We start from the raw sequence: 72,089 nt of genomic DNA, 5'->3' as shown, positions 1-72,089 counted from the left end.
TATAGATTGGAACAAAATCTAGAACATATTGGAGACACTTGAAAATTGTGCGACACTTTTGCAGATTACGCTGGAATCACGGATTTGGGGAATAGCCTATCCTACCACAGTGTAATTTGCACATATTGTTATTCGAGTACCATATGTCATAGATAAACTTACTTGTTTATATAGTAGCAGGGCGCAACAAACTTGGTGCTAATTCTTGGATTACCCTCATTTGCGCCAGAAAAACCCCACGGTCCAGTTGATTGCATTTTGAATGGTAACGGCTTTGCTCTATCTCTTCTTCCTGTAACCTGTCAATGCATATTTGTTTCAAGTGACTGGTGAAAACTAAAAAGGCTTGTTTTTCAAAAGACAGAAATCTCAAAATAAATTCTGCAGTAATCCGATGTTTCACAGTAGCAAAATATATTTGTAAATCGAACTCCATGGCAGAAAAATCAAATATATGCAGTATTAATTTCAAGACAATACACTCGTTATCCAATCAACATAGCTCACCCAGCATGTTCCTCAACAGACTTGCGTCATGTCTTGAGATTTGGTTATAGATATTCATCTAGCTCCACTAACCAACCATGCAAGTAATCACATCCAAATAATTTCAACAGGAACTTTGAATTGCGACACTTGCAACATTTCCACCAGCAAATGATTAAAAAAACATTTCTTAAAAACTAAATTTATTTCATTATTTCGATTTATCAATCTTTCATCGACTCATTCTTCTACATCTTCAACCATTCACGTGATTTTGTTACTTCTGGTAGCCTGAAAATATATACAGAAAAAAGTTTCTGGATCTTGTAAGATATTTAGAGATAATCTACATTTGAAACAGTGAATTAATATCCACACATGCTGTACCAACAGAACAACAAAATATTATAGTACTAAGATCGAACTCTTTCAATCATATACCAATTTTACCTTATGATGCGCAAAATCGATGTGTGAAGGATCAGACACATTTTCCATCAGAGTATCATAGCCATAATACAGATCACGTTGAATTGTCACCGACGAAAACTCGGGCTTCTCAAAATCATCAGGCAACCTAACAATTCCCCGCAATCAGAAGAACATCAAATATTCTTTTTCCAACAAAAAATTTTGCTTAAAAAACCAAACCAAACGAGGTATCTGGAAATATTGTTCATATAATCCGTATAATATTTCTCCAAGGTTGCGTATTAAAGAATAAACCAGAAATTTAAAGACTTTTACATTGGAGGCTTCGTGGCTTGAGCTCTTTCCCAGTCATTCTCACTAGGCCAAACAAAGAGAAGGCCTTGAGAAACCATGGTGGGAAACCTGGTAGCACATGCCCTCGGAGACTTAAAGGCACGAGACTCGGGTCCTTCAGGTGCTGCCTGTGGTATCCGAGTACATGAGCCGCACCCGTCAAATGACCATCCGTGGTATGAACACTGCAAGTGCCCATTCTCATCGATCCTCCCCTCCTGCGAAACATTTGGAAACAAATTGAAGATCAAGACAATTAATTGTGACCACGAAACAGAAAATTGAGAACATGTTCGATGGTCAACAAGATTTCTCCACAAAGATTGAATCTTGAGGAAAGGGTTCCAAGAACTTGCAAAACTATCGAAAAAACAAGGATGAAGAAAAATTCACCGATAAGGGTGCAAGCCTGTGGGGGCATTTATCATCCAATGCAACCCATTGAGCAGCCGATTTATCAAACCAGATAACAAGATCTCGATTCAGGAGCTGAAAAGGAGTGGGATAACGAGGGTCAAGATCTTCAACAAGTGAAACTGGATACCAATGATCTCTCCAAGAAAACTTCGACGAAGAGATCTCTTCAGAATCAGCTGTCTCAATAAAAGGTTCTGCATCTTCAGCGCCATCTTCCGGTATTGTAGCGGGAGCGATTGCCGGAGAAGCTACATGAACCGGAGTTTTCAAAAGTTTGCTTCTTTTTGGTGAAGTGGTTATCTTAGAAATGAATGGCAATGGAACGGGCTGGAGGTGTAGACTACTGGTACCGGCATTCGAAGAGGCACTGAATATGGGCGTAACTGAAGCAAATGAAACCGCCATGTGTTGGTGTAATTCAAGAATCTGGAATCCCACCAACTAATTTTTCTTCACAGCACACAACTGTAACATATTGCGTGCGTTTAAATTCTCAAAGCAGTTTCATGTAATGATTTCGAAACACGCCTGCCTCTTTCTTCTTTTGTAAAATGATTGTGTGTAATGGGAACGGAGGTTAGCTTTGCGTACAAGACTGGAATTAGATGTTCTTGGAATTATGGCTTAATCCAGCACCTAAAAATCCAGGCCGCTGGGGCTTAAACGGGACAGTTAATTGGACGAAACTGTGACACAATGAGATATTTTTCATATGTTCACGTGTTGTGTGGAGTAGGATTATCCACGAAGTTCAAGTTTTAATTTCAAAGTTGGACATATTATGGGGCGAGTCTACGCTCCTCCTGGAGTATTACTCCCTCGTCTGATAAATTGATATGTGTCTTTTTTTAAAAAAAAAATCATAATAAACTTTAAAAAGTATAAGAATTTACAAAAAAAGAAAAAATTCTAACTCATCATTAATTTTATGAATTTTAACCATCCAACAAAATGGCCATAGTTTATTTCAAATTTTATAATTTGTTTATTAAAATTCAGAATTTTAAAATCAGATGTTTTAAAATTCTGAATTTTAATACATTTGTATTCATTAATACTACAAAAAAATGAAAATTTATTTAATTTCAATTCTATTTAATTTTTTTAAGCGAAAATTTATGTAAATTTTTGTGTTTATATATTTTTTACTTTCATTTTTAAAACAAAATTTAATTTATTTAAAATATTATTATTTGGAACAAAAACTAATTTTTGGGTCCATCAGAAAATAATTAATTATATAGAGTCCAAAACTACTCTAACTCCATCCAAAAAAAAAAAAAATATCACTCCTAAAATATTCTTATTATTTTTAAAACTTATCCTCTTATTTTAAAAGAGTAAAAATTAATATTAATTTTTAAAATTATTTTAAACAATTCATAATTTTATTTTATTTTTTTAAAATATATCTTTTTAGTAATAATTATTTCCAGTTTAGTTTAAATAATTAAAAATAAAAATATATGAAGAATTTCTTGGAATATTTAAATTCTAGTATTTAGATTTTGAAATTTTAAATTAATATATATAATCATAATAATGGTAAAAAAATGATTAAAAAAATATGATTAGAAATAAGAGTGAATAATAAAATTAGATTTTTAAAAAAACAAAATTAAAAAATAGGAGAAAATGAGAAACAAATATAAAAAAGAAATAAAAATATAATAAAATAAGACACATGTCCATTATTAAGAGAAAGGGGAGTAATGCTCCCGGAGGAGCATAGACTCACCCCATATTATGGAAGTGCATGAGCTGGAAGTTTCTATATTAAGGATTTCAACTTTGCATTTAAAAAAAAATGGACAGCCACAAACATTAATTCAAAGAAAAACATATGAATTGCTTATTTATGAAAGTCAAGAGTTGGTTAACATTTGAAACGAGCCATTTAGGGATGTAAATGAACCAAACTGTTCGCGAGATTTTCGGATCTCGGCTCGTTAAAAAGCTCGTTCGAGATCGTTCGTTAAGCTTATCGAGCCGAGCCCGAGCCTTATTTTGGGCTCGACAATTTTGTTGAACCGAACTTGAAATTAATGATGTTCGGCTCGTTAGCTCGTGAATATGTTTGATAATAGGTTCGTGAGCTTAAAATTGAGCTCGGCTCGTTTAAGTGGTTCACGAGCTCGGGCTCGAGCTCGGCTCGTTTAGGTAGATCGTGAGCTCGAATTTGAGATAATTAATGAGTTATAATATTAAAATAATTATGTATGATAAATAATAATAAATTAAAAATTAAAAATTATATTAAAAATTTGATTTGGAGTTGGATTCGGAGCAGAAAGGAGCTCGCTTAACGAGCTTGTTTAACGAGCCGAACCCAAGCCATGCTCATTAAACAAGATAAACGAGCCATTAACGAGCCGAGCTCGAGCCGAGCCCGAGCTTCATAACTTCCGAACGAGCCGAGCCCGAGCTTCAAACCAAAGGCTCGTAACGAGCCCGAGCCGAGATAATAGTTTAACGAACCGAGCCCGAGCCTGATACTGTTCGGTTCGGCTCGGCTCATTTACATTCCTAGAGCCATTCCTCTCAAACAATTAGATGTTTTAAATCCAAAAGTTGGCTTCTGATAGCACTGAAAATAGAATTGGACAATTTTAAAATTTATTTATGGCACAAGTTTTGCATTGGTCTAATTGTATCCTTTTTGAGAAAAAGTCTCAAATAACTAGAGGAAACTCGCACTCCAAACTCCACAAAGAAAATAAACCAGTGAATAGAAATTAAAAATCTGAAAAAAGAAGCGTAAAATGAACACATATAATCACTCTTTTTACACTTTAGCGTTTGGTAGGCCGGATAAAGTAGGTTTGTTTACTTTTTTTCATCCTAATCCAATGCTTGGTTCTTTTTTAAATAAACCCACCCAATCTCCTGTCCAATGGACTCTATTGTACTAGGTTGATTTAAATAAACCCATACCCCAGCCCATTATTATTAGTCATGCTTTTTATCAGACGTATCTTCACCTATTTTACCCTTTGATCCAACCCAAAAGCTGAACAAAATTGTCTTCGCCCAACTCAGAAGCAATGTACGAAGGAAGCAAGGAGTTTCGCATATGTAGGAAGCAAAATTTTTAACCCTACGGATGTTTGATTCACCTGAAAAGCATCACGATCCACAAATTTTGGAGTAGATTTCGTAGATCTATGGGGAGCTGTTTACGGTGATGTATGCTAGGGTTGTCTTGGAAGATATTTTGTGAAGGAACGTGTTCGAAGGAAATGTGAGGTAATGAGATAAAAGTGGGTCTGATTTTAGTAATTTAAAAACTATGTGAAAAGTTATTTTTGGTAGTGGAAAGTTAATTGATTAATTTATCACATCCTTAAAAATCAAACCAAACAAGACAATGTTTTGAGCACACCATACAAACCTGTAAATAATCATTTCTCTTATCATTTACGTGCTAATCATTCAATAATCCTATCACTTGAACCAAACACAGCATTTCAAAAAATGTCAAAACCATCTTACGTAGAGCATCTTCAACCCTTCATCAAAGCAAAGAAACGTTCTCCAACCAAAATAGCACAGCTTTATTTCTTTTGTGCCAAATTTGGCGCAGAGCTCCTCGTTATTTTTTTTAAATTTATTTTGCTTTTATTTATTATAAATATTTGTATTAAAAATTTTAAATATTATTTAAATAATAGTATAATATTTATTATATGATTTTAAGAATTAGATATTTAATCATAAAAATTAAAATTTTAATTAAATAAATTTATAAAAAGATTTTTTAAATAATTTTATAATTTAATATCAAACAAACAAATTTATTGAATAATATTTAAACATTCAAGCACACAATTAAAATAAAAATACAAATTCGAATTCTGATGATTTAAATGCAAATCTAGTAAAAAAATAAACAAACTAAATCATCAATAATTTGGAAAATCGGATCCGGATTCGAATTCAGATCCAGATCCTCCATAATCACCAAAATATTTTTCAAATGCGCTGTCCTCATATTGACGACGTTCTTCATCTCTTTTTTGCATAATTATAGCTCGTTCATTTTGAACAATTTGATGCATTTCTAGATCACAAACTGTGCTTAGATCCATGTACAAAATTTTATTCTCCTCCCGAATTTTAGCCAATGCTATTTGTTGTTGACGAATTTCTAGTCTTTTTTGATCATTTTGCAAAGCTAACAGCTTAATATCATAATTTTGTTGCATATTGATAGATCTCTTTTTTAATACATTATTAAGCTCGTGATGTCCTTCATTCATCGTAGAAATTAATTCTAAAACATTTTCTTCTCTTTTTTTCTTTAATTTGGATTTTTTCACTCCAAGAGGTCGTTGGGATGGAGTTCCATCTGCATTCTCATCACTACGTCAATTAATTGAAAATGAATTTAATGCGGGGAACTTGATATTTGAGATTCTGATTCTTGAATATCCGACTGTGATGAATCCAAATTTGTGACATGTTGTTTGGATACTGGCATCAGTGCATTATCATTGGCCAAAACTTTTTCCATATCTTTATTATAGGCCAAACATGATCAAACTTGAATCTTTCAGTGAAATTTTTATCTTACATAATTAAATCATTTTCCATGTTCAACTGCACATAAATATATAACTCATATAAAAAATAGACTTAGAGTATTCATGTAAATATAATAATAAATACTTACAATATCTTCTTCAGATGTGCCACTCGGCTTCAGCTTTTCAATTATACTAACACATCCACATAACTTTCTAACAGCGCAGAGGATAACTTGCATGAGACATTGCAATTATCTGATATTGCGTATTTGCATGTTATTCGATTTGCCGGCATTGAAAGCTTCTTCAATACGACTCCAAAATCGATCTTTGGATTGGTTTATTCCAATGATAGGATTTTGCGAAATGTCAAGATAAACATGACACATGATTTTATCTTATTCAATAGCATAATTATTTGTTCGGAAAGTGGAGTCTATTGAATTTCTTTGAAAATGAGATTATTTGGTTGTAGATATAATGTTTATGATTTAATCAATCAACAAGAAGTTTATTTATAGTGAGAAGATGACCTAACAATCAAAAGCACATCTACTAGTGTAAATGCATCTACCAAACTCACCTACCAATCAAAAATGAATCTACCAAAATTACACACATCTACAAAACCCATCTACCAATCAAAAATGAATTTACCAAAATTACACACATCTAGCAAACTCATATAATAGTTAAAAACGTATCTACCAGTCCAAAATTTATCTACCAAAATGGGGTTTTTTTTTTTAAAAAATAATTTAATTTTTAAAATTAATTTCAAAAATAAATTTTTTTTAAAAAGTGTGCAAAAATACCCCAATCCGCACTTACGAAGCGCGGACGCTGCTCACGTTGAGCAGCGTTCGCGCTTCGTAAGCACGGACGATGCTTCACGTCCGCGCGACGGAATATTTAGCGACTGATATATATCAAAACGGTCGCTAAAATTGAATCAGCCACGGTTTTTAAAAACCATCGCTAAATTGAATTCGCGACAGTTTATTAACCGTCGCTCATTTTCGCGACGGTTTATTAACCGTCGCTAAAATGAAAACATCGACGGTTTAAAACCGTCGCTATGCCGAAAATTTGGTATATTCATTAACGTCGTACATTGCACGCTACAGATAATTGTATTAACGACGTCCATATGCACGCCATGGATAATAGTATTAACAGCGTGCACATGTACGCCGCGGATAATCTTGAACTTTCAACGGCTTGCATCTTTGCAGCATGCAACGTGCGTTGCGGAAAATGAATTTGCGCGTTGCGAAAAACCATTTTTGTTGTTGTGAAAACATAGGAAAAAAAACAGACAAAAATTCATCACAAATAAGTTTTTTCAGGAACCTCTACTATTCAACCTGGTTTTTTCAGGAACCTCTACTATTCAACATAGAAAAAACAGACAAGAAAGTCAGTCATCCCTGAATCACTGAAAAACCCAGGTTGAATAGTAGAGGTTCGTGAAAAAACTTATTTCGTGATGAATTTTTGTCTGTTTTTTTTCTCTGTCTTCATTACAACAAAAATAGTTTTTCGCAGCGCGCAAATTATTTTTCCGCATCGAACATTGTATGCTGCAAAGATGCAAGCCATTGAAAGTTAAAGATTATCCGCGGCGTACATGTGCACGCTGTCAATACTATTATCCGCATATGCACGCCGTTAATACAATTATCCGTAGCGTGCAATGTACGATGTTAATGAATATACCAAAATTTCGGAATAGTGACGGTTTTGATTCCATTTTAGCGACGGTTTTGATATATATTTTGTTGCGCGGGCGTCCGCGCTTACTAAGCACGGACGGTACGGACGGTGCTCCACATGAGCAGCGTCCGCGCTTCGTAAGCGCGGATTGAGGTATTTTTGCATACATTTGTTTTTAAATTATTTTTGAAATTAATTTTAAAAATTAAATTATTTTTAAAAAAAATCCACCAAAATGACACACATCTACCAAACTCATATACTAGTAAAAAACGTATCTACCAGCCCAAACTCATCTACAAGTCAAAACACACATCTACCAAACTCATTTACCAATCCAAAATATATCTATCTAACTCATCTACCAATCAAAGACACATCTATATAATGTAACTAAATTATCACACTTTCTTAAAAACTTTACTTTTTTTCTAAATTAAAAATAAATCTGTATTCTCAATTTGATGCAATCTCATCTTCATTGTCTTCAATTTTTTGAAAACTTTGAAAATAGATAGAAGAATATCAATTATGTCAACTATAGCTCGATAATGAGATTTAGTTGCTGCCTACATTATCCAACAAGAACAAAAAGTCACACACACGGAGGGTCAATTCCAGGTCATATAATCATCCGACGCGAACGTGAAATTGCAGATCATAATTTGTTTAACGACAATTTTGCTGAGAATCCAATCTAAAAGGAAGACTATTCTGATGAAGATTTCGAATGTCTCGAAATCTTTTCATTCGGATAGTAGATGTCGTAAAGAATCACAATGTTTATTTCGTACAAAGAAGTGATAGTTAGGAACGGCTCGGGCTATCGACTACTCAAAAAGCAACTGCTTTATTGAGAATGCTATCATATGGCTTACCTGCGTATGCTACTGATGAATACATCCAAAGAGGAGAATTTACTGTAACGCTTTTGTCAAGCTATAGTGGAAGTTTTTGCAGAGCAGTACTTGAGATCACTTACTGCCAATGATGTTGTTAGACTTCTCTATATTGGCAAACCGCGAGATTTCCTGAAATGTTAGGAAGTCTCGACTATATGCATTGGAGGTAGAAAAATTGCCCTACGGCTTGGACGAGACAATATGCAGGTCGTAGTGGTTCTCCAACAATCATTTTAGAAGCGGTAGTTGATTACGATATTTGGATATGCCATGCATATTTTGGTATGCCTGGAACTAATAATGATATAAATGTTTTAGGGTCTTCCAATCTATTTTCCAATCTTGCACAAGAAATTGCTTCTCTTGCTCATTATACTATTGGAACAAAAGAATAAGACACTGGATATTATTTAGCTGATTGTAGTTATCCGAAATGGTTAACTACTGTGCAAACTATCTATGATCCGCGTGGTCCAAAGAAGCGGTATTTTGTGATGGAACAAGAGTCATGAAGGAAAGACGTGGAGCGTGCATTTGACGTTTTCAATCACGATTTACGATTGTGGCATCTCTAACACGTGGTTGGAAGAAAAATCATTTGAATAATATAATGAAAGAATGTATTATATTCACAATATGATAATCGAAGATGAACGTGATCTTAGTGCACCAATTGAAGATGTTAGGGATGCATCGACTCCAATGATAGAAATAGTTGCCAACGAGCATATCAGATTTCGAGAATTTCTTATAAATGAAGGCGGCAAACATCAGTTATGGTTCTCAGTGAAAAGCTCAGCAGCAACCGCCGATTTCAAAATCAATGCCGGCCACCACATTCAGGTATGGAGCATTAATGTTTGTGTAAAAAAATAAAATCAGTTATTTTATATAAAAGTAATTCAAATCTTTTTTTTTTCAAAGTTAAATTTTATTCTTGCAAGCTCAAGTATTGTTAAACATAAAATTTATTGAAAATTAATTAGATACAATACTAATTCATTGTAAAACTTAATTGTTGATTACACAATAAATTTGTAAAATAATAAAAATATAAAATATGAAGTAATATATCAAAAATTTTGGTTTTAACAGTATTACATTACAGTAAGATAATGATAAACTTATACACAGTGTTCTAAAAAAACCATTTTGAGCAGTGCTTGAGTTCGATTATACAACCACTTTTTATAACATAAATTTAATTTAAATTTTAAAATGAATATATTTGTATAAATATATATGTATAAATAACTAATGAAATTTCATAAATATGAATACGACACACTAATGGATAGACACACTAATGGATACATTAACTTATTTTTATTATATTATTTTGTACATTTTTGAGAAATCGTTAATTATTGAAATTTTTATATTTTTAGATTTTTTAGAACTTGAAAATATATTAATTTGATCTTAAATTTACGGAAATTTTATATATTTTTATTTATTATTTAAATAATAGTGAAAATGAGACATTTTTTTGGCGTTCACGCGTATCCAAATCTCGCTTAATTTTGAGACCGAGATTTAGCTCTAATTGTCTCACCTTGTTTCCCCCTTGTATTGACTCAGGTTCAAGTCCTCCCACCCCCTAGAATATGATTTCAAAAAAAAAATCTCACTTAATTTTGAGAAGGTTGAAATTTGATCTCTACGCTTTGTGCTTTTTAAAACTTTTCTTATACATGCTTAAGTGGTAAAAAAATTGAATGCTTATTTTTTTAACGCATTTTTCTCATAAGTCATTAATGCAATTTTAATTTAATAAGTACAAGTTGGCAAAAATAAAATCTAATTTTATAGTAATAAATATTTAAATTAATTTAATGTAAATAAATTAACCAAAATGATATTTAAGTAAAAAAATTCAAAAGGATAATTAATTGGCCACCAAAAAAATAATGAGAGATGAGATTAAAGCAATCTGAGAGATTGGAGATGATTTTCACATTATTTTCAAACGTCAGAGATGTATATGAATTTTACCTAAATTCTCTTCAAAACTCATAACTGATACATTCACAAAATTCTCTAACTATTCAACACACACATAAAATTTAATGAGTAGGTCTCTTGTGAGACGGTCTCACGAATCTTTATCTGTAAGACAGATCAATCCTACCAATATTCACAATAAAAATTAATACTCTTAGCATAAAAAGTAATATTTTTTCATGGATGACCTTATTCTCATAAAACACGACACGTGAGACCGTCTCATACAAGTTTTTGCCAAATTTAATATACACAAACCAAAAAACGAGCCGGACAAAAACTTGTTAATATATACAAGATCAAAAATTTAATGTTCGCAAGAGACTATATCCCGTCAAATGCCATCATGGGGTGGGTCTCTTCTGCAAATTTAAATAGACACAAGGAGCATGCAAAAATATTAGAAATTTCTGAAAGCCCCCATTAAAAGCTGACCAGTTCTTGGCCAAGGTTTTGAAACCTAAATTTATTTTTCCACATTGATTCTGCTTCATGGGCAGCAGGAAGCACAAGATCTTTGACATTGAGGTGTGCAAGAACATGCTCAATGCAAAAGAAGTGTGATTGACAGTACGACAAGGCCGATAGAATTCACAAAGTTGGTATATTTTAGGTATTATTGTGGTGGATGTTCTCCACCTTGCCCGGCGACCAAGACTTGTTGCAACCAAAGGAAGCTCTGCTACTTCCGCACCAAATATTTGAATGATTCCGGTAGACACCGCGACCGAGCTGTTGAAAGTAAGGAAAATGGATTAAAATTAAGTTCCAATTATAAAAGAAGCCATTGATTGACCAATGAAATCAGTGTGTAATGATCCTGCATAAATCTATCTTTATGTACAAGTAGTCACTTTGTTGTCAAAATGGCACAATACATGCCACATAAATCTTGATTCTTGACCTCCCTCCTGGAGGAGCAGCCATACATTAAACCCATTCAGATTCACAGAAACGACATACAAAAAAAAGGCATATGAAATGTGAAGTACATATGACATCTTATCCATAGACCATGTTCGGAATGAGATCAAGACGGCTGTTGCCGGAAACTGTAATTGGATCAAAACATTCCTGCAACATTTTTTATTGTTAAGGATAAAGGTATTTTGATCTTGAGACTAGTATCTATGATGTAAAGATCATGTTTTATTGGCAAGCACTTGAAGATGTCCATTCATACAAATGATGATCATTTGATGATGCACTGAACAACACTCTCTCGAACGGCCCAAGTGTTTATCACTTATCGAGCGGAATAGTTCGTGATTATGGGTGCACACCATTAGTCCTCTGTGATATCATTGCCCCGCATCTTAAAAATTAATGATTTAAAATGAGTTTATAATGGGCTTACAATGGACTTCTATAGCAACTTGGGTTAATCATTTTCGTAAAGCGAGGACGAATACGAAATAGTTGCTATAAAGGCTCATTGTGCAGTCACGCAGGTGCGGGCCTGGCTTGGGGAGGGACAGAATAGTATCAAAGCCGGTCACCAGCATGGAACACCGAGAAATAAGTGCTATGCGGGGCAAAGTGCTACATGCATGAGAGCCACCTCTTGAACATACGGGGCAAAGTGCTACATGCCGGGAGCCACTTCTTGAACCAGCCACCTCTAGATTCTTGGCGCTGGTGGATCGATTGGTCAGGCTGCGACGAGGACGTCGCGTCCTTTTGAGTAGGTCTTTTGTGAGACGGTCTCATGAATATTTATCTGTGAAACGGAACAAGCCTACCGATATTCACAATAAAAATTAATACCTTTAGCATAAAAAATAATATTTTTTCATGGATGACCCAAATAAGAGATTCATCTCACAAAATACGACCTATGAAACCGTCTCATACAAGTTTTTGCCGATCCTTTTATATGCATGCATAACTAAATTACTAACCAGTATTATAAGAAAATTACCCATTCGATGTGAAAAAAATAAAATTGAATTTTTGGTTTGGTATGTATATTTTAAAATTTCGATCTATTATATGTCAACTTTTAATTTTAATTTTTCACAATTTCAATAACAATAAATATATAAACATCGTAACGACGCCACATCAGTATCATATTCATGTCCAGTGAGAAATGCTATATGCACCAAATTGATTAAGGTTAAGAGGAACAAAGAGTCGCTGAGAAAGTGCTAATATTAATTAAAGTTTTTCTTTAAGTACAATTAAAAAAAAATTACATAGCGAACTTTAATTTTTTTTGAAGACATTTAAAATCATACCTATTCAAACCCGACAAACCTAAACAATAGAGTGATGGAAGCAACATTATATATAGTAAATTGGTTAGAGTTTAGAGAAACAAGAGTCCCCAAGAAAACCTTCGATATTAATCAATTTTATTTAAGTGCGAGATATGTTTTGTGTTAATTTTGTAGAGCCATTTTTAATCTCATGCGATTTACGAGCACTTATACATACATATTTATATATATAATTTCATAGAGCAATTTTTATTCTCATGCGATGCACTTGCACTGACACACACACACACATAAAGAAAAGAGTATGAATCTTGTAAGACGGTATCATGAATCTTTATCTGTGAGACGTGTCAATCCTACCGATATTCACAATAAAAAGTTATACACTTAGCATAAAAAGTAATACTTTTTCATAGATGATACAAATAAGAAATCTGTCTCATAAAATACGACTCATTAGACCGTCTCACACAAGTTTTTGTCTAAAAAAATAGTTTATGGATTAGCATTGACATATATAATTAATCCACTCATTTTTCCAATAAGTAAAATAATTGACAGGATTTTATCAAATAGATCATCAATATAAGAATAATATAATATCATTTGGTATGAAAAAAGAGTACTACCTTAAATTAATTGTTGACTTCATTAACAATTAAGATTACGTGTGCAGGCTTATTACCTTCGCAATTAATTACAGTAAATAAAAAATAAAAAAATTGGAACAAATTCTTGTGAAAACATTAGAATTCTTTTTTATTTTTTTATTTTTTTTGTGTACCAACCTGACCCATGTTTAAATTATTTATTTTATAGACTTAAATTTGTTAATGTTTTCTTCTGGTCAACAAATTAATAACTTATATTTCTCGTTTGGTTTTTTAAATGATTATATATTAAGGTTTTTATAAATAAATGAAACAATTAATGTATTATATATTTCATATTTTCCCAAAATGATTTCCCAGATCTTATTTCCATTTCCATACAAATTTTGAATAACCATTTTGGGTAAAATCAATATGTTGGGTTAATCATGCATAAATGAGAGTAGTATGATGTGACGTTGCGCTGTTTGATCTGGTTGATTAGATGGACTGTAAAAAGTGACATCGCATCTTAAGGGATAATATTAGATTGTATCTACATGGGACATGACAGTCGGTATGGAAAATGTAAGACTAATCTCTAAGAGATATAAGACGTCACCATCACATAAACAACACATACATCCTCGACTCATGGGCATGATAACCCTACTCATTACCACCTAACTATGCACAGTCACAAGTATAGAAAAATAAAGTTGTGCCAAGAAATAAAATTATGTCTTGGCTAATAACTACAACTTTTAATCTAGAGGTAAGTGTTTGATCTCAATGCATCTGTTATACTTTCTTTGTTCAGTTTGATTTCCCCAAAAATATTACTGAATTCTACAAGAATATAAATTTACAATGTACATGTATATCCATTTTTCACAGTCATAAATACTGAAAGAAATAGATTTCAATTCAATCCAATTATAGAATTAATTTATCTGCAACATTTATTTATCTGTAACAAATGGATCAATGCACATTATCTGGTATGTATGAACTCATAAACAGAATAAATTTTTTTAGGTTTCTCGTGAGACGGTTTCACAGATCTTTATCCGTGAGACGGATCAACTCTACCCATATTTACAATAATAAGTAATACTTTAAACATAAAAAGTAACACTTCTCATGGTCGACCTATTTATTAACTCGTTAGACCGTCTTACAACAATATTTTGATAAATATATACCTGAAAACGTAGATTTCTAGTGGTGATAAGAATCGTACCGGAGAAAACAAAACTCAAACCTAGATGTGGAACGAAGACAAAAAGTAAATCCAGATCTTGTTTTTTTTCCCAGGGTTTAACTGTATCATCTTTCTCGAAATTGTTAGGTTTCATTTACTAATCTATACAAAAATTCAAAGTTTTTTAATAATTGTTGGCGTCGATGAAAAATTAGCCCCCGGCTTATTGGATATCCATCATTCGTCACTTCAAAATGAGAAGTAATTAGAGGAGAAAGAACAAATACAACGTTAGGGATGGTGAAAAAGCATTTAATTAAGATAGATTATTATTAATTGCTGCCAACGTTTCTGGTTCAGCCTCTGTAATTTATTTTTCTGCCAATATTTTTTATTTATAATATATAGAGTATAGTTGTCAACCTTCGATCTAATTAAATTTCAAGAAAATGTACGATAAAGAAATGGAAGGACAAGCTCAAAGCATGAAGCTAAAACATGACAGCAATCAATACAAATTTTCCAATATTCAGGAGCAAAGTGCATCCGCAGGGTCGTCAATCTTCTGCTTAATTATTCTATTCAGAAACATAACATTTAAACGAGATGAGTACTGCATAACTAATAATGGGTACCGATGATCATCTGAAGTTTGCAGTTGGCTGCCTCAGCTATTCTCTGTGAATCTTGAAAGTATGCCAAAGGATTCATTGAAGTTGCCCTGTTGAAGAAACGATATATATCCTTTATTTCTTTCCTGAATTTCGTTGTCTTTTTCGAATTTTGACCGATTCGTGTAATTTCACCACCACCACCACAATCATCCCTGGAAGGTGGTTGATGGTGGTGGTGGTGGTGGTGTTTTAAGTATTTTTTGAGAGGGATGCAGCGGAGGGCTGAGGGGTTGATTATTTATAAGTTGATGGCCGGAGAATATTATCAGTAGATTCAAGGATATTGAGTTTATAATATGGTAGCTAAGATTTGTCCTCGATCCCATAGATTTGTAAAAGAAGGCATAATTCCAAGGGATATGCGGGAGACCAACTCCACCATTGATCCCAAGTCACAACACCTTTATTCCTTTTCTTTTCACTACACCTTTTAAATGTTTGCTAATGCGTGGCATTTTGAAAAGTTTAAATTTACACATAGGAAAATTTGTAATTTTGATGTCTAATTTTATTTCTTTACTATTTTAGTCTTTATGTATTGTTAACTTTCAATCTTAGTCATCTGCATTTTTTTATTTTGCAATTTTAGTCATTTGCTCCGACGTGTTTGTTGTGATTCATGTTCTCTCGTGCCCAAACGCAGTGGAAGTTTAAAAAAATTTAAATCTTGACATTCAAGATATAGTTTGAGCACTCATATGTTTGAATTGAATAAACATACATATGATGTTTAAAACTTTTACCTTAGTGAATTTTCATTTGGCTCCAACTACGACGGTATAAGCGAACATAGCTCTTGTTGTAAATCTCACATACGTTCTTCAAATATCATTTCTTCATTTTTTGAATCAGGTCCATGACCGGTTTACTTGTTCCTCTTCCAACTTACACTAGAAAGTATAGAAGGATTTTACGTTGAGATTAATCAAACGAGAGAAGGCTCAAAACCCTTTGAAAAATCAAAGGTAGTGGCCGAAAATTTTGAGAGGAGAGGAGGAAGGATTTTCGAAATTCCTTGCTTCGCATGCTAGGGTTTCGAAAATTGCATGAATTGATTGTGTTGACCCTAAACCTAACACACACACACACACACATATATATATAAGCTTAGGGATCATTAATTAAACTAAATGCTTAATGAGTTTAATCAATTAATTATTCTAGTTCAACTAGTTTAATTAATTAATTAATCTTTTTAAAGTCCAATTAAGAACTTTAATAATTTGTATGTTGTTCCGTACTCCTACAAGCCCATAATACATACACACATTACATTTAATTTAAATCCTTTATAAATACAACATTTAAATTATAAATTCAACTCATTGAATTTAACACCTCCAAAATTTAATAGTCATAAATTCAACTTCTTGAATTTATTTCTCAATGTTTTCTATAAATTTAACTCCTTGAATTTATTATCTCAACAGGGACAAAATAATCAAGTACTTGTGTGACCTCAATGGTTTAGTGATAGAGCCAGCCGTATGTTCACAACTCTTTGTGATTCAGGACATGATCTTTTATTAAGACTTACCCTAAATTTCCTCATTCTATATATCAACGATTGATCATGAGAATGTCAGAAATGATATTTCTGATTAAACTCATCTAATCATGGTAAGAGCGTCTAGTAGCATCGCCCCATGATTCCCTAGGTATCACTGATAGTGCCTGCAAGAACCAGTTGGTTATGATTAACGTACAGTAAGGCCCCTTTATCTCATATATCCCAATCAAATCTGCAACCATTGGTTCATCGAGGGTTGCATAATATTTGAGAATAAAAAGTGGCATCACATGTATAATTGGAGAACTCCTTCTCTAATGTACATTTCATAATCTGACAAGAGATTTCATGCTCTATTATTTTATCAGATCACACAGGATATCCACACCGTAGGTGAGCGGTGAATTCCCAACTACAATGCACTGGCTCATATATGTATCGCAACTGTACTCAATCTCGCCACCTAATGACCCTCCTGGAGTCGGTAAACGAGTTAAAGCACAACCCTAGCATATAGAGCCTCATTGTTGTCCCGGATCGTAAGGACTAATAGTGTATAATCATAACCACAGACTTATCCTCACAATTAATGATAACCACTTGGAAAGTCCTAGGGAGGACAGTTCGGTATAATCATCATATGACTACCCATCTACATGTTTGGACATCTATATGCCCTTACCAAGAAACGTGGTACACAACATTACATATGCTAGTCTCGAGCTCAAACGACCTTTATTCATATTTTAGGCAGCTGAATCGTCTAGGAACGAATTTATATTATACAGTGTTTACAAATGAGTTTCAACATCGAATTACGATTCATTTTTATTAAAGTATAATCAAGGTCTTTATCTATGTTGATCATATAGTTATACAGATAAAGGAATAACAAACCATTAAATAATGAATTATATTAAAAAAAGATTGTTTATTACAATTGAGTCAATAAATTCTCTGACCAACAGTTGACTTAAATAACTCTAAAAATGTTGATAACGTGACACCAATACAATGTGAATGATACCGTCTATATAATGCTGACGTAATGTTGCATCAATAGTACTCTAAGGAAAAAGTGCTAGAATTGCCAAATATTAAAAGATAGGGAAAAAATACACACAATCAAAATTGCAATTTTCCCTTTAAATATATAACATATCACCTTTTAGTCCATTTTTTTAATATAATCTTCGCAGATTACTGCATCCAAATCGAGGCATTATTCTATCGTAGCATCATGAGTCTCACATGCAAGTATGTATTTTTTTTAAAATATGTATGTACTCCTCACTAATGTTGAAATTTTTACGAGGAGAATAGATTTGGCCATATCATGTAGAAAAAAAAATAGGACAAAGAGTTCCGACATCCACGTGAAAAGGAAAGGGCACAAGAAATTTGGGAGAGTCATATCTGACCTAATTTTTTGTAGTGAAAAAGTACTATTGCACTTGTCCTCTAACACACCTTTCAGTATCAATTTACCTCACATGCGTATGCTATCACTTTACTAATTAAGTATTTATTTCTAGTTTGTTTTATCTTAAATAATAGATCTAGATAAGGCCACGTAGATATTTTGTAATTTTTTTTAAATTTTTTCTACGATGTAGAACAAAATAATAGAGAAATAACATATGCTTTTTGGGGTGAAAATATACAATTTAAAGGGTATTATTTTTTTTTGGATAGTAGGGAGGGGATATCTAGATGATGATTTCTAATTTATAAGAATCTTTCTATATTGTCAATGCCTACCTTGTCTTCATCCATGATCTCTTGTAGCTTGTTGAGGGAATCGTGATTAGGGGTGAGTATTCGGTTAATTCGGTTACAAACCGAACCGAATTAACCGAAAACTGATTTAACCGAAAATTTTTTGACTAACCGAACCGAACCGAATTTTCACAAAAAACCGAATTAACCGAACCGAATTAAAATCGGTTATTTCGGTCGGTAACCGAATTAATCGATTTTTTTTTTTAAAAAAATAAATTTTAAAAATTATATATATAATTAATAATTAATATTCTAAAAAAATTAAAATTTTAAAAATTATATATAAATTTAATAATTAATATTCTATTTTAATCATAAAAAAACACTTTATTCATAAAAAATTAATTATAATATACAATATTAAATATAAAAATATTATAAATTATATTTAAAACATAATAAAATAAAATTAAAATTATTTATTTAATAATTCGGTTAATTCGGTTAAACCGATATTTTTTTACAAAAACCGAAACCGAACCGAATTAACCGATATTTGAAAATTTCGAAACCGAATTAACCGATTTAACCGAACCGAATTTCCGAATTAATTCGGTTCGGTCGGTTAAATCGGTTTAACCGAATTTTTGCTCACCCTAGTCGTGATTGTCTTCGTTCATTTAGCAATCTTCAGCGCTTCAGATGCCATGAAATATGCAGTTCGATTTTGTTCTCTATGTATCTTCTTTTAACTTTTTTTGTTTTGTCTTATTTTGCTAGAGACTGGTGTGATATTGAAAAATTCTGATGTAGCGTCTGAAAATGTTGATGTGGAACCATAAATTACTGAAATGATAACAAAATATGTTGATATGTCTAAAATTACGTCATCAATTAGACTAAAAAATTAAAAGTAAGTGTACCAATATCAAAATTTAACAAGTTAATTGACTAATTCCGAAATACGACAAGTCGGTGGTTTTCCCTATAATTTATTTTCCATATGGTGGGTCGAGTTCAACCTGATCTTAGGGTACTGTCCCAAGTATATACCGACAATTCATATTTATTAGTCCATTGTTGAAAAATAATATTTAAAATGTGTGTATTGAATATTGAATATTTGAATGTTGAAAATAAGAGTTGTAAATATTGAAAATTAGTGTGTGATGATGTAGGTAATGATGAATTTATTTTTTGGATTATTTGTAAAGAAATTCTATAAATAGCATTACCATTTGTGAAGAGATTCACAATTGAGTAGAGAGAAAAATATTATAAAGTGTGTAGTTTGGATAAATTTTGAGAGTTTGAGATTTTTACTTTTTGTCATAATTTTTACTTTTTCATAACATCTATTATTTTTTTTGTCGATATCACATAATGAATAAAAATCATAGGATGCAACCTCGAAATAATACTCAAGTATTTATCATGCACATAGGCCACTTTCTTTGACATTACCTTTGCTAGTTGTACATGGGTAAAAATAGTTCCAGAGCCCAGTCATGCATCTACTTTCTTATTTCTAACTAGTATTTCACATGTATAATGTATGAAATATTATTTTATATAATTAATGATTAAAATTAATAAATAACAATATTTGAATAAATATTTAAAATTATCGATGTAATATAATGAATATATTTAAATTTTAAATATTAATATACAAAAATGTTCAATCATTTGAGATAATCATTGAGAATTATCTCAAATGATTGAACATTTTTGTATATTAATATTTAAAATTTAAATATATTCATTATATTATATCGATAATTTTAAATAAATTAACAATATATTTTCGTTAAATTGGTTTATTTATCTTAGATGAGGGAATCGATTACTAATAAAAATAATAAAAACAATATTTTAAAAATAATGTCTTATTTTGTTTATCAAAATTTTAAATAATAAATAAATATTTTTCAAAAATAAAACTTTTGTCATTAATTAGATAAATAAATTTTGGTTAAAAATTTTAATTATATTTTAGGACATGTTAAAAAATATTTATAATAATAATAATAACTTACTGGACAATCAATATATCAAAATTCACGACACTATTTTAAAAAGTTATAAAACATAATATTATATAGAGTGGGTCTCATGTGAGACCGTCTCACGGATCATAATCTATGAGACGGGTCAACCCTACCCATATTCATAATAAAAAGTAATACTCTTAGCATAAAAAGTAATACTTTTTCATTGGTGACCCAAATAAGAGACTCGTCTCACAAATACGGACCCGTAAGACCGTCTCACACAAGTTTTTGCCTATTATATAATTATATTTTATTTAATATGATATAGAGTAGTGAAAATTAAATATAAAAAAAGTAATAAAAAAATCAAAATAATAATCGAAATGAAATAAAATGATATTATCAATACAGATACTCAAATGTAATTCATATTTTGAAGGGACGTCAAATATATATTTATTTTTAATTATTGAATACGGTAAATAAATATATTGATATTAATAAATATTTTTTTATAGTATATTATATATATACATATTATATTATTAAGTTTGAGATATTTAGAATAACTAATTTTTGATGTCATGATTTATTAAATAATTATATATATATATATATATATATATATTAATAAAACGTTAAAATTTTAATGCAAGTTACATGTAACTCTCACTATTTTTTTATAATTACATTTTGGCTCTCATTTAAAATAAATCAAATAAATTATAAACAATATTGTACAAGCACACAACGTGTATGTCGGTATACTAGTATTATACTAAGTCTCAACATCCTTTTACATATCACTGACACGTACCGCACCCAACTAATTGTCAATAACATATGATCAATTGCGCCAAAAGTGTCACGTCTCGAGACTGAGGTTAGTTGACACCGGCATTATTCAACAATCACATAATTGCTAAACAACAAGCCTCGTAGTATAATATAAACCAAAACCAGTTTATATTTCATAAATACCATAAAAATGGAATCGCCTTTACAAATAGTAACTTTGAAAACGATAAAAATTTGCGGAAGCGTTTATAACTTGATTTAAAAACTCACAAGAACCTATTCTTAATTAAAATTCTTCATGTGTCAACTATCCGTCCAAAAAATGGTTTCGATTCTTCTTTATCTATTTCTTCTTCTGATTTATTTGGGGAGGATAGGGTAAGGGGTGAGTATTTTGGAAAATACTCAGCAAGTGGGGCCTTTCGAGCACAATATAAAAATATTTACATCATTTTCAAAAGTAACACATAAACATAAACATATCATTGCTGTTCATAACATATCATCATATTCATATCATAAAAGCACTGTGATTTTTTGAGAATTCTATGGTTTACTGATATCAGTCCCTAAGTTTTAATTCTCTAAGGGGGCGAGGCCATAAAACGGTTTTATCCTACCGTGAAGGGCCATATGTTGGAATTCCACCCATCTTCAGGGAATTCTCACAGTGTCAACACGTAACGTATCAAATTTCATAAAAAACGTAGAGATAGAAGGACAGTGCTCGACCAAAACTTTCGAAAACGAAATAATTCGTACGCAATATATTTTAAAACAAGCTCACTTATCTTAGACTGGAAGAAAACATGAAGAATTCGAAAATCATAGAAGAATCGTGCAACTGACACTTCGAAAACGCAACATTACCATCGCCCGAAAATCAGTTGTCTTGAAAATTTTGTGCGCCTTATTGAACCGTTGGATCGGGCTCAAATTTTCACAGTATGTTCAAAAGTACGTCAAAAAAAATTATGAACGGTGGAGATCGTGTTTGGAAGTCGTTTTAACCTGCTTATGAACGAAAAACCGTAGGTATGCTGGCTATAATAAAAAAACTAACCGTTGGATTTGATCGAAATTTGGATATATTATTTGAAATATATTGAAGCATATTCTGAACGGTGGAGATCGGATTCCCGCTACTCAAGCGAGAGAAACGAATTTATGAACATGGACAGAATTTTGATGACACGTGCAGAATTTTTGGAGAGGAATTTCGAAAGTTGGAGAGCTAAAACTCGAAAATTTGATGTGTAAATGAGGTGTAAATTCTGAATGAGAGCTTCTCCTATTTATAGGGAGGTAGCGGCTATACTGTCGTGTATTATACTTGCGTTTCAACTTTTGAATCAAATTTTAAATCTAAGATAATTATCATATCAAATCTTAGATTTATCTAGTAAAAATCTTACCAACTTTGAATTTATATCCCGAACTTTACCTGCTCATATCCAAATATTCCTTATTTAATTCCTTCGATCGTGGTCTATTTATCATCTCAAGTTCAAAGTATATACACAATATTATCTTAAATCTTGATCTCAAAAATATTGTACACGATATAATTATCCATACAACTTTAGATAATCTTGCAAATCCGACATCTTAAATAATGAGATAGATACCCGAAAATTGTATAATCCTAACACACTTAAATTATAGAAATATTATCATGATTACAAAATCTTGGTTTTTACAAAAAGCAACGCATAATTATTCTTAGAAAATACACATAATTAAACTGCAAATATTATAATATTTACCATCTATATTTCATAATGACATCCAAAGCACACCCAAATTTTTCCCCCTGAAAATACATATCCCCCTCAATCTCCAATCAACACTATTCTTTTTATAAGAAATATATAAAGAGAAAAAAAAGGAAAATGATGTTTTTGTTGACTAATTTGTCCATTTTTCGATTTGACTTCATTTACTTACTTTTAATTTCAGAATGTTTTAGTTCAGTTGTCGATTGGACTCACAAGTATTTTTGGTGTCATTTTACTATTTTAGTATTCCAATAAAATAAAACTAAAATAAAAAAAATAAACTTATTGAACAATTTTTTTTTATTCGAATACTTAATGGATCAAAACTTAAAATATAACAAATCGGAAAACCAAAATTGTTACTTTCCAAAATAAATATAAACACAAAACTGGATAGTAAAACCAAACTTTATTTTATATGCGCGATATCACTATGCTTATGATCTCGAACCCACCATTAAACTTTACAGGTTTTGAGTAAAACAACCTTCAAATATTAGTCTCTTAGTCCGTGACTCGTTTGCTTTCTAAAACACCCCATCTTTATGCAATATTAGTGTGTAAATAAATGTTTTAAATGTTCGATTTTTGGTATATTTAATATGAGTAGATCTCTTATAAGACGGTCTCACGAATTTTTATTCGTGAGACGGGTCAACCTTACCGATATTCACGATAAAAAGTAATAATATTAGAGTACAAAGTAATATTTTTTCACGGATGACCCAAATAAGAGATCTGTCTCATAAAATACGATTCGTGAGACCGTCTCACACAAGTTTTTGTCATTTAATAATATCTTTCGGCAATATTCAAGATCTCTCCGTGCATGAACAATTTTTCTTTTTTTCTTTTTTAGCTAATTGCATGAAAAACTGTCAAACATATAAGTTGGGTTTATTTGAAATGACCTTAATTATTGTACTATAACTCCATATAATGGCATTTGTGGCAGGAACTATATTTTCTACTTATTCCATAAATTTTTTGTTTGCAGTTTAGTTTTGCGCATATAAAAAACTGCTAATAATCTTTCATAAGAGAGGGAAAATAATTTTTTTTGTTCGTTAACATGTCCATATTTAGGTTTTGGTACACTAACTTTTAATTTTCGTCTATTTTTGTTCTATTGCTAATATGATATCTTGATCACAAATCAGCATTTTCCAAAGTCATGCATCACGTCATCATTTTCTGATGTCAGATCAAAATAGTTAAAAATTAAAAGTTCATTTCCAAATTTTAAAAGAGAATAAGCTAATATACCAAAAAAACTATTTTCCTAAGAGCATCTCCAACACATCTCTATTTTGGAGTAAATCTCCAAAATAGAGTAAGGGTTGGTGCTCTAACCCAACTCCAAAAGCAATCTCCATTTTGGAGATTACAATAGTGAAGATCATTAATATGGAGATTTCACCAAATTATTGAAATGTCATCATAACAATTGTAAAATAGTTTTTTTGTATTTTTATGTATTTGTTTTACTCCATTTTATATTATTATATTTCAAATTATTTAATTAATTAATTTTAATGTTAAATAATTTTTTATACATAGTTAATTTATTTTAATTTTTTATTATTTTCATGAATTATTTATAACTCTATTGTTTATAATAATCATGAAATGGAAATAATAAACAAGATAATGATCACAAAAATTAATAACATAATTTGTTAGAAAAACTTATTGTCTATTTAATTTATTTAACTAGATAACCATGCGATTTTTTTAGATGATAATAAATTGAGTTTAATACATGTCTTATTGAATTATGTTTATCGAATTAATTAAGTTCGGTTATATATTATATGTAATTATATAATTATATGTGTGTGTGTTTTTTAAAATAAAAAAAAGAACTGGAGTATTTTGAAATATTTTTAGAGGATAAGGGTTGGAGAAGGTTTTTAAAAATGACAAAAACTTGTGTGAGACGGTCTCACGGGTCGTATTTGTGAAACGGATATATTATTTTTTAAAATAGAGATAACAGATCTCTATTTTAGAAGATAGAGGATGAAAAATAGAAGATATAGTTGAGAAATGGCCTAATGATAGATAATAATTGAAAATATACTAAAAAGTTTTACGTGCGTCGTCGTAAGCAATTCAATTATATATAGCATATCGCAAACGCAACAATTTCTTTCAAATGGGAATACCTTGAGTTGAAAGCAATGAAGAACATCATCAACTCACTAATTGAGAATTAGATTCCTAAACTTCCACAGCAAAGAAATCTTCAAACTCTGCAAGAAAAGAATATTCACATGCGAAACCCAGCTCCCTTTTTCCCTTCTAAGACTCGTAGATCTCTTGAGTTTCGTACAAGAAATCTTAAAGTGATAAATAAATATTGCCACTACAAACAGGATAGAATATAACATAATATAGCTGTATAATTCCCTTCACTTGTATAAAACAATATCCCTATCCTTAAACATCGACACAATTATATCACACTAATACATCAAACCCCTTGGCACCCATGGCACCGCCACAGCAGCAGCAGCAGCAGCAGCAGCCGCAGCCGGTGGGGCGACCACAACATTCTTGGCTAATGCGATGCATCGCTCTTACCGCTCTAGGCTTGATTATTTTAACTATTCTAGTTGTCATCATCATCTGGGTATCTGTCCAGCCAAGAAGATTGAAATATTCGATGGAGCACGGCTCCATCAGTGCCTACAACCTGACAAACGACGTCCTAAACGCAAACTTCCACTTCGTGCTCCGAGCGAACAATCCTAACAAAAGGGTCTCCTTGTATTACGACAGGATCGACGTTTCGGTGTTGTACGAGGATCAGATTCTGTCGGTCGGTGGTTTTGCTCCGTTTTATCAACCAAGGAGAAATGTGACGCATTTGGACTTGCATTTGGCTGCTAAGAATCAGAAGGTTTATGGGGCCGTGGCCCGGGATTTGAAAGTGGATCGGGCCTCTGGCGATGCGGACTTGGATGTGAAAATCAGGGCTAAAATAAGATTCAAGATTGGGGTTTTCAAGATTCATCGCAAGCTTAAGGTTCTTTGTGAATCCTTGAGGGTTCCGTTTACCAGTTCCAAGGGGTTTCAGAGGGTTCAGTGTGACGTGGATGTGGATTAATTCTCCAATATATGTTATTATCTTATAAATTATTGTTCTCGAGTGTTATTTATTCTGTTTGGGAAGTGATTATTTTTGTGTGTTTCTTCATAAATTTATTTATTCAGTTCGGGTTATTTTGTAATTCGGAAAGTATATTTAAAATCCGGTTAATTTGCTTTAGTTCCTCCACATTCAAACTTAAATTTGCACGGAGTCTCTCTGTCAGAAATATGATATAAAGACTCGAGAATCGAGATTCGATAAATTGAGGGAGAAACCTGTAAGAGAGAGACGATACTTTATATTTAGAAAAAAATAAATATAAAATTTCAGAAATATGTAAATATATATATATATTTAGAGAAAAATATATATATATATATATATATATATATATATATATAAATATAGTTTTGATATATTGTATTATGTATGCTCATGTACACTTATTTGTGTACTAATGAGATAACACTTACGTATTAGATGTGATGGTACATCGAATATATAAGTATTATTTAATCGATGACTACATAAGTGTGCAACACATCAAAATTATAAATATATATTCAAATTAACCGATATAGCATTATTGTATTAATCTTGATACTCACTGAAATTTAGGGTTTGGTTCCAACTGGTAACGCTAGTCTAAACGCATGCTTCGAATTGGTTCTAAGCTTGAAATCACGAAAAAAGATCGTTAGGAGAGAGCCGGGAGAGTGTCCCGACGTAGCCCCTCCAACTCTCTGAGACTTAAGATATAAGAGGAGAGCAGCTAAAGATGCTGCTGAAAAATAATATAGTGAATGAATAAATTAGACACCAAAACTTGATATTTATAAGAAAATACTTGGGTTCGTGATAAACCTTCCAACTTGGCTGGTTTGGGCCTAACCTTAGTCTCTTGATGGGCTTTCCACCTTGGTTGGTTTGAGCCTAACTCTAGTGAGCTCATCTAAAAGGTATCAAATCTCCTTAATTTTTTTTAGTCATTAATGCATATAGTTTACGATCGAGAAATGAAGATATGATTTGATCTCTTCTTTTATAACATGCATCGCGCATAATTCCCTAAAATCAGTTTATATTTTTTTTAAATATAAAATGAAAATATGGCTTTCAATTTTTCTGAAAGTTAAAATTACTTTCAAGTAAACAAAAATTCCAAATCAACTCATAAGAATGGACGTTATTGTGTCGGCAACTCCTTTTCAATTTCCCAGAATTCTTTTGGTCTTATCATGATATGGCTTTTACGCACGATTCATGTCTGCTATATATATATATATATATATATATATATATATATATACACACTCACACACACACTAAATCTCACTTCTGTTCAGTCCTATCGGCTATCTTTGCTATTTCGTCACACTTTATTACGACTTTAAACACGATTCATGTTTGCCAAAAAATGGGGAGCTACTTACAAGAGATGAAGACTTTAAATAATAATTTCACATTTGAATAAAGGTGAAAGCTTGAGGACATAGTCTGACTAATAATATTGTCGTGTTGTGCTTTCCTCACTTCAGTTTGTATATTTATGCATGGAATTTAATCATTAATCTCTTTCTATACTATCTATTATATATATATTCTTCTCACCAAACATTCGTTATTGAGTTAATCATATATAAATATAATTATATATATTATATATATATAATTATAAAAGTCTAATTTGTATAAAAATCTACAATATACTAGAGCGTCTTTTTTAACGATCTTTTACTTCGACGATATCTAAGATTTCTCGAATAATGTGATATATTTAAACTATGATGCATGGCCAACACTCCAGTTGAGCATAGGGGTGCAAACGAACCGAATCGAGCCGAATAATAGTAAAAAAGTCAGGCTCGAATTCGGCTCGAAATAGGTATATTCGAGTTCGAGCTCGATTCGAAGTTCGATAATTTCAAATATTTGGGCTCGAGCTCGGCTCGAAATGAAGTTCGAGTTCGAGTTCGGCTCGAAATATTCGAATATATTCGTGAACTATTCGAATTATTGCTCGGATATTAAGGTTTGAAAGCTCGAAATGCTCGAAATATTCGAAATGTATATATATATATAATTATATTATATTAATAAAATATTAAGGCTCGCGAACTATTCGCGAGCTATCGAACAAAATAATTTGGGCTCGAGTTCGGCTCGAAAAAATGTTCGAACGTGTTCGAGTTCGGCTCAAATTCGATAAGTTCGAATACGAATCGAATATTTATCGAGCCGGCTCGAAAAACTCGCGAACATGTTCGATTCGTTTGCAGCCCTAGTTGAGCAAGCAAGAATGGAACTATTGAAGAACAGACATATAGTTTACATACGTTTTTATTTAATAAATAATTTTCGCAAATTTTATATTGTAAACAAATCTGCTGTAACTATTGAATAAGAATGTGTTTCTTATTCTTACATTAAGACTCAAATCACTTGAGTTCCCTAATATAAAGCAGCTCTCTTTTTTTTTTTTTTTCCCTTCTGCCAAAAACAAAAGCTTGTGATTATTAAATAATAATAGTAATAAGCTTATCTGGGACTTAATCATCGCGTCCACCCCAACATAAAATATACACGTAAATTATAAAAACAATTAAACTTTGTTCAAGTTTGAGGAGTCATTTATGAAGAAATCGATTGGATCCATATCTCAACACACAATCCTCAAATACTATTAAATTCTCAAGAAATAACATATATATTAATCATAATTGCGGAAGCGTACCGGAATCCATGAGTTTGCAGTCGATTTTCGGTGATGATCTTCAATCTGCAGATTTTCTTTAAGCCAGAGAGTTTTTGTAGATGGGATACAAAAAACTTAAACGTTATATGCAGATTGGGAACATAACCCTTATTTATAATTAAACAAGTTTCACTATTTCTAATTTGGCTCTTCAACAAATCAGAAATATCATATATGGTATCCACACAATAATATCATGACATTTAAGTCCTCAAGTCAATTCTTATTCTAAATTAGACCACATAAATTTATGACTTATTTAATTGATGACATGCAAACATTTATAATTACATCTATGGCCCCAAAAATTCCAACAATCTCCCACTGGGCCATATGTGTAAACTTGTAAATGTGTTAAACTTAACGAGCTCAAAACTTTTGTCATCACAACCATAAGACTTCTTAAACAATCTCGTCCATTAATTATATCGACATAGGATCAATGGAGTCTTTGTTGTATCTATCACAACTGAACCATCAATGGTCACACATATCAATACAATCAAATGACATAGATCAATCATGAATGTGTGGCATGAAAATTACATGCAAGGTGATCTATTCATGTCAATTTTCAACTGTTCCTACTTTACCAAAGTGAGATCAAAACCTTAACTTCAGTTAGACAAAGTGTAAAGTAAACAATGAACTTTATTTCTGATCAGAAAATATCCAAATACATAAGTTCGAACAACATAACCAAACATAAAATATAAAGTACAAACTCCCACTAGATCTAGACTTCATCAAACTGAATAACACCCATATGAGCAGTGTGCTCATGGAAAACACTGGGTGGCAAACCCTTCGTAAAAGGATCTGCTATCATAGAGTTTGTTCCTATGTGTTCTATCAAAATCTGTCCACTTTGTACTCTTTCTTTCACAACAAGGAACTTGATGTCGATATGTTTCGATTTTGTCGAGCTCCTATTATTGTTGGAATACAATACAGCTGATCTATTGTCACAAAACAATTTCAATGGTCTTTCAACCTCTTCTAGAATACGCAGCCCGGTGACAAAATTCCTCAGCCATATTGCATGATTAGATGCCTCGTAACATGCTATAAATTCAGCCGCCATGGTGGAAGAAGCTGTTAGTGCTTGTTTGGCACTTCTCCAAGAGATAGCTCCGCCAGCCAATAGAAATACATAGCCTGAAGTGGATCTCATGCTATCTTGGCATCCCGCGAAATCAGAGTCCGAATATCCCATGATCTCAAGATTATTCGACCTCTTATATGTGAGCATGTAATCACAGGTTCTCTTTAGATATCTCATTACTCTTTTGGCTGCTTTCCAGTGATCCATTCCTGGGTTGCTTAAATATCTGCCCAACACTCCAACAATGTACGCAATATCTGGACGCGTACAAACTTGAGCATACATAAGACTTCCTACAGCCGAAGCATAGGGAATCTTTTGCATTTCTTGAATCTCGAGGCTTCCTTTAGGGCACTGTTTAAGACTAAACTTGTCTCCTTTAGCGACCGGGGTATTACCTGGCTTACAATCTTGCATGCCAAATCTTTTAAGTACCTTATCGATATAGCTCTTTTGCGATAATCCAAGAATACCTTGAGAACGATCTCGATGTATTTGGATTCCTAATACAAAAGAGGCGTTACCAAGATCTTTCATTTCAAAATGTCTAGAGAGAAATTTCTTGGTATCGTTCAACATGCCTATATCGTTTGTGGCAAGCAAAATGTCATCCACATATAAAACCAGAAATATATGTTTACTCCCACTGAACTTATGATACACACAATCATCTACTACATTTACCTCAAAACCAAATGAGATAATTACTTGATGAAACTTGTGGTACCATTGACGAGAAGCTTGCTTTAACCCATAGATGGACTTCTTAAGTTTGCAAACCATATTCTTTGGATTTCCAAATACAAAGTGTTTTGGTTGCACCATATAGATTGTTTCCTCAATGTCTCCATTGAGAAAAGCTGTCTTGACATCCATCTGATGAAGTTCCATATCAAAGTGTGCAACAAGTGCCATGATTGTCCTAAAAGAGTCCTTCGATGAAACTGGAGAGAAGGTCTCTTTAAAGTCAATCCCATATTTTTGAGTATAGCCTTTAGCTACAAGACGTGCTTTGTACCTCTCCACATTACCTTTTGAATCCCGTTTGGTTTTGAAAATCCACTTACAACCAATGGGTTTCACACCTTCTGGTAATGGGACAAGTTCCCAAACTTTATTGTCTTGCATTGACTTATACTCCTCACTCATTGCCTCGGCCCACTTTTGAGAATTTGAATCTTGCATGGCTTGACGAACGTTGATTGGATCATTCTCCGTCATACCATCATTTTCCTCATGTTCTTGGAGTAGCACTATGTAATCATCCGGAATAGCGCTCTTCCTTTCTCTAGTGGACCTTCGTAAAGACACTTGTTCTTCAGACGCTGGTTCTTGAGGTTGTTGAGTTTGTTCGATTGGAACTTGATTGACAATGTCTTGTTGTTCTTGTATCATATCTTGATCAATGACAGGAATACAATCCTGAACATTATCAGTATCAATCATAGGAATATGAACCATTTCCTCTTGAAGAGTATTTGGATCAAATTCCTCCTCGAAGACAAAGTCTGTTATTTTATTCTTCCCCCCAAACTCAATATCCTCAAAAAATACTGCAGTTCCCGTCTCAAATATATTCTTTACTTTGGGATCATAAAATTTATAGCCCCTTGATCGCTCAGAATACCCAATAAAGTAGCTACTGACTGTTCTGGAGTCAAGTTTCTTTTCATACTGTCGATATGGTCTAGCCTCAGCTGGACATCCCCAAATATGAAAATGTTTTAGACTTGGCTTTCGCCCTGTCCAAAGTTCATAAGGTGTTTTAATAGCTGCTTTAGTTGGTACTCTATTTAGAATGTAAGTTGCTGTTTTTAATGCTTCTCCCCAGAGTGACTCTGGTAAGGTTGAATGACTGATCATACTTCTTACCATATCCTTAAGAGTCCTATTTCGTCGTTCAGCTACACCATTCATGCTTGGTGAGCCTGGCATGGTGTATTGCGGGACGATTCCATATTCCTCTAGGTATTGAGCAAAAGGTCCTGGACGTTGTTCCCCTGAACCGTCATTTCTACCGTAATATTCACCACCACGATCAGATCTGACTTTCTTAATTCTTTTGTCGAGTTGATTCTCGACTTCAGTCTTAAATGACTTGAAAACGTCCAATGTCTGTGATTTTTCATGGATAAGAAATAAGTATGCATATCTAGAGTAATCATCAATGAATGATACAAAATATTGTTGACCATTCCAAGAAGATGTTGGAAATGGTCCATAAATATCTGTATGTATCAATTCCAATACCTCAGTAGCTCTATATGCACCCTCTTTCTTTCTTTTGGTCTGTTTGCCTTTGATGCATTCGACACAATTGTTTAAGTCTGTAAAATCAATGGAGTTCAAAATTCCATCTGATACAAGTCGTTCAACTCTATTTCTAGAGATGTGCCCTAATCGCTTGTGCCATAATGCACCAGAGTTTTCATTATTAAATTTACGCTTAGTACCACGTGATTCCACATTTAGGGTTTCAATATAAGAAGCATTTGTATCAAGCATATATAGATTGTCATAAATTATAAGTGAACCAGTTCCAACAACATTAGAATTAATAGATAACCTAAACATATTGTTTCCAAATGAACAACAATATCCTAATTTGTCCAAACTAGAAACAGAAATTAAGTTCCGTCTAAACGATGGTACAACAAAAGTATCTATTAAATCCAAATAATAACCAGTACTTAATAACAATCTAAAATGCCCTATTGCTTCCACTTTGACCGACTTGCCATCACCTACATAAATGCATCTTTCAGCATCATTTGGCTTTCGGCAGCTCAGGCAACCCTGCATTGAAACACTTATATTAGTAGTAGCACCGGAATCTAACCACCAAGTGTTTCTTGGTACTGAAGCTAAATTTACTTCAGAACATACCAAACTTGAAAATGTACCTTTCTTTGCACGCCATGCATGGTACTTAGGACAATCTTTCTTGACATGATCATCCTTATCACAGAAGAAACAACCTTTCTTGTCCTTATCTTGCTTTTGTTTCTTTGCATATGGACCTTTAACAGCCTCATTCATTCTTTTCTTGTCCTTATCTTTAGAGGTACTTGCATAATGTGCACTTTCAGTCTTGTCTTGCTTCAATCTCTCTTCCTCTTGAACACAATAAGAAATGAGCTCATTAAGAGACCATTTCTCCTTTTGACAGTTATAACTGATCTTGAACTGACTAAATTGATTTGGAAGAGAAATCAGCACTAAATGAACAAGCATGTCTTCCGACAATTCAAGATTAAGTGCCTTCAACTGCGATGCAAGGTGAGACATTTCCATAATATATTCTCGGATATTTCCCTTGCCTTTATATTTCATGGAAATCAAGCTCTTCAGAATCGTGCTTGTTTCCGCCTTATCGCTTTTGGCAAAGCGCTTCTCAATCTCATCGAGATAATCCTTAGCTTTGGTGACACTGTCGGACACCGCACCTCTAAAAGCCTCAGGTATGCCGCGTTTGATGATCATAAGACTCATGCGGTTAGAGCGATCCCACCTCTCACATATAGACCTCTGTTCAGAGGAACTAGAATCCGTAAGAGCGGCAGGTTGCTCTGTCCTGATCGCAAGATCTAGATCCATGCAGCCAAGAACAATAAGAATGTTCTCTTTCCAATCCTTAAAATTTGTCCCATTAAGGATCGGCACTGAACTTAGATTAGCAGATATAGTAGCAACTTTTGCTGAAAAGAGAACATAAAAATAATAACATAATTAACATGCTCTAATCTCAAAGAAATTAAAATAAATGGCAAATACCATCTCAAGATACCTAGTGCAATATCAATATTAAATCTTTGGACAATAATATTATATGCAAGTGGTACTCTTGTTGCAATAATCAAACATTAACAATAATGTATGACAAACAAGAAATCTATCTTTGGATAGATTTAATATTTTCACAAAAATAAACAACTAAAACTTTATAATTGTTACATGTTCATTATCACAAGCAAATGAATCACTTTGTCAAATATAAATCTTCCTTTGGGTCGATCAACACTCACATAAATATATTCATTTGCACTTTATTTAAAACCTTGATAATATCCTAATATCTCAAATAAAAAATAAGTGACAATTATAGTAAATCACTTTGGTGACATATAATTGAAACCCAATTTATTTGAAAAATCAAATATCAAAGAACCATGATATTCAACCGAACAAAAGTTTAATCAAATACCATGAAATATTATACAAATAATTAAACAATATATTTTAATCAATTTGTGACAAATAAGAGCGGTTATCACAAAACCGTAATAAAAAATTTGGAATTGAAGTTAAACAATCAAACTAATGATTTTCCAACCGACATACCGATTCAATTTCGTTTTGAAGGAAAACAAAATTGTAAACACATAATCATGTCATTAACCGTTTCAATATGCCATGAAAAACCAACAGCACCGATTCAATCATTTGGAAGAAAAGAAAAAAATTTGTTTCCACCGACTGTTCCCTTAATAATTATGCATTGGTTTACTTAATTTTGGAAAGAAACAAATAAAAAAATATTTGTATACAATCACCGCACAAACCATGAATCAGAGAAAATCTTTAATGTAAAATACCGAAATCATGTAAGTAAGAGAAAGATACAGATTCATCGATATTTGTCGACCAATCAACATAATATTGAAAGGAAAGGAAAAAAAAATAAAATAATTCACCGATCCGAGAGTCCATGATTACGCCCAAAAAAAATTTGTCATCGCATGATCGGCGAAGATAATCAGATTAATTGTAATAGAAATTATAATTATAATTTCCAGAATTCGGTGAAATTCATGACGCAAATATATACACCGAAGCAAAAAACGAATCAATAAAACAAGAGCAATATACTTTCTTAAGAATTTGAAATAGAGGCTCTGATACCAATTGAAGAAATCGATTGGATCCATATCTCAACACACAATCCTCAAATACTATTAAATTCTCAAGAAATAACATATATATTAATCATAATTGCGGAAGCGTACCGGAATCCATGAGTTTGCAGTCGATTTTCGGTGATGATCTTCAATCTGCAGATTTTCTTTAAGCCAGAGAGTTTTTGTAGATGGGATACAAAAAACTTAAACGTTATATGCAGATTGGGAACATAACCCTTATTTATAATTAAACAAGTTTCACTATTTCTAATTTGGCCCTTCAACAAATCAGAAATATCATATATGGTATCCACACAATAATATCATGACATTTAAGTCCTCAAGTCAATTCTTATTCTAAATTAGACCACATAAATTTATGACTTATTTAATTGATGACATGCAAACATTTATAATTACATCTATGGCCCCAAAAATTCCAACAATTTATGCTTAAAATAATATATAGTTGCTTGCTTAAAAAATATTAATGGGTTGAAATCCATGTATTTTTTTTAATTATTGTCCACAATTAAAATAAAATCTAATATGATTTGATAGCTGTTTAGATTAGGATTTAGACTCAACCCAACTTCTTATGTTAAGATTGATATTTGAATTTAAAAAAATCCTAAAAAGTAGATCAAGTGAGGGTATGTTTGGTATGAGTGATAAGCAAAAGATAGATTGTTAAACATGTGTTTGTCTCATTTTTTTATTCAAGAACACATGATAAAAAAAAAAACTTATTTGGGTGAAAAGACATCCCATTGTTTTGAGAGGATTGAGAATTCAATTCCTAAAATATAACATAAATTATCATTTTACCCACATGATTTTGAAAACATTGCTACAAATATCATTTTATGTACCAAATTGTCATCAATGTTAGTTTAGGGTATTTTTGTCTCAACAACAAAAAATATAAAATTTATCATTCTCATTAAAATCTTACCAAACAAAACATTCTTAATCACTACACATTATATATCCTTACCTTAAGTTTTGTCATCAATCCAATTAGTTATTTTATCTTACACACCAAATATGCCTGAGAAGATTGTCCAAATCATTATATATAACTCCCAATAAAACTTAATTCAAATGACTTGGAACATTGTCCAAGTCAATATATGGAGCTCTAAAAAATTAATCCAATCGATATTAGATATTTAACATACCTTTCACTTCCAAGAATGAACAATTGGAGTGTGAAGTTTATATTATCGAGTGATCCATAGAGCAGTCCAACATATAATGGCAAGTTTGAGTCCTGATATCATGTTAAGATTGAGACTTGAACATAATCAACCTCAAAGGCTAGTTCAAAAGGAGAATTGTCTGAATCCATATATATAACTCCCAGAATTTAATCCAATTAATATGAAATTTCTAACCATCTCTTCTGTTACGTAAATGTTGGTAATTGTTGTTTTGTTTCAAACCATTAAAAAGATGGTAAAAGTTTTAATTCGATTCAATTTCTGCTGACTATTTCTTTCTTTCTTCTATTTTTTAGAATTTTTTTCCAAATTAAATAAATGCGATCGTGAAATAAAATTGAAATCCATTAATGAACATAAAAAGATTAATAAATGACCCACCACAATCAATGTATTCTACTGACCACTAATTAAAGAATTCAGGGGTTATTTCGAAATTTTGAAAAAGAAGTGGACTGCGAACAGAAAGTAATTTTCTTTAAGGGTGTAAAGGAGACAGGCGTTGGAGTTGCGGCAAAATTTCCGAGGTTAGACAAATCCAGGAAATGACGCCGCTGACGTGAAACGTTTCCACGTTTGCCATTATTATTCCATAATAATACACTCTTCTCTCTTGATGAATTTGCTCCGCCACTGATTCTCTCTCTCTAGATTGCAATTGAGTGGGAGGAAACAGGTCCGGATGATAGTTGCAGGAAGGTATGAGTAAATTTCTTGTCTTGATTGCAGATATTGGTGAAAATCTTATTATATTTTAATTTCATGATTTTTACTGCTGTTTGATTTTATTACAATTCATTCGATGCAGATTTTATGCGTTTGCTTCAGTTTGTTTTGTAGTTTTTTTCATTTATATGTATGGTGAATCGTTGGTTTGATTTTGATTTGGTGGGATTTTCCTTGGAAAGTGGGATTTGGGTTGTATTAGTTAATTTATTACCATTTAAATCCTCTGACCCATTTGGAATTTTTAAAGGTATATCGAGTTTGAGATTGTCGGAAATTCCAAGTGTTGGCAGTTGCTTTTCGTACACCTTTTGCTTTGGATGAATAGACATTGGTTAGGGACAAGATAGATCTGCTAGTCACGACCTTTTCTATTTTGCTTTTAATAAAGTTTCAGTTTTGTGGGTATATAAGATTTCCTTGCTAAATAACCAGCAGGAATTGTTTGAACTTTTACCTTGAGATCTCATTCATATTGACTGATTTATGTTTAAAAATCTTCTGCAGGCAGTCATTGGTCTTGATATATTTTTCTTGTGCGTCATGGGAATCACGGACACGATGATATGAAATGGCTTAAGGTCCGGTGCACCTTAAAATATTTTTATAAATTATGTTCTGATTTATAATCCCGAGGACCTAAAGACGCCATCACGATTGGGATTGTAATTCTCGTCAAAATCAGTGTAACTCAAAAAATGGCTGTTGCGGGATTGCACAATGTATCCGCTTTTGGCCCTTTATTTGTGGAGTCCCAGTCTTCAGGGTCGAGCCTCTGGGAGGAACCGCAAATTAGGCCCAGTACTAGGGCATCCTCACTATTACAAATGTGGCGGGAGCTTGAGGATGAGCATGTGGTGAGTCCTTCCAATAGACAAAGGCACCGGAGAAGCAATGGTTCAGATTCCGACTGCACAAGTATTGTAGCTTCTGTTGCACAAGGGAGTGATAATGGGGATGATACCTCTGAATCTGCTGATGAGAGTGAGAATCATGGGAGGATATTGACACGTTCAGAGACGAATCTTGAAGATAGCGACAGTATTATATCAGGACAATCTAGTGATTTGGGAGATATAGAACGTGAAAGAGTGAGGCAAGTTTTTCGGGAATGGATGAACAATGGTGCTAAGGGTCATTCACCTGATGGATTTCCTTTGAACAATAATACAGGAGAACAATGCCTCGGTGAGAATGTTCGTGAAAGAGTTAGAATCATCAAGGAATGGGTGCAAACCGTTGCTCGGCATGGAAACAATAATGGATCTCTTGGAGATGAAGTTGCTGAAGTTGATTCTCAAATTGAGCAGTCGCAGGATGGACACGGGATTACTCGTCCTGAGATTGGTGCCCGTAGGCCTGTTCAAAGATTGTGCGGTAGACAGACTCTTCTTGATCTTCTTCTGAGGGCTCAGAGCGAAAGGAATAGAGAACTTCAGGATTTATCTGAACAGAGGCCGGTGTCAGATTTTGCCCACCGCAATCGCATTCAGGTGAAATATTTTCCGAATAGAGGCTAAGTATTTCGCAAAACTTATGAATTTACATTGTTTGTCTTTTTAGATTTGTATTTTGGATGTACATGAAACTGATATTTAGTTAACAACCAAAAACCTGCTTTATATGTGTGACGGTTAAGGTCATTTGATGTGTGCTAGATAACTTTAGCATCACATATTTGATTTTCCTGTATTTTCTGCTATATCATGCGACTATTTGGGGTGATTTGATTGTGTCTAAAAACGAGAATTATAGTTTTGTCTCATTAATCTTCGTCATTTTGCAGGCATTACTAAGAGGTAGGTTTTTAAGAAATGAAATATTGATCACAGATAAGAGACCTTCTTCCATGGCTGCAACTGAACTGGGTTTGCTAAGGCAAAGAAGCACAGTTTCTGATCTCAGGTAATTAACTTGGTGTTATGGATTTTTTCGCTTTAGTCTGCATTCTGTCCCGAACTTTCGTTGTATGAACATGCTCTGTTATTGTTTTCATATAAGACGATGATAACCATTTGTGAATATGCATATTTTAATGCTATATGCTTGTTCATGTTGAAAAAGTGAATGTGACAGATCGAGATCGAGATCGAGATCGAGATCGAGATCGAGATCGAGAGAGATTATTGAGTTAGTTATTGGCAATTAGGATCCACCATTACATTTTAGGTTTCATTCCGACTTATTTCCATATAGATTTTTATCCTACATAAAGGTTTGTATCTTTTCTCAAGATACCATCAAATATCTATGATATGCTCACATTATCTATGCCCTCATTACGCATGCTTGGATATAAATATTGTAAAGATTTATGCTTGGAATTATGGTTTGAACAAAACTCTAAATTGAATCTACTCTTTTTCATTGTCTTTTTGTATACTTTTTCAAGTGGTGGCCATGTGGTTAGAATCAGTTTCTTCTCTACCAACTTTTAGCACCGCAATATCTTGTTCTATTTCTATAATATAAATTGGATTGCTCGTCACTGGCGTCAATTTAACTGATTAATAAAAAAAATATTTAGTGCATCGTCTTGTTGAGAGATGCTGCATGGAGTTTGGTGCCGAATTTTAGGTAATAGTTTATAGCTGAAGCATACTTACATTATCCAATGTTATGTCTTCGGTTTTAAACCAGCACAGTTACTGGACTTTGTCTCTTAATCTCATTAAAATTATTATCTTTTTGATACACTTCTATATTCAAATTTCTATACTAAGTTTCTATTTATAATCTGTTGCTGTAGGGACGGATTCCTCTCCAAATTGCACAATTCAACTTCCATTCTGGGGAACAGTGCTGAGGCTAGTTCCTCTTTAAGTGATGAAACTAACTGTGAGGCGGAGTCTACATGCATCAGAGGGGTGACTCCTGAGACTCACACAGCATCTGTATCGGAAATAGATGCAGATGAAAACAGAAGTCAGCATGAATTTGCATCAAGAGTAACTGAAGTAGAGGATTCAGCTCTGGATCATGATGGAAATGCAGAAGTGTCTCTGGGCATAGAAAGTTCTCGTGGTGCTGAGCAGCCGACATTTGACAGTGAGGCAAGTGAGCATAGTAGCCGTTTTGGCCAGAGCGATGCCGTTGTCAATAATGAACCGTCACTCGAATATGTTGAAATAAATTACAGTGGACCCCTTGAAGTTTTGCATGAACATTATGAACCAAGTGATGAAAGTCGTGTTCATGGAGTGGCTGGTGACACTGCTGATATGGAAGGGAACACTAATGAAGCATTTGATAGACAAGATGCTTTAACTCTAGAGGAAGAAGCTCAAGACTCGGAAATCGGGATCGATAACAACTCATGGCACCAGCTAACGGGTGTTGCATTTACAGAATGGACAGATGCTAGCAGGGTAGATACAACTGGTAATCAATGGCTTCGGGAAACGTCTTATGATGGGCAAGATCAAATACAAGGGGCGCGTGAATTCTGGCCAAATCACAATTTTCAAGAAGCTGTGGATAGTTGGCTGGATGTGCCGACAGGAGAGGTCAGTGGATCTGTTGGAAGCATGGACACATTTTATTTCCCTGCTGACGATAATGTTCAAAGCATGGAGCTTAGGGAGCTTTTCAGCTGGTAAGCGAGTGATTTCTTGCACCCAGTCCACGATCTTTGTTTAAAAAACTAATGTTTCCTTTTACTTTCTGCTGTAGGAGACGAGTCTCTAGCCTTCTCCGAAGTGGTTTCCGTGAGAGCTTAGACCAGGTGCTACAATACCATGTGGAAAGGCAAGGTCATGCTTCTGGTGATTGGGAACCGGACACCACGTCTTCTCCTGCCTTGATTGAGCCAGACCAGGAACAGCTAAATGGGGAGCAAACTTTGGCTCCATCTGATGGCTCTGAAATTAACGAATTTGATCGCTCATCAATTCATATCACCACATCCCAGCCCCTTTGGGATGAGGTGTTACCGGGTGCAAATTGGCCGCACATCACCTCGAATCAGCATATGGGAACTGTATGTTCAAGCATCCTCTATTGTAGAACTGGATTTGTGAACTTTAGTCTGACGTCATGTCTTTGATTCTCTCGATAATAAGAAGAATTATGCCTTGCTTCATCCCTACTTTTCAACATCTCTTCATGCTTATGTGCATCAGGAGTGGGACGTGATCAACGAATTGAGGATTGATATGGCTACGCTTCAGCAAAGGATGAATAACATGCAGAGTATGCTGGAAGCATGCATGGAGTTGCAAATACAGTTGCAGCGTAGTGTTCATCAAGAGGTTTCTGCAGCGTTAAATCAGTCAATCGTCTCGAGAGGTGAGTTTCGGTTAAGCCGGTTCTGATTTTGTTGGCGACTACCACTGAAAAAATTGAAGGGAAAATAATATCACGAAAATACACAGATAACTGTGAAAAATCTTTTTCAAATGAAAAATGTAAAACAAAAAAATAAACTAATACGCAAGTACTTTGTGTCTAGTTTGTACGAATGTTCTGTTACAATGTCAAGATATTTTTAATATGGTTTTTCCTCAGGAGCGTTGCCCGCTATATTGTCCTTTTCTTCTAAGACTTACCATGCTCTAATCCGGACTTGGGTCTTTTCCTTGGTGCAAAGATGAAAACGTATTAGATTTATTGGATATGATTCTCCGCCCTTGTTTTCTGAGTTTATAAACTATATATTCTGAGTTTATAAACTATATATCGCCACGTAATGTTTTGTCTTCCCCTTATCTTGACCATGCTCACAGTCCCATTGGATGCTATCTATCTCAGGGGCAGATTCATGGGAGAGCAACTTTTTACACCACGAATCTAAATGGGATTTTGTAAGAAAAGGAATTTGCTGCCTGTGTTGTGATAGCAACATTGATTCCTTACTATATAGGTAAAAAACTTCTTACCTCGCTTGTATCATTTGCTGCATCTTCGGTTCTTTAAGAACAAGCATCTGTTTTTTTTTTTTACAGATGTGGACACATGTGCACCTGTTCCAAATGTGCAGAAGATTTGGTCCAAGGCTCTGGGAAGTGTCCCATGTGTGAAGCCCCCATAGTTGAGGTTGTTCGAGCTTATCTTATCCACTAACGGAAGAAGGAAAACAGAATAGATGTATATATATATATATATTATATAAATAGGTGAAAATGGCTGGAGTAGAACCACGCTAACTAGAAAGTTGATTCATCTCCTTCAACCAGGTACATTACCCTCTTTTTCCTCACTATTTTCCCAATCCATGTTTTGCTGTCATTGCTTCCTCAAAATTAAGGGATCCAATCCTAGATGGTATTTTCTTTTATCTGGGGGAGAGGTTTCACAATTGTATCTCGAATCCAAGACTTAGTCCCAAATTTAGTTACGGTGTCAGATGGGCACAAGTCATTGTCTGAAACAGATCATTGTAGGTGTTTGTGTAATGTGTAAATTGTGAGCCATCAAACCGTTTTTCATCTGAAAAAGCCTATGGAATGTGTTAGGTTAGGAAGCTTATCATCCATTCCCTACCATATTTAACATGTTTTTTCCTTACAGATGGCATCTGGGACTCGTTTTACGTATTTATGGACAGTAACTCAAGATAGTTAAAGGAGCAGAAACGCAAGGGTTTTGCAGATTTGTGTGGTCTTACAAAAGCTTCAATCTTAAAGATAAGATGAGTATAAATAACAACGAAACTTTTTGTTTATTTATTTGTATCAATCTACCTTTTTGTACTTGAGAAATTTGAATTTGAAAATATTTATTCAAATATTAATTTGTTTTCTCTATGGTGCTGATTGATCTAAAGCTCAAGATTGAATTCTTTTATTTTTTGAGAGAAAAAAATCCTGAATTGTGTTCATCATATTAAATCAAGAATATTTATTTATGTTCATCAATAATGACACAATAATAAAAAAATTAAGCAATAGTCATTTAAAATTAAAAAAATGAGGTAATATTATTATAACTTTACTTATAAAATACTACTGAAAGTAACAAACGTACTTCTTCTCCCATCTTGTATTAAATTTTATGTGTTGTAAAAATTATTATACAAATTTAATTATACATATAATATTAATCAATTTTTGTTATCATATTTCCTAATGATAGATCATATTTGTCACATGACATGTCTCGATATATCTCCCAGCTTTAATTTACGTGAATATGTTGTGTCTAATCTAATTAATTCACATTTCTCCGCCATTATTGGGGCCGAAATCATGTCCAATTTAATTAGTTTAAAATTCCTTACTCATTTTATTAAAAGTAGGACTCTTGTAAGACGGTCTCACGAATCTTTATCTGTATGACGAGTCAATCCTATCTTGTTTTAAAAATAAAAAGTAATACTCTTAGCATAAAAAGTAATATTTTTCATAGATGACCTAAATAAGAGACATATCTCACAAAATACGACATGTGAGACTCTTTCTCACAAATTTGTCTTTATCAAAAAAAATTATATTAAATTGAAATAAATAAACTATTTGTCGACCAAATAATAGAGTTAGATTGATCAACTGACACAATTCGGCGGCGGCTACGCGTGTTTCTGTTCACAAAGTAACGGAATCCTAGGTGATCCTCCCGACTAGTCCGGTTTATTTGCGGTTTTACGGTCTTTTTTATATCTCGGTTCATATCATTTTCGATATATTTAATGGACAGACAAAAAATCATAAATAAATGCGAATAAAACGATATATATCTCATTTCTCGTGCCACTACGTGACATTGCTTCTTCGTTCCTCATGCGCAAAGATTTTGCCATAGTAGTCCAAAGAATAATTGGATGCATCATAAATCATTCATAATTCCAACCTCACATTGATCTCACATATTTATAATTACCCGATGAAAATATATTTTATTATATACTTGTGATAATTATATTTGATAAGAGAGCGATGAATGTGATATTTGAGATATTCTGCGTTTTAAAACATTGTTATCACTTGTTATACAGTTTGTTATATACTGATAATAATTATATTTGATAGAAGAATGATCGATATTTGATATTTGAGTTATCCTACGTTTTAAAATGTTCGAGTTTGATTGTTAATACTTGTTATATATTTTGGTAAAATAACAAGCGCTTGATTCTACGGTTGGTATCATAATCAAGATGATCACGTGTTTGATTTTCATTGATAGAAATGAGTGCAATTATTAGGGAGATAATTTTGTGGAATGCAATAATTGTCATTCGGGAGAAGAAGTATCGACATGTGACGTTTGAAATGACGTACACTTTAAAATATTGGAATTGAACTATAAATATAGTTCTATTTTTCACAAAACTACAAATGCTTGATCATATATTATATTGTTTTATAGGAAAATAATTAAACAAAGTTAAAGATGGATGATGCTAAGAATGCTTCTTAAATTCACCTATCGATATAAATTAGAGACTATTCTCATTAAGATGGCTAATAATATTAAAATGAACGTTTTCGAACTTTACATGTAAATAATGTTTCTGAAATCAAATCTTATTCATCTAAAATAACATAGAGGCATGAACTAGACTTACACAAGCTTCTTAATGTTTACTGGTCAAGATAAACAAGATATAGACTTTGCCAAAATTAAGTAAGCATGTATATGTTAAATTCCTTAGTTTCGGTGATAACAAACAATAATTTATTGTATTAAAATAAGTTGTCACTATTATTGTATTTAGGTACTTGACCGTTCTACCAAAGACAAAGAGCAATATACTACCTGTGTTCAAAAGGCGGGTAAATGATCACAATCTATTTAGTCTCTCTACCGAAAGCTACTCAACTAGTTATACTATACTAATCTGTCACTCGACCGGACCGCTCAAAGGTATACTAAATTAACTCTCGAGCGAACAAAGTTAAAGATATTTGTGAAAGTCAACAGATCAATCGATAGATTAATATAGAAATATTAGCACATCCTGCCAACTCTCATCTGCATGAGATATTTCATCAGTATGTTGTCTGATAGCTTTTGTACAATAAAGAATTTTAAAAGCACAAAAACAAGAAATACATTAAAGAACATTTAATGAAAGTTGCAGCACGTGACAATAATGTATCCATATTGTCGAACTATAGTACAAAAAGTCGTTGAACGAGAAAAAAAACTCTAATACTATATATCGAGAATACAAGCAAGAACTCGATACATAAAAAGAAAGAAAAAGAGATACATTCAAAGCAACAAATTAAAAAAAAAAAGTTTGCATACTCAAAATTTTTTTCTAAGTACATTTCTCATATATATCATACACTGCTCACCAAGCTTCTTTAATATATTATCAGATCTACAAGGATCATTCAAAGTTTCAAAACAACTACTCGATCATTTTCTGTTAGAGATCGTCCGAAAATTTGCAAGAATTTTAAATCTTAAGATTCATTCTTTGTTATATCTGTGGTGTTTTGGTTGTTTGACTTAAATTCTCAACCGCGCTGTAAAAGTTACTAGGTGTTTCAACTTAGGTAGTGAATAAGAAATAAGATTGAAGCGAGTTGTTACAAAAAATTTATAAAACCAAAATCTTCTAGTTAATTCCTTTCTAAGTAGAAAAAGGAGAGACACAGAAGGATTTTGTCCTCAAACCATTTACCCTACCGCATTTCCTTATCTTGTTGATTATCTACATTGAAGTATATAATAATCAAATGAATCATCGAACCATTTTTCCACACTATTTTTTAGTTAGTCCGTTTCCTTATAATTAATAAAAACAGGTATTGCACAGCCAAATATAAAGACCGTTCGAAAAAATCTTAAAAATGTTTATTCACTCATCTAAACACATTACCGATCCTAACAATATCATATTTTTAAAATGAAAAATCATTCATTTTCAATTATAAAAATTAAGTTTTATTCTTATGTGATAAAATATTGAATGATTAAACATGTTATAGTGATTTCTTGTGGCGTAGAATAAGTTTTTACGCATGTTTTTAGCTGAAAAATAGTAGTAGTAGTATACGTGAAAAGAAATTAAAAAGAAACATCGAGAACCAACTAAGTGATGAGCAAAACTAATTAAATGCCTTTAATATTATCATTTATGACAAAAATTTGAATCGATAATACATTTTTTGGTACCCAATGCTTATCATTTATTGCTTTGTGACAATAGGAACAAAAAACAATGGGCGGCTCAAATTTGAATAAAAAGGAATCCTAGGATAATATATAGGAGTGGTCTATATATATATATATATATATATATATATATATATATATATATATATATATATATATATATATATATATATATATATATATATATATATATATATATATTAAATTAAACTAATTTAATAACTTTCTGTGAGAATTTATGAGTATATATACCTTTTAAGACTGAATTGAAATTGGTAAATTAATAATCATGGTTGGATATTTAATAGAAAATAAAGCCTATAAAAACGAATTTTTTATTATTGGAACTTCACAAGCATATTTGGAGCATAAATAATAGTGTAAATTTAACCCACATCTAGTTTAAATTTCTATCTTTACAAAATTATATAAAAATAAATACAGAAATATACATACATATATATATATATATATATATATATATATATATATATATATTATTCCCAAAACCCTAATTTTTTTTACACCAATTTAAATAAATAGTACCTTCAAAAAAATTAATCATTTATCGTCTGTCCTCCGCTTCTTCGTTGCTGGCTCCGGAGAAACTCTAGAATCATCCGGAAGTGATCGGAAGAACAATTCTAATTCCTCTTTATTTCTCTGGCTTGTATTTTCGAACAACTCACGTTTCGGCAATTTTTCCCTGTGCAGAAACACCTTCTTCCTCTTCTTCGGCGGCGGAGGGGGGCTGCAGCTAGAGCTTAACTCGGGGATTTTATGTTTTGAGGCATCGGGAGTTTTGTACCCTTCATCGCCGCCGTTTGGCTTCGACTGCTCATCATCTTCTTGTTTTTGTTCATCTTCTTGTATGTGAACTGCATCTTGTTTTGTGGTTGGGTGATTTTTTTCAGACATGGATATCGGGAATGGAAGAGAAGCTGGAATACGTGCAGAGATGGAAGTCTCTTTCGGGTGTAAGTTTTGTATGGGATAAGTGAAGAGTAGACAAACGAGCTTGTCGAACATGTTTCAGCCTACATATTAGACTGTTGGAATTAGGACTATGTAATAAAAATTTTCTCAAAAAAAAAAAAAAACTTTTTTTATATAAAAAAACTAAAACAAATCAGAATAATTTTTGCATAAAAACGGCCTTCGAAGTCAAAAAAGTTAGAAATTATCTACGTTTTGTCAACCTCGCAAACTCCGTTATTGTACGTATAGATGATCAAAAAATAGGGACCAGGTAGTCTAACAAAAGAAATTATCATGACAAAAATAGAAGGGAAGGATAAAAACATTTACATGTGCCTTTCACATTAAATGCTAAAAAAAAAATTTATGGCAAAAATACACTTATATTTCATATAATAATTGGTAGATTGGAAGAGAAGCTGAAATGGAGGCTGAGGCATAGATATTTTAATATATGATTTATAAATAAACAAATTAAAAATATAATATATTTTATGAAACAAAATTTTGATTCGTCCCTTATAATAATGCGCTGGCCCTACCCTCGTAGAAATTTAGCTTGAGTTTTAGTTGGATTTTTCACAGTATAGAGTGACGGGGATGTATCCAATTGACCAGCCCCTCGGCTCCCTTTAATTCTTGTTAGTTTGGTTGGGTAAATTTGATTCTAGCTAGGCGTGTATTGTCAATTAATATGTATTTTTGGGTTTTTTGGGGTATACTTATGTGTTATAATATAATATTTGTAAGATTGTGTAATTATATCCAAAAAATTATTTGTGAAAACGTACGTATATTTATACTCCGGGTCTGATAAATCGCATCACAAAATTTAATTTCGCAATTGTCTGTCTATATACAAATTATTTGCATAGGATGCCGTTTTGAAATCGTGGCATATTATTTCTAGCTATATTATATCATATTATATTATATATATATATATGAAAAAGGACATGTGATTGGTGTATGTATGGGCGTGGAGTTTTCCCCGCCAACCCCGTTTGCCTCCCTCACATGGCCACTTTCCGTGTATTCACACACAACATTATCTCTTTTGTTGTCATTCATTTCAATGATATGCATCATCATCGGATTCAGCGCACACACGTTCGATAAAATAAAATAAAATAAAATAAAATAAAAGTAAATGAAGGTTTTTTGGCCCACTTTTGAAAAAAATTCAGTCATCGATTTCATCCCATAATGTACCTTGGATTTTAAAGATGTTTTCAAGATGTAGGCATATCCGTATCTGTAGTAAAAAAAAAATACCGACGTCATATTTGAATCATCTCTACGCAAAAACAAGGAAATTTGATCTCGTTTATTTGAAGGAATCCTAGAGAGTCATCGTTAATGGTTTTTATGAATATTTTATTTTTTGAATTTTATTGTGTTGCATTGCGAGATGTTAACAGGCTAGGGGTTGTGCGTAGTGTTTATATGTACGTGTGTACCGTGCAACAAATTTGAAAGCACCTTTTGTGTTTGCGTTGTGTGATGCGTGTGTTAGAGTAGATGTGGTACGAACTAGCTGTTGTGTCGAGTTTTGTTAACTCTTATGTTACAAAAGATCTTTATTTTAATAGTATTTTATATTGTATTCATTCTGATATTTACTTTTTCTATATTCACATGCAAATTGCATAGATAAAAACTTTAAATATAATATAATACATTAAATTGTCATTGTCCATACACAAAGATAACAAGACCTCCCTTAAGGGTGAGCAAACACCCTGTATGGAACAAACATAACAAATATAACATGTATCTATAAAAGAATATATGATATACAATACATACATGTCGTGGAGGTATCAGGTCAATTGTCCATCTACTAAGTATGTATCAGAATCAAACAAATTGCTATCAAATATCAAATCTCGAGTAGGCATACCTGCCTCGGTCATGTATAAAAGAATATCCATATGACAGCATCAACGAAGCTCCATCAAATCTCCAATCTAAATCATCAATCGTAGGGGTAATGAATAACCATATTTTTTACGGACCATATAATACCAGACATAACATCGTTTTCATAATACCTGATTTAGATCGGCGACGGTTCATAAAACCGTAGTTTTTCGTGACGGATTTTTGAAAAAAGGTCGCTAATTAGGGACAGGCTTAAGATTTTACACAGCTGTCGCCAATTAGCGATAGGTCTCGATGGTTCCCATGCAATGTCGTTAATGAGCCACAATTTATCATAAATTGTCGCTAAGTAGCGACTCTTTTTTTAAAATTGTCGCTAATTAGTGACGTTTTATATACTGTCGCTAATATTTACGACGGTTTTAGTTAAACCGTCGTAAATATTTTATTTGCGACGGTTTTTGTATAAATCGTCGCAAATTTAGCGACGGTTTGAAAAATGATTTTTTTTTATAGTGATATATATATAGACACACACATGGCAACCGTGAATTAATTGATCTTTGATATTTCATGGTTGCTAATTATCTACAAATATGATTTGGACCCATCAAATCCAAACAAGGAATAATTGATATTTGAATAATATTTTTAGAACTTTAACCATTAAGAAAACTTCGTAACCTAATTATTATACACGGTTTTTGAAAGAATAAAATCTCAATAATTATCTATTTTAAAAATATAATTCACTATTTTTAAAATTAAATAAATTATTTTATGTAGAGTCCATATGCACGATCGCATCCCTCATAATTTTATATTTTCCAAAATTTCAAATTTCAGTTCCAATTATAATTATATTATGAGCTGATTTACGACTCGTAATTTACATAATCAACGTTAATCAGATCATAGGGTATTATACATTTATATGTATTGGTTTTCAAGATATTCATAAGATCATCAATGATGACATATCACATATCATTATCTTTGGCAGCTAAATGTGTCTGCATAAATTTTCCAATCATCATAATTTTTTTTCGAAAACATCATAACCTTGTTAAATAATGTCACTTAAGAGGTCGAGAAAAACCCTATCTGATACCATTTATTAGGATCGGAGAAAGATTTTAGTGGAGATGAATAAACTCATTAAAATTTCCTTTAAAATTTTAGCTGGTCTTAATAGTTGTTGCTTGAAAATGCTTATTTCTAGACTGGCTAAATGCAACTTGACCACTAAAAATGATTTTTCAAGTGAGCAAAAGTCCGGCTGAACAAGAGATATAATATATATTCAATTAAGTAGTCTTTTAACACAACTATCATACAGATATATGGAAACAAGTAGATGTTAAGTGACTGAAAATAAAGAGCACAAAATTTATGAAAGTTCAGAAGAAATATCCTTTTACATCTCATCTTCTTACACTCAAGAAATGAATTTACTGAAATATTATGATTTATACAACTCTTTGTACAAAACTACTTCATTTAATACTTATCAAATATCTAAACTAAAACTCTTAATATCTTCTACACAAACAAATCCAAAATATCTATTGAACCTTAGGTTCATACAGATACATATACAAATACAATTCTACAATAGATAGTTTGAACAACTAGGGTTGATAAGACAACACAAATTATACCAAATGATCAGACATGAACAATGTGTGTGATATAGAGCAGCAATAAAATTAATCAGTATAGAGTGCTCAAAATCCTTGATAAGACAAATCGTGTAAGCTTCGGTAGTCTTCTTCAATCTTGAATCACGCCTTATATAGATTAACTCTTTCAAGAATAAGATCTTCAATAAAATGGATACTTGTACTGATTATCGACACAAAAGCGAGATATTTTTGTCTTCTTTCCTTTCGTAGGTAACAGTTAACGAACCTTGGCATGTATCCAATTATAACAATAAACAATTTTTGAAAAGTTGATATATGAGAGAGAAAAATTTGTGCATAATTTTATCTTATTAAAGACAACTGGAAATGCAGATAATGTGCATTGTTTGGTATATGTACACACTGCTGACGTGAACCACTAGCTAGAAATTAAACTGCAGTTTTAGTTTTCTAACGTAGTTTGGTTAGAGTCGTGGAAGTAGCTTGATAGAAATGCAACCTAACTATCAACATGACTATTTGATTTATTCAGTCCAACAAGATCTTGAAGAATAGGTTATCAGACTTCACTTCATGGTGTCCAGCTAAAAACCTGTAAATATATAAAAATAGCAGTTGTACCCTAAAACAACTAAAAAACTGATTGTTATCACCAAAACGAAGATATTTTCAAGCTAACATAAACTACTTGCATATATTTTATTCAAAAGACATCACATTTTTAATTATAGTTTTCAAAATAGATTTTCTAAATCTATATACAAAGGCAAAAACTTGAGTGAGACGGTCTCACGAGTCGTAGTTTGTGAGGTCATCCATGAAAAAATATTACTTTTTATGCTAATAGTATTATTTTTTATTGTGAATATCGGTAGGGTTGACCCGTCTCACAGATAAAGATTCGTGATACCGTCTCACAAAAGACCTACTCCTATACAAATATTCGAATATATATCATTATTTTAACAAATATATTCATACATCTTTCATAACATTTGCTATTTTTCAATTTTTTTCATATCTTAATAATTTTATTTGATTTTTAAAGAAATATTCATGTCAAATTTTCAGCGTTTTGGTAAAACATATACTATGAACATATTTAGCGTTTTATTTTTAAAAGTTGATGATTCATTAAAAAAAAAATTATTCATCCTCCACAATTTTATATTTTATATAATATAATTTATCTTAGTGATTGCATAAACTCTATCCAATAGTTGATTTGATGTGAAATATATTTAGTAAGACATTATTTTTATTATAAATCAATAAAATTTATTAAATTTATAATTTTTACTCCAGATTAGGATACAATTAATTTTTATCTTTTCAAAATTTTAATATGGTTTATGATACAATTAAAAATTTGAAAACATAAAAAATTAAGGATGAAATTTATGATTTTTAAATTAAAAAATATATTATTTTAATTTTAATTATTGCGTAAACATCTTGTAGATGTTCACTTAGAGCTTTTTTTAGTAAACATAAGATATATATTATATGTTATGTTATATACATATATATATATATATATATATATATATATATATATATATATATATATATATATATATATATCAGCACACAAGTTCAATAAAGTAAATAAGGTTTTTTTTGGGCCACTTAAATGAAGATATTCAGTGTGTACTGAAAAATTCATAAATTTCATCTCAAAATGTACCTTAGATTTTATAGAAGCTTTTGAGGTTTAGATGAGTTGACCTTGGAAGTTAATATCAGAAAAACAAAGAAATAAAGAGCCTACGAAATCACACACACACACAAATATATATATATATATATATATATATATATATATATATATATATATATATATATTTACAGTCACTTAATTCATACCAAATGCCAAGAAAAATACCAAATAAACATCATTATTTTGCAACCTTAGTTGTCTTGGTATGCGATTGAATGAATCTTGAATTTTCAAATTAACTTCATTCTCCACCTGTCGATCCGATTTATCGAACTAAGGCGACAAAAAAATAAACAGTGCTAAAAAAACCTACACAACCTTTAACAATTTTTATACCTCACAAAATGATTTCACTATTATATAATATAGGTTTTGTTCACATATTTATTGTCATAAATTTTTTAAAAATACAATAAGATTTTTTAGGATTAAAAAAAGTGTTCAGCAGTTGAATTTCATCGCTTTCTTTGCAATTTAACGGGCTGAACTGTTACATAAATTGGACCTCGCATGCGCACTACCCAGATAGATGAACCATATATTTCTTTCTGGGCCTATCAATCCATCCGACAGAGATGACATTTATATAGATGAACCATATATTTCTTTTGTTTAAATGTCACGAAATTTTTCAGAGACAGAAACTTATGTACGACAATCTTATGTATCAATTTTTTGGGAGATATATTCTATTTGGATCACCCATAAAAAAATATTATTTTTTTTATTGTATCACGAATAAAAACCCGTGAGACCATTTAATAAAAGACCTACTTTTTTTTCAGATATCCACGTAACTTTAATATATTTTCATGTTTAGTTTTTTATATGTTCTTTTTAAAATTTGTGTTTACCATTTCTAAATATATTTATTAGTTGAGAGGGAGCAATATCTACTTGAATATAATAGAAATAAAATGTGACAAGCTTTATATTTATGGGATTTAATTTAGTCAATATTTTTGGGTACACACTTTCTATAAAAATAAGCATTCAATCAGATTTGGCATTGATGTTTGTTAGTGGCGTGGGTGAGAGAGCATGCGAATATTTGGCACGAAAACACTTTGTATGCAAATGGTCCCTCGACTCGAACAAAAGAGGAGCAAATATAAATGTTTTTCTAAAATAAATGGTTTATGAGTGGGTCTCATATGACACTGTCACACGGATCATAATCATGGGTCAACCCTACTCATATTCACAATAAAAAGTAATAGTGTTAGCATAAAAAGTAATATTGTTTCATGGGTGACCCAAATAAGATATTCGTCTCACAAATACGACCCATGAGACCGTATCACACAAGTTTTTGCATATATATATATATATATATATATATATATATATATATATATATATATATATATATATATATATTAATTTTTTTCTTTCAAAAATATTAAAGCACTTCACACCCAAACGATTTTTGAGCTGACTTCATACAACCCGTCGCTTTCGTTATTGGCTGCAAACTTTCCACTCACTTAACTTAAATCAATAATATATATATATATATATATATATATATATATATATAGTCTGATTTCTAATATAGATAATATTTATAAAATTATATGTGCCACTTATCAATATTTGTTGGTAACAATGTAACTCAATTTTTTTAAAATATCGTAGAGAAGTTCGAATGTCACGTTTCGATGTGTCATCTAACAAAAACAATGATTGTTCTGCAATAATAACTATCAGATAAGATAATATTATTATTCCATCTAATATTTTGTCCACTCGGTATATATATTATTTTTAAAAAAAATTCAAGTTAAGCTGGCTAGCAATAAAAAAAAACGACAGAAAAGATAAAAAAAAATGATGAATCGCACATTTTTTGTTTTAAAATGAGATGATATTTTATACAAAACGAAAATCGAAAATAGATATCCTTTTATAACATAAATTCATTACATTTTTGTGCCTCGATTTGACCCATTTTATAATTTTTTTCATTTGAAATATTAAAATTCTGAGTAGGGGTTTACTTACATTCTAGTCGAAAGATGGTTTATATTTTAATTTTTTTTAAAATATCTTTAAAATAAAGAAAATTATTGGAATTTTGAAATTTATTTTTTTAGATGAACATTAAATAAAATCTCAAATGCAGTAGGAAATAAGATAATAGGAAAAGATATCAAAATGCAGGAAATTTTTCTTTCATAAAAAGGTGAATATTCTCTCATTTTTTCTTAAGTCGAATAAATTGAATACTACATACATATCTCGTTACTTGGAGTATAAAATTGTTCCAATAATTTTAGTTGCTCGAAAAATGAAAGAAATATTTGAAAAATGATACAATCAAAGTGAATGTTCATCAAGTATTAAAGAAAAAGATGGAGTGTGATTCATTAATTTTTTTTATGCTCTACTCAAATGAAAACTTTGGTAAAAGAAATTTAGATTTTTTTTTTTTTTTTGCTATCAAATGACACAATTTATAATATGTAAGTTATTTTTTTTATTTAATTTTATTTTGTTATTTTTTTTAAAAAAAAATTCTCATCGATAAAATATGTACCATAATTTATTGTTTAAGATGGCCTATTTTTTCAAATTCGTCTTTTGCCTAAGAAAAGTCAAAAACGGCCTTCTTAATATAGTATAGTCTATAGATCAACAAATCACATCCACTTTTATTTTTTAAAATTAAAATATACATATTCTTAGAATTAAAAATATTTATTTGTAAATTTTCACCGTATTTAATATTTTTTTTATATACATATTCTTAGAATTAAAAATATTTATTTGTAAATTTTCACCGTATTTAATATTTTTTTTAAAAAAATATTATGATAAATAAACTTACGATACACGATATCACTTGGTGATCCTAGCTAGCTGTATCATCGGTGGATTGATAGAATTAAATAATAATATACGTGAAATGTTGATATTATCGAATTCAATGTATAAGATACATGCAAAAACTTGTGTGAGACGGTCTCGCAGGTCGTATTTGTGAAACAGATGTTTTATTTCGATCACCCATGAAAAAGTATTATTTTTTATGCTAAAAGTATTACTTTTTATTGTAAATATGGGTAGGGTTGACCCGTCTCACAGATTATGATCCGTGAGATAATCTTACATGATACTCACTCTAAGATACATGTGCTAAAACATATCCGTTTTATCATTAGAGTATGTTTGGAATTAATAGGATTCGGTGAGATTTAGATTTGAAAATATTATTTTTGAAGTTTGGAAAGATGCAATTTCAAAATGGTAGTGATATTTGATGAAATTTGGTGGGATTTGACATACTTAGCTGAAATTTTTACAAAATAGACAAGATTTCAATGGATTTCATGAAAGTTAGGTCATAAAAAGAAATAAAAGTATTTTTACTAATACATTTTTATAACTTGCTCACAAATTTAAAATTTTCTTCTCAAATTTTATAAAGTACCATTTATCCAAAAATGCATATCATCAATTCACAAACATTTCGAGGAAATTATTTCAAAACCAATTTTAAATATTTCTATTAAAAAAAATTGTTTTAATAGTAAAAGCTGAATTTATCAAAATTTGATAAATTCATTTTTAATAATAAATTTTATAATTTTTTGCATTTATTTAAAAAATGTTCAATTAGAAATAATTTTTATATGTTCGAAAATAAATTTTTTCCTTGGTAAAAAAATATAAATATGTATATAAGTATTGTTATAAACAAATAATTTTAAAAAATAGCAATACAAGAATTTTTAATATAAAATGAATTTTTTTTAAAGTTAAAACAAATTTCAAATTGCATTTAAAAATTTTAACAAACACCAAAATTGAATTCCAAAACCATGGATTCCAAATCTAATTCCAAATCCAAATCCGATTTTTTATGAGTGTGTCGTGAGACCGTCTCACGGATCTTAATCTGTGAGACGGGTCAACCATATCCATATTCACAATAAAAAGTAATACTCTTAGCATAAAAAGTAATATTTTTTCATGGATGACCCAAATAGAGACTCGTCTCATAAAATACGATTCGTAAGACCGTCTCACACAAATTTTTGTTTTTTTTATTTGTCCAAACATACTCTTACTATTACTCTGATAAAATGGACAAATATATTTCGGCAATTATTTTAATAAATTCGAATGATAGCTTATAAAAATCAAATCAAAACTTTAACTTATTCATCCAGATAATAATAATAAAAAAGCTATTTCGATAAATTTAATCAATGATGCCACTATATTGACAAAAATACATAAAATTAAAAATATAGTATAGAAAATTATGTTTTAAAAATAAATGTTATAATTCGAATAAATTTATTAGGCGACGTATCAAAAACATTAAAACATTATATACTTTTACTTTAGCACATATACTTGTATACATAAAGATATCATATATTTATTTCATTACCATCCAATCTTAGATATGATATTATAAATTATATAAAATAAATATAATAAATTAATATATATAAACCAAATAATTTTTTATAATTTTAATAATTTATCCATAAAAAAGGGTCATGGATGGAGCGCTGAAAAATTCAATAGAAATAAACCGTGAAGTCAAATACCTTTGGCCTCTCCTCTTGATCTGCACCCCCACTTTTTTGGCTTATTTCCGTTGAAGCCGAGTCAAAAACTCAAGGACACCTTTTTGCATATAAAACCCCGCTTCCACATTCCCACTGGTCACTTCTTACACTGCCCACTCCTTTCATTTTTAAAATTCTGTGAAGTGGAAAAGTTCACCTTTTTACTGTTTTCGTGATGAAAAAGTCCCGTTTTGTTGCACCTCATTTTGCTTATCTTGTGTTCTGGATTCCACTTTTTCTTCAAGTATCAGCAGCCAAAGCTGCGGGAACTGGAGATGGATCAGAGGCGTGGGGATATGTTGAAGTCAGGCCCAGTAAGCTGCTTTTTATAGAAAAGATTCAATTTTTACCGCTTATTTCTCATGTTTTGGCTGAGAATTGCTTTCGTTTTATTGCTCTGACTTCGTGTCTTGTTTGGGCTGCATTGCGTATGTATATGCAACAGAAGCCCATATGTTTTGGTGGTATTACAGAAGTCCAAACAGGGATCAATATCCAGACAAACCATGGCCAATCATTCTTTGGCTGCAGGGTGGACCTGTCAGTACAGTATTTTACTTATTACATTTTCAAAGATCATTGCACAAATCGTGATTCACATTGTCAAATGGATGATACCCTTTTCCTCTGATTGAAATTTTACTCTATTGTCTGAATCTGGTTAATTAGGGTGCTTCTGGAGTTGGGATTGGGAATTTTGAAGAAATTGGGCCGTTGGATACAGATTTGAAGCCAAGGAATTCGACATGGCTAAGCATTGCTGATCTCTTATTTGTGGTGAGAATTGTGTATCCTTTGAATGAGCTTAATGTTCATTGTTCAGTAATTTTTATTTTTTGTTGTATTTATTTGTTTTGTTTTCGTATAGGATAATCCTGTTGGAACTGGATATAGTTTTGTGGAAGATCCAAAAATTCTCGTGAAAACTGATTATGAAGCTGCGACTGATTTAACTACACTTTTGATTGAAGTTTTCAATAGAAACCATACCCTCCAAAAGAGCCCTCTTTATTTTGTTGCAGAATCTTATGGAGGAAAATATGCTGTTACCCTTGGATTATCAGTTCTCAAAGCTATAGAATCTGGAAAATTAAAGCTCAAACTTGGAGGTGGATCATTATTCTCTAATGAAAAAAAATAAAAAAAATAAAACATTTCAATGTTTTAGAAAAACCCAAGTTTGAATCATGAAATTCATTGAGTTCTATGGTTTTTATAATGTATCGTGTATCTAGGAATTGCATTGGGCGACACTTGGATTTCACCAGAAGATTTTGTGGTATGAATTCAACATTCTAAATTAAATGTAGATATTTAGCTTTGCAACTTAGTCTAGTAATGTTCCAAGATTTAACATGTTTAATGCAGTTTTCATGGGGTCCTCTCCTCAAAGATGTCTCCAGGCTAGACAACAATGGCCTAGAAAAATCAAACAGGTCTATTTCTGCTTCATTCATGTTCTTGTTCTCAGAAGAAAATAAATGTTGTTTTGCTGATAAATTTACATTCAGAAAACAGTTTGGCTGAGCAAATTAAACAAGAACTTGATGCCGGTAAGTTCGAAGAGGCTACCGAATCATGGAGCGAGCTGGAGAATTTTATTACTGCTAGCAGTAACTCGGTGGTAAAAATTCACCATGTCCCTTTAATTTTTCCTCGGACTCTTTGTTAGTAGCTACCCCTAAAATTCCTTCCAACAACTCAATTTTCGAAGGTTTTAATTACTCGTGATAGAATATTTGCAGGATTTCTACAATTTTCTGTTGGATTCAGGGATGGACCCTGTATCATTGACAACTTCGGAGCTATCTCAGCACATAGCGATGAAGCGATACTCGAGATATTTGAATTCGTTGAGGTCTACCACTGGTGGTGATGTTGATATTGATAGTTTAATGAATGGCGTGATAAAAAAGAAACTGAAGATCATACCAAAAAATGTTCAGTATGTGATATTTTTCTAGATGAAATATTTTCAGCAGTTCAGTAATTTTTTGTTTTCATTTTGATAATGGTCTTGTGTTGTGTTTGCAGATGGGGAGGGCAATCAGATCTTGTTTTCTCTGCATTAGAAGCAGATTTCATGAAGCCAAGGATCGATGAGGTGACAGATTTAAGTATTTTGTGAAACTGACTTCTCGATTCATCTCATATTACAAAAATTTTCATTGTTTTAAAGTAGACGGTTAATTTCTTGACAGAATTTGGGACTCTACGCCGAAAATATTTATTTCTGGTTCTTGTCTTGCTTAGTTAGAGTCTTTGATCGCCCAAGATTTCTGACTTTTGAGTATGTTTCATGAATATTTAAGCTACATTAACTCCACTTCTGAGCCGACAGAAGCCAGTTTCACCGAGTTATAGAGGTTTCTTTGGTTCTGTTTTTGCTTAAATGTTATCTTACCTATTCTTCACAGGTTGGTGAGTTACTAGCTAAAGGAGTCAATATGACCATTTACAGCGGTCAGGTAAGAATTCTTTTCTTGATTTTTTTTTTCTCATTCTACACAAATTGGTTTTTGTCGAGGAAATAGTAATATTTTTTACCTAGAATATGGACTTCATATATTTTAAATAAATAATAAAATATTAAATGAAATTATATGAACTGGTTACCATGATGATGCAGTTAGATGTCATTTGCTCAACAAAAGGAACTGAAGATTGGGTGTCAAAGCTCAAGTAAGTTAGAGAAGAGGTTTCCTTCTAACATATTTACACACACATACACACACACATATATATATATACACACAACTAACATGTAATTGTTTATGCGGCAGATGGGATGGGCTGAGAAGTTTCTTGAGCATGGAAAGAACACCAATTTATTGTGGGCAGGAAAAGATGACAAAGGGTTATTTCAAATCTTACAGGAACTTACAATTCTACTGGATCCTTGGAGCTGGCCACTTCGTAAGTCTTTTTTATTTTCAATTGTTTTCTCTCGAATATGAAATTTTGAGTTTAATGTGTTTTTTAGCGGTCAGTAAATCCTCGTCTCAATAGTTAAATGCGTGTTCAGATCAGTCAGATCGTCTTTTTTTCCTCAACTCACTTGACTATCTAAAAAATGTTTTTTACTCGTTGGGCCTACATGTATTTTTTCGGATAAATTCGGCTATATATATTAAAAAATGAATACAAATATATGATATTTCAGAATTAAATGTTTCAGATTTGACAGTAATTTATGATTTTTAATATCTAAATATGTATGACAAATTTTGATATCAATGATATGTATTTTTCGGAGTGATAAAATCTTGAATTTATATTTAATTATATTATTAGGGATTTAAAAACAAGCTTTTTTTTAAAAAAAGTGTTTATTTTCAACTTGAGCTAGGGGTGTCAAAATCGGATACGACTCATCAATCCGATACAGTTCAACCCGAAAAAAATCAGGTTTGATTTTTTGGGGTTTTGAAGTGGTCAGATCGAGTTGGATCCAATAACTAACCCCAAAAAAATAGTTGGGTTGGGTTGGGTTTGAGTCAACTCAGATCCCGAAAATTTGTATTTTTTTAAAAAGAAATACAATTAATAAATAGAGTAGGTCTCATGTGAGACCGTCTCACGGATCTTAATTTGTGAGACGGGTCAACCCTATCCATATTCACAATAAAAAGTAATACTCTTTGCATAAAAAGTAATACTTTTTCGTGGATAATCCAAATAAGAGATCCGTCTCACAAATAAGATCCGTGAGACCATCTCACACAAGTTTTTGCCTAATAAATATTGACTCTCCTAACTTAAGCGTGTCCTTGGTGCTCTCATTTTCTGTGTATATATATATCCAAGTGTGTCAGAAAATCTCTTGGAAGAACTTTTCGTGTGAGAAAACCAATTAATCGTCGGTGATCGAAACCAACCCTATTAATTTCCACAAATATATATATATATATATATATATATATATATATATATATAGTTTTGGTATCCTGCTCATCTACCGTGCACACTTATATGAGCACCGATGAAGTGTCACTCATCCATTGGATGTGATGAAATATAGAAAAATTAGACATCTAATGGATAAGTGACACCTCATCGGTGCTCACATAAGTGTGCATGACATTAAACTGTATTATATATATATAAATAAAACTGATATGCTATTAATTAATTAATTTCTTCAAATAAAAAATAAATTAACATTATTTGGTCTGAATTTCAGGTTCCTGTTGACCAGCCCTGTGTGGCACTGAACATTATACGTGGCGTCACTCAGTCTCCAGTTGCATAGATCTCAATTTTGTTATTTGTATTGAATTTGAAAACATACGATGATTTAAAGAAATGTCACACAAGCATTTTAATATCAATCAATTTATTTTTGGTGCCTTTTTCCTCTTCTTTATTAATAAATTATTTTTATGTATTTTTGGGGATGAGTTATGATTTTTTTCCCATAAAAATTAAGAATGATTTTCTAAATAAAAATAATTTTATACTCTCGTCTGATACCCACCCGATCGACCTGCCACAATCCATCGTTTAGGTGGGTCGGATCGTTCAGTCCGTTGGGTGGGTAGGAATACTCTCGTCTAATATAATCCGCGACGGTTTGTCGCTTAAAAACCGTCGCCGATTTAATCAGCGACGGTTTGTCGCTTAAAAGGTGTTTCAAAAAGTCGTCGCTAAATGTTCGAGCCGTCTTATAACTTCCGAACGAGCCGAGCCCGAGCTTCAAACCAAAGGCTCGTAACGAGCCCGAGCCGAGCCCGAGCCGAGAAAATAGTTTAACGAGCCGAGCTCGAGCCTGATATTGTTTGGCTCGGCTCGACTCGGCTCATTTACATCCCTACTCACTATGCTTTGTCCTGCCATTTGTGCATATTAGGGTTTAGGGAATTATTAACTCAACTCGTCCATTTTGAAGTGAGATGTGCAATTCGATGGATCTGATCTATTTTGACAATTCTAATCCCAAATAATGTCGTTTTCTCGACTGGCTCCCGAACGTTGCTTATCTAACAATGCTTTATAATCTTTTATTAAAATGTGTCAAATTAACTAACAAAACTTTTTATGAGGGAACTTAAAATTGGAGACGTAAAATTTAAAACATAAGTAATCAAATAAGAAATCATCCTCGGTTTACATTTTAAAATTTTAATAGCAAAATATTTTAGAAATGTTTTAACATAGTCTTTACTTTATGATATTAATTGCTAGAATAAAAAATAGTTTAGCACACAAACTACTATTAAATTGATAAACTAATATATGATCTATTATAAATGACGTAATCGATACATGAAGTAATTAAATAGTTAATTTTACCTTATATTTAAACTGATTTTAAGTCAAATTATTATTAAATTAAATAAGTTACACATTTACTTATGTGAGACTGTCTCACGAGTCGCATTTTGTGAGACGAATATCTTATTTGAGTCATTCATAAAAAAATATTACTTTTTATGTTAAACGTATTATTTTTTTTGTGAATATCAATAGAGTTGACTGTCTCACAGAAAACTTACTCCCATAAACTATTATAATGAATTATGACAAATTATTTTTATTCGTCAAATGGCAAATGAAATAAACTTGATCCAGCAAGTCCAGATCCTTCGAGTATAACAACTTTTATTAAATAAATAGCTAGCTATTCTCTTCGCATCAAGCTTAACCAGAATGTCACCGAAGCCGTCGGAGAACGGAATGGAGGGCGACGACGAAAGAGAGGAAGATTCGGACGAAGAAAATTCGGAGGCCGAGGAGGAGGAAGATGAGCCTCGCCTCAAGTACCAGAGGATGGGCGGTAGCGTGCCCACGCTCCTTCAAAGCGACGCCGCTTCGTGTATTGCCGTTTCCGAACGAATGATTGCGCTGGGTACTCATGGTGGCTCCGTTCACATTCTTGATTTTCTTGGTAATCAAGTGAGTCTGGTTCTTGTATTTTGGTTGTAAAAGTTTAATCTTTTGTATTCTAAAAAACTTGATTAAGTATATACAATCTCATAGGTTAACAGCAATGATTGGTGTTCAGGGTATTTAAAAGCATGGCCAATGACTTTGTTCTGTAATGTAAAGGGCACACATTATATCAGAGTCTCTTATACTAGAATCCTGTAGTTGTTGATGATATAACCTGGTTGTGTTATTTGACAAAGTAGTAACTCACCTTACAATCACATGGATAACTTTTTTTCTCCAGGTTAAAGAATTCAATCCGCACACTTCTGCTGTAAATGATCTTTCCTTTGACGTAGAAGGTGAATACATTGGAAGCTGCTCTGATGATGGTTCTGTTGTAATAAATAGTCTTTTTACTGAGGAGAGAATGACATTTGAGTACCATCGCCCCATGAAGGCCATTGCATTAGACCCAGATTATTCAAGAAAATCATCAAGAAGATTTGTTACTGGAGGTTTAGCTGGTAACTTATACTTCAACATGAAGAAATGGATAGGGTATAGAGACCAGGTATATCTAGGTTCCTGGCATGCTTTATTCCCGTGTTAAGTTTTCTCAAGCTCTCTGAAATTATGGCCGCTCAGTTGAATAATTATCTTTCTCCCAGATTTTGCACTCTGGTGAAGGTCCAATTCATGCAGTGAAATGGAGAACTAGTCTCATTGCTTGGGCTAATGATGCTGGTGTAAAAGTTTATGATGCTTCTAATGATCAGCGTGTAACGTTCATCGAAAGACCTCGAGGGATCCCACGCCCTGAACTTCTGCTCCCTCATTTAGTCTGGCAGGTTTGAATACCGTTTGAAATAAATGCTTAGCAATATTCCAGATAATGATGTGTTTTATATTGCGTGTTTTATCCTGGCATTAGGATGATACTCTGCTGGTCATTGGATGGGGAACATCTGTTAAAATTGCATCAATTAGAACCAACCAAAATAATGGTGCTGAGGGGACATTTAAGCATTTTTCAATGTCTAGCATGAACCAGGTGGATATTGTGGCATCTTTTCAAACCAGCTATTTCATTTCAGGAATTGCGCCCTTTGGGGATTCTTTGGTAGTTCTAGCATATATCCCTGGGAAAGAAGATGCTGAGAAGGACTTTAGCAGCAGTGTTCCTTCACGCCAGGTATTTAATTCGTGGAACGGTATTGCTAGCTTTGTGCAACAATAACTGTGTGATGCTCGTTGTACTGATCTATAGTTCTGTCAATCCATGCTAGTCTCGTATTGTTAGAGTTGGTTGTCTTAGAAAGTATTAATGGCTTGTTTTTATGGTTTTAGTGTCTTTGGATTGGATTATAAGTCTTCTATGATTGGTCTTGTGGATATTTCACATTCTAGGAATGGAGGTTGATTTTTGTATGATCCCTTGACCACCTTTACCATAACCATATGTTGGCTTGTTTATGAAAACATTGCATGTTGACAGAATGATCTTCCCTTTGTTTCTCTATGAAGTTGAGTGAACGAACCACTTAAGTGGGTCAATCTTGTAACAATAGGGAAATGCTCAGAGACCAGAAGTGCGAGTTGTCACTCGGACTAATGATGAGCTGGCAACTGATGCGCTACCTATTCTTGGCTTCGAACATTACAAGGCCAAAGATTATTCCCTTGCTCATTCTCCTTTCTCAGGTTTTGCTTGTTTTTATGTGTAATCTAATTTCAAAATACAAGTGATTTTATCCCCTTGCTACTTCATTTTGTTGTGAGTTAAAATGATATACGTGGTGAAGATGCCATTGTGCCTGTGCTTTAGGTAGCAGCTATGCTGGTGGTCAGTGGGCTGCTGGAGATGAACCCTTGTACTACATTGTGTCCCCAAAGGATGTTGTAATTGCTAAACCTAGGTTAGTGATACCTTTTCCTTATTTTCCATTAAATACTCTCCTGATATCTTTGTTTTTATATCAGATGACGCATTGGAAACATGAAAATAACTTATATTTGACATGCTATTTTGTAAAACCTATTACTTAGTGTAAACGTGAATATTGCTTACTTATCTTAGTTTTGTTCTTTTTTGTAACAATGGCACCTGATATCATTGCAAAGATCCATAATTGAATAAAGGAGCAAGGATAAGCAAGTAGCAATGTCTTGAACACTTAGGATACACTTATATGGTGTGAAAACATTGTTGGTTGGAAGGAACTACATTTCATGTATATATGTTAACACCAATTCAGTCATTTTATGTGTTTTGAATAGCTAAGCCATGTGGCTTTTAGCTCCATCCAGCTGACCAATCAATCATGTTTGTACCTTCCACCAATTTGAACTAATTTTTAGTAGGCTGTTGTGACTTGGAAGAGTATGAAGTCATGAAACACCATGCGATTTACATGCATGGAAAGATTTTAAGTCAGTCCAGTTAAGAGTTGGTTTCTTTCTGGTCCTTATTCATTAGCATCATTGACTGTGATTAATTTTTATAGAGAGAGTTAGAAAAACATTATGTCTTGTCATAATATTTCGTTTGAGACTTGTTACAACTTATTATCAATATTGCTGCTGCAGCTATTGTTATATCATTATCATGTGTCATGGGCCTTACATGTAATATTCAATTGCAGCAAGTGGAAAGTCGAACCCAAAGAATAAATTGATCTGTTATCATCTTTTGTTTATAGGATTTGCCGTTATCTTTAATTTTTTGTTAGGACATGGTGATATCTATACTACTAATAAAGCAAGAGAGTTTAATAGTAACCACCTTTGGCGAAGCCTTTTTCTTAATTCCAAAACTGCTAAATCTAGTACATATTTAATTTTATAGAGTATGCTTCAATTTTATTATTTTATAATTGTAAGAAAAATCATCTTACTTCATTTTTTTTTTAAATCTTAACTATATCAGAACTGTCAAACAATACGGGTACAAACACAAACACACACACACAATGTGTGTGCCCGGTTGCTTGTTTTTATTTATGTTTAGGATATGATGATCTTTTGTTTTTGGTTAGGATATGATGATATTTTATTTTTAGAAGTTAATTATCTTTATTTGAATTAGTGTACTCTATTATATATAGAGATGAATCGCATTAATAAAATTATCATGAACATTATTCACGATCTTATATTACGGGATCCAAGGTTTTCTCTCAACAAACCTCAAAACCAAGAGATCGAACGGTTCTCTCTGACGAGCCTCCGATTAAAATAAACACGGATCTTAATGATCATCCCATAAATTGCCCCATTATGCAATCCATTACTCGCAGCCATAACATTATGTTTATCTTGTTTTTTGATTAATATTTCTAGAAATCCGGCATGTATAGAAAATCAATCTCCCCATATTCTACCAAATAAGATGAATGGAAAAAATAAGAAGTCGTTATCTCTTGATTATTGTCGTCACACCTTGTTCACATTTCGTTTGAAGTTAGTCAAAGGTTCTGAACTATGAATCTTTAATTGCTTTTTGGCTGTTAGGGATGCAGAAGATCACGTAGCGTGGCTGGTTCAACATGGATGGCATGAGAAAGCCTTGGAAGCGGTTGAAGCTAGTCAGGCACGGAGTGAGCTTCTTGACGAGGTAGTTTGTTTAAATTTGGGCGTGCTAGGTTTTTGAATTGCATCTGTTGTTGCTCATTGTCCAAGATTAGTCAGTTATTTTAGCTAGTGATGCTACCTACTGTCATCTGTCGTGACTTTTGCTTCTGTTGGACACATACCATACTTGTAGATTCTTTTTCCTATTCCTTTCAAGTGCAGTGAAGTTAGAGTGCTAATTTTAAGTTTTTCGCCATGGGTTCTACTAGTTGTTGGCTACAAATTCGATATGTTATTTCAACCATACAATTGTGAAATATGATGAGTGTGAATAAATTCTCAGGGAGCTTATAATGTTGTTTTTCAATGGTCAACAAAAATAAAATTGCTAACAATAATTGCTCTGTAGAATATTTATCTTGATCTTTGTTACATCGAAGTAATACTGTATCACAGCTTTTCATAATTGCAATGCATGAAGGTTGAATACACTCAAAGTGTATATATTTTAAGTACTTTTATGACTGATAATAAGATGGATAATATTTTCATACACCAGAACAGGTATTTCTGGTTTGCATTGGTGTAATTCTGAAAATTTTTCAGAATGCAAGAGTAGTAGCAATTCACGTAATTTTAATGTTTGTTTGTAAGTTTGAGAATCTAAATAAGTGGCTTCTTTTTCCTTTTGGCACTTGCTATATCCAATGCTTTCTCTTTTATTATTTATAATTATAATGTTCGACTTCCTGGAGGTTTTACTTCTTCTGCCATGGAGCTCTGTGCTGTGACTGGAAAAGTATGTCAAATTTCAATATTCAGAATAACTAGAATAATAATTAATAACCCGCAGTGAAGCATGGGGTTGATCCTCATATGCTGATTATTGCAAGAAGTCTTTTTATGCAGAATGGAAGTGTTTTATATGTTGTTTTAGCTGTAGAGCTCTTGCGAAGATAGAATTGTAAATTAGATTTTCTAAATTGATTTTGTGAAGCAAGGTGCTTGTAGATTTTAAATAATTATAATGCAAGTGTTAAGACTCTTTAATAACTAGCCACAATATAATGGTGATGTGGCAGAGCACTGTAAGGATAATCTTTTACAGAACGTATACAATAATTTATCAAATCAATACAGGTGGGATCGGGATATCTTGACCATCTAATTGTGGAACGCAAATATGCTGAAGCGGCTTCATTATGTCCAAAATTATTGCGCGGATCAGCTTCTGCATGGGAAAGGCAAGACAGTAAATGCATTCATCTGTCTATACTTATCTAGTTGATAAGCATTTTCTCAGTCTGTTTCATTAACTGGCGGTGTGGCACTTGATTCAGATGGGTTTTCCATTTTGCTCATCTCCGTCAACTTCCCGTGCTGGTTCCCTACATTCCTACTGAAAATCCAAGGCTACGTGATACTGCCTATGAAGTGTGTAATTACAAGTGTTTAATACAGTTCGCCTCCCATCTTTTCTGTGTTGTAATTATTTCAAATTGGTAACTGGGGATGAATCTCTGTGATTAACTAGGTTGCTCTTGTTGCTTTGGCAACAAATACTTCATTTCACAAGGATCTCCTATCAACTGTTAAAACCTGGCCACCCGTAATTTATTCTGCTTTGCCCATTATCTCAGCTATCGAACCTCAGCTGAATACGTCATCTACGACTGATGAACTCAAAGAGGTTAGTTTCAGGAAATTCTGTTCGACACATGCTTCTTCATGTAACTTATATGGTGCTACTTCCATGTCAGGCTCTGGCTGAGCTTTATGTAATTGACGGGCAATATGAGAAAGCCTTCAGTCTGTATGCTGATGTAAGTTAGTCATAGTGATTCAAGTTTGGTCAGTAAATACATTCAGAACCCTTTTCAAATGGTTGCGATGTGCCATTGCAGAGTATGGGATTGAAGTTACTGTTCCTTTAAATTCACTTGTTTGTCCTTTATTTAACATTAGTTTCTTTGTGTTTCAGCTTATGAAGCCAGGTGTATTTGATTTTATTGAGAAACATGATTTGCATGATGTCATTCGGGAGAAGGTATTTTCAGCCCTATATTGGTAGATTGAGTCATTATCATAATAAGTAATAACCTATAGTTACTCCCTGCTAGATTTTATCCCTCTATTACCTTTATGAGACCCTGAATTCAGGTTCCATTTCTTTAAATTCTTTTGCCCCACAGTTCTTTCCCAAAAAGGCTTCACAAAACTTCTTTATTTAGTTTTGCTCCACTGTCAAAGTCCATATTTGGCTGTGCGTATTCCACCAATTCATGTCATGCTGTAAGAAATATAATTGGAGAACTAAATGTAAATCACATTTCTGTCTAACCGTGTAGAGCAGTATTTTCAGGACAAATATGTTGCATCATATTCATAATCTTTTTTTAAACAGTTAAATTCGTTTCCTTCGCATGCGTTTTAGGTTGCACAGCTTATGATGATAGATTGCAAGCGTGCAGTTCCATTGTTTATCCAGCAGAGAGATCTCATAAGCCCATCTGATGTTGTTTCACAACTTATGGCTGCGAAGAATAAATGTGATTACCGATACTTTTTGCAACTATATCTGCATTCTCTGTTTGTGTCAAATCCACATGCTGGAATGGAGTTCCATGACATGCAGGTTTGTGGAGATTGAACATCCCCTCTGCTAGTGCTTTATCTTTCAATGATCTTCACGTCAACAGTTTTCAATCACTTTATTTTATTGGCCAAGGATAATCTGAAATATGCCAAACACCGTTAGTTCCGATATATGAAGTAAACTAAGTGAAGAACAGTTTTCATTTAAAGCCATATTTACAATCCCTCTGGGTAGTGAAATTTGAATTGACCCAAAATAGAAATGAAACATTGTGAATTGAATCTGATGTGAAAAGAAAGAGGTATAATCCATTGTGATGTGTCATGAATGGGCAATGGTATCCATGATGGAGGCTGGTGCGATGATGCCGTTGGTGTTGACTGTGCGTAAGTGTTGGTAAGTACTGTAGGTGATGTGTAGCTTTCAGGGTGAAGATTGAAGATGTTATGTTTTGACATGTCTACATCATTTTCTTTGTCTTTGATGATTATTACATCCATTCAGACAGCATTTTCTGTATTGATGTTAGATATGTTTACAATATGAGCTAGTAAGTACCACCTATATTATGAGGAAAAGGCCTTCCAATTGGAAAAGAAGCTGTTCAATATGTATTTAGTGGATATATATTTTTCGCACGGCATGTCGATGACAGTTTTTCCATGTTTGGACCACATTCAACAGGTTGAGCTCTATGCCGACTATGATCCAAAAATGTTGCTTTCCTTTCTTCGAAACAGTCAGCATTATACGCTGGAAAAGGTTTGCTTCCTGGGTGTGTTATTTGTGTCTAATATTCTATTATCTTTTGGCCATAGATGATTTATGAAAACCAATCACAGGCATATGAAATTTGTGTTAAGCGAGATCTGTTAAAAGAGCAAGTCTTTATTCTTGGAAGAATGGGAAACTCAAAGCAAGCCTTGGCTGTAATTATCAATAAGTTGGGGGATATAGAAGAGGTGACCATCTTAATGCTCCGTTGTCCATTGATTAGTTTTGAAACATTGTTGTGATAAGATATTTACGTCTCTTGATTATTTGCAGGCAATAGAATTTGTAAGTATGCAGAATGATGATGAACTCTGGGAAGAACTTATTAAGCAATGTTTAAACAAACCGGAGATGGTAAGTTGTCAACTGCCTCTGACCAAATGCACGTAGACTGCATTTACTTTATTCTAGAAATTCCCGTTTGGTTGATTTTATTAAATTCTTTGTCCAATTGGCAGGTAGGGGTACTTTTGGAGCATACCGTTGGTAATCTTGATCCCTTGTATATTGTAAATAGGGTTCCCAATGGTTTGGAGATACCCCGGTAAGAACATTCCATGGTTTGGACCTTTTGGTTTCTCTTGTAGTAAATATGCGTATTTGGTGAATTTATTACATGGAAGAATAGTCACTGGGGTAAAATTTAGTAAGAAATAGTACTTCAGCTTCATTTCAGTTTGGTGCTACAAGAGTGTGATCTTTATTCCCTTACGATGTGTTGTGAGTATTCTGGTACCGCTAATAGGACCTGTTTACTGGGTCCTTGTCAGAATTTCCATACACTGAAACCTGGTGAAGTCTTCCCCTTCTCGTGTCACTCAACAGTCCAAACACATTTAGCTTCTTGCCTTTGTTTTTGGTTACAGAAGCACCAAATTGTAAAACATCAGACTCCCCCTTGTTCCCTTTCAGAATTTTTTTTCTACATATGAAGATCATCGATTCTAAATCAAAACATTTCAGGTTGCGTGATCGTCTAGTTAAAATCATCACGGACTATAGAACAGAAACTTCCCTCAGACATGGCTGTAATGATATCCTAAAGGTATCCTTGCTCAAGAGTTCCTTGCAGGCCTTGTCAAAGTGAAATGGTTTATAATCATCATTTTAAAATTTTGTAGGCCGATTGTGTTAATTTGTTAATCAAGTATTACAAGGAAGCCAGACGTGCTATATGCTTGAGTAACGAAGAAGACGAGGCCCACACTAAAACAGATAAAAACCAGTCCTCTCAGTCGTATGACCGATCTCTGAGCCTCAGAAGCATGGAGGTGAAGCCAAAAATCAGAGGTGGCGCAAGATGTTGCATGTGTTTCGATCCATTTTCGATACATAATGTGTCCATATATGTTTTCTACTGCTGTCATGCGTATCACGAGACGTGTTTGATGGATTCCATCAATTCACTTAGTGGTAGCAAAAAGAAACCTGCTCCAACCCCTACTCAAGATGAGTCGTTGTTTTATAAGTATGAAAATGATGATGATGCTGATGATGAAGTAGAATATGATGATGCCCAGATGCGTTGCATCTTGTGCACTACTGCTGCAGGTTGAACTTCTATTTTGTATTTTTGTCTGAGATTTTACAACCACGATTTTGCCTGGGCAAGGTTATATTCTGTATGTGTTGGTCATCATATCAAAGGTTGGCTGGTTTGCTTTTCAAACTAAAGGTGCAGGTTAATACAAGGTTAAGTGGAATTTTTTTTTAAATTCCTAGCCGTACATAATTGTTTATTTTTATCTTTTAATTTATGGATAATGTGATGATTTATAACTTTAAGTCTGTAGAATTTGAGTTAATTTTTGGATAAAACAAATATGTGTAATTAACTAATATTAATAAGTTAGTATTAATGGAGCGTTATAAATCAAATGGATTCAAATTGCACCATTATAAATGGTTATGATTTTTCTCATAACCGCAAATTCTAAAAAATTATTAAATCGATATTTTCACTTGAAGAAATTAAATGGACTTAACCATTAAATAAGAAGCAGTTTTTATATTTTCTAACTCAAATTTCATGATGCAAAATAATATATCACAAATTGTAAGAAGTAGCCAGTTAAAAAGTATATAAATTATAAAAAGTGGACACGACATATATTAGCAAATTAAATTAGGTTTTTTATTGTAATGACTATGGACTATTCTGATATTGGGCTCCTTCGGGAGCTTTGTTCCATTTTGGGTTTCACCAGGCTTTTTTCTCTTATGGGCTTTCTCATGCGTCATTATTCATAGGACTCTCCACATCAAGATGGTGGAGTGGTACCTCCC

General features: G+C 32.4%; 6 protein-coding genes across 8 annotated transcripts in view; 4 read left to right on the top strand and 2 right to left on the bottom strand.

Moving 5' to 3' along the window:
* The window catches only part of LOC140809137 (pheophorbide a oxygenase, chloroplastic-like), a 3,606-nt gene extending 1,283 nt beyond the window's left edge, over window positions 1-2,323 (bottom strand). Inside the window, exons 1-4 of the mRNA XM_073166626.1 lie at window positions 1,645-2,323; window positions 1,234-1,469; window positions 937-1,063; window positions 163-299 (exon numbers count right to left, since the gene is read on the bottom strand). Of these exons, the coding sequence (XP_073022727.1) occupies window positions 163-299; window positions 937-1,063; window positions 1,234-1,469; window positions 1,645-2,073 (929 nt within the window). The 5' untranslated portion in view covers window positions 2,074-2,323. The remainder of the gene's footprint in view (window positions 1-162; window positions 300-936; window positions 1,064-1,233; window positions 1,470-1,644) is intronic.
* A 23,386-nt stretch (window positions 2,324-25,709) lies between these two features.
* LOC140809463 (NDR1/HIN1-like protein 10) lies at window positions 25,710-26,582 on the top strand. The gene has a single exon (XM_073167097.1). It carries the CDS (start codon window positions 25,803-25,805, stop codon window positions 26,418-26,420), a length of 618 nt encoding a protein of 205 aa, XP_073023198.1. The 5' UTR covers window positions 25,710-25,802; the 3' UTR covers window positions 26,421-26,582.
* Window positions 26,583-32,925: 6,343 nt separating this feature from the next.
* Window positions 32,926-35,606, bottom strand: LOC140809781 (uncharacterized). Its single transcript, XM_073167504.1, has 3 exons — window positions 35,272-35,606; window positions 33,169-33,963; window positions 32,926-33,061 (listed from the first exon to the last, which is right to left on the bottom strand). Exons 1-3 carry the CDS (start codon window positions 35,279-35,281, stop codon window positions 33,033-33,035), a joined length of 834 nt encoding a protein of 277 aa, XP_073023605.1. The 5' UTR covers window positions 35,282-35,606; the 3' UTR covers window positions 32,926-33,032.
* A 1,288-nt stretch (window positions 35,607-36,894) lies between these two features.
* LOC140808964 (uncharacterized) lies at window positions 36,895-42,853 on the top strand. The gene is made up of 10 exons (XM_073166372.1): window positions 36,895-37,085; window positions 37,620-37,690; window positions 37,794-38,605; window positions 38,899-39,017; window positions 39,862-40,707; window positions 40,785-41,091; window positions 41,234-41,399; window positions 41,862-41,973; window positions 42,056-42,286; window positions 42,621-42,853. Exons 2-9 carry the CDS (start codon window positions 37,684-37,686, stop codon window positions 42,171-42,173), a joined length of 2,487 nt encoding a protein of 828 aa, XP_073022473.1. The 5' UTR covers window positions 36,895-37,085; window positions 37,620-37,683; the 3' UTR covers window positions 42,174-42,286; window positions 42,621-42,853.
* Window positions 42,854-57,016: 14,163 nt separating this feature from the next.
* LOC140810581 (serine carboxypeptidase-like 51) lies at window positions 57,017-61,343 on the top strand. The gene is made up of 13 exons (XM_073168425.1): window positions 57,017-57,306; window positions 57,438-57,532; window positions 57,662-57,769; window positions 57,861-58,101; window positions 58,228-58,271; window positions 58,361-58,428; window positions 58,511-58,616; window positions 58,738-58,937; window positions 59,027-59,096; window positions 59,410-59,460; window positions 59,622-59,674; window positions 59,776-59,908; window positions 61,176-61,343. Exons 1-13 carry the CDS (start codon window positions 57,168-57,170, stop codon window positions 61,242-61,244), a joined length of 1,377 nt encoding a protein of 458 aa, XP_073024526.1. The 5' UTR covers window positions 57,017-57,167; the 3' UTR covers window positions 61,245-61,343.
* Window positions 61,344-62,574: 1,231 nt separating this feature from the next.
* Window positions 62,575-71,529, top strand: LOC140808979 (vacuolar protein sorting-associated protein 41 homolog). Of its 3 annotated transcripts, XM_073166399.1 has the most exons (20): window positions 62,575-62,887; window positions 63,165-63,434; window positions 63,532-63,711; window positions 63,795-63,867; window positions 63,958-64,055; window positions 64,432-64,564; window positions 64,689-64,779; window positions 66,374-66,476; window positions 67,574-67,677; window positions 67,774-67,867; window positions 67,968-68,123; window positions 68,194-68,256; window positions 68,415-68,480; window positions 68,868-69,068; window positions 69,714-69,791; window positions 69,872-69,991; window positions 70,077-70,157; window positions 70,262-70,347; window positions 70,767-70,848; window positions 70,925-71,528. In XM_073166399.1, exons 1-20 carry the CDS (start codon window positions 62,642-62,644, stop codon window positions 71,357-71,359), a joined length of 2,760 nt encoding a protein of 919 aa, XP_073022500.1. In that variant the 5' UTR covers window positions 62,575-62,641; the 3' UTR covers window positions 71,360-71,528. The 3 variants fall into 3 exon arrangements, with proteins under 3 accessions (XP_073022500.1, XP_073022499.1, XP_073022501.1); XM_073166398.1 differs by having other exon boundaries at window positions 62,576-62,887; window positions 63,795-64,055; XM_073166400.1 differs by having other exon boundaries at window positions 62,621-62,879; window positions 63,795-64,055; window positions 70,925-71,529.
* The last annotated feature ends 560 nt before the right edge of the window (window positions 71,530-72,089 follow it).

Source organism: Primulina eburnea, chromosome 13 (genome assembly GCF_022965805.1).
Source record: "Primulina eburnea isolate SZY01 chromosome 13, ASM2296580v1, whole genome shotgun sequence".
Lineage (NCBI taxonomy): Eukaryota > Viridiplantae > Streptophyta > Magnoliopsida > Lamiales > Gesneriaceae > Primulina > Primulina eburnea.
Note: the sequence above shows the minus strand (reverse complement) of the source record. Positions and strands in the feature narration are given on the sequence as shown.

Bases quoted from the DNA above. Each gene is read 5' to 3' on its own strand.
- LOC140809463 (XM_073167097.1), top strand. From the start codon at position 25,803: ATGGCACCGCCACAGCAGCAGCAGCAGCAGCAGCAGCCGCAGCCGGTG.
- LOC140809781 (XM_073167504.1), bottom strand. The intron at 33,062-33,168 runs GTACATTTTCAA...GTTTCAATGCAG, and splicing joins TGCATGGCGTGCAAAGAAAG to GGTTGCCTGAGCTGCCGAAA.
- LOC140808964 (XM_073166372.1), top strand. The intron at 39,018-39,861 runs GTAATTAACTTG...CTGTTGCTGTAG, and splicing joins AGCACAGTTTCTGATCTCAG to GGACGGATTCCTCTCCAAAT. The intron at 41,974-42,055 runs GTAAAAAACTTC...TTTTTTTTACAG, and splicing joins ATTGATTCCTTACTATATAG to ATGTGGACACATGTGCACCT.
- LOC140810581 (XM_073168425.1), top strand. From the start codon at position 57,168: ATGAAAAAGTCCCGTTTTGTTGCACCTCATTTTGCTTATCTTGTGTTC. The intron at 58,617-58,737 runs GTAAAAATTCAC...GAATATTTGCAG, and splicing joins CTGCTAGCAGTAACTCGGTG to GATTTCTACAATTTTCTGTT. The intron at 59,461-59,621 runs GTAAGAATTCTT...ATGATGATGCAG, and splicing joins TGACCATTTACAGCGGTCAG to TTAGATGTCATTTGCTCAAC.
- LOC140808979 (XM_073166398.1), top strand. From the start codon at position 62,642: ATGTCACCGAAGCCGTCGGAGAACGGAATGGAGGGCGACGACGAAAGA. The intron at 67,868-67,967 runs GTGTGTAATTAC...GTGATTAACTAG, and splicing joins TACGTGATACTGCCTATGAA to GTTGCTCTTGTTGCTTTGGC. The intron at 69,069-69,713 runs GTTTGTGGAGAT...CACATTCAACAG, and splicing joins TGGAGTTCCATGACATGCAG to GTTGAGCTCTATGCCGACTA.